At 34.1% G+C, this 64453-nt stretch overlaps 2 protein-coding genes and 1 pseudogene across 4 annotated transcripts; 2 read left to right on the forward strand and 1 right to left on the reverse strand.

The window, feature by feature from the left end:
• The first annotated feature begins 5603 nt into the window (after positions 1 to 5603).
• On the forward strand, positions 5604 to 9003 carry LOC120268412. The gene is made up of 10 exons (XM_039275835.1): positions 5604 to 5610; positions 5709 to 5788; positions 6490 to 6844; positions 7084 to 7261; positions 7623 to 7713; positions 7822 to 7896; positions 8020 to 8116; positions 8417 to 8504; positions 8611 to 8677; positions 8760 to 9003. The coding sequence occupies exons 1-10, from the start codon at positions 5604 to 5606 to the stop codon at positions 8808 to 8810; spliced, it is 1089 nt and encodes a 362-aa protein (XP_039131769.1). The 3' UTR covers positions 8811 to 9003.
• Positions 9004 to 28705: 19702 nt separating this feature from the next.
• On the reverse strand, positions 28706 to 45897 carry LOC120268414 (annotated as a pseudogene).
• Positions 45898 to 52510: 6613 nt separating this feature from the next.
• Positions 52511 to 57185, forward strand: LOC120269452 (UDP-D-xylose:L-fucose alpha-1,3-D-xylosyltransferase MGP4-like). Of its 3 annotated transcripts, none has more exons than XM_039276782.1 (4): positions 52511 to 52663; positions 54380 to 54925; positions 55047 to 55208; positions 55407 to 57185. In XM_039276782.1, exons 2-4 carry the CDS (start codon positions 54449 to 54451, stop codon positions 55626 to 55628), a joined length of 861 nt encoding a protein of 286 aa, XP_039132716.1. In that variant the 5' UTR covers positions 52511 to 52663; positions 54380 to 54448; the 3' UTR covers positions 55629 to 57185. The 3 variants fall into 3 exon arrangements, with proteins under 3 accessions (XP_039132716.1, XP_039132717.1, XP_039132715.1); XM_039276783.1 differs by having other exon boundaries at positions 54383 to 54925; XM_039276781.1 differs by having other exon boundaries at positions 54415 to 54925.
• The last annotated feature ends 7268 nt before the right edge of the window (positions 57186 to 64453 follow it).

Below are 64453 nucleotides of genomic sequence, written 5' to 3' on the forward strand. Positions count from 1 at the left end.
CATTGTATAAGAAAAGCTATTCTTGTGTTTATGATCATAATTTCTAGTTTTCATTTTTTTCTTTTTGTTTCTAATGTTTCTGTACCTAGAAATTTTTCATTAGTTATGCTTTGGCATTATATTAGATCATTGCCTTTATGAATAAAACAATTAACCGGCTTAATAATAAGGAGGTTTTATTCCTCTATTCCTTGTAATATTATCTACTCTTAGGCTAGACAACCTAGATTACCCTTTCCTCATAGTCCAAATCTGTACAACTTCTATTTTTTAACTTGGGTACATTGATATATGGCCTGCCAGCATCATGTGCCCCACACTCATCAGTGACATGAATATTTTCTCACTATTGTGAGCGATCATAGTAGGAAGTGCACTTGAATTTGGAAATATTTTAAGGAGCACGAAAGTGATGCATTCACATTCGCAAATCACACTTTGCTCATAAACTCAATTTCAAATTAAAATCAAACAAATTAAATAGCGCTTTTGATGACTAGCATTGGTGCACCCTAAATTATTAGATGCTTTGAAGTTAGGACAATCCCAAAAAAAATGATTATTCATTGTTTTCTGAGAAAGAAAATATTTCGATTGTCTTCCTTGGTGTTCTGGCTGATGATATTTTATGTTGGAAATAATAAATCTAAGATGTGTTCTCCAAAAGCAATTTCTTGATCAACAATTCAAAAATAAAGATTTTAGTCATTTTACAATATTAAGAAATAATAAAGCCATTCGGAAAATTGAAAATGTTATTTACAAAATTCTTTCATCTAACAGTCAGTCCATTGTGGCATTCTTACCCTTGCATCTACTCAGCAGCAGTTCCAGCGGGTCTCAAGCGATCTTGATATGGGAAATAGATGCTTGCCATTATAAGTGCACGGTTACAGCAGAAGCTTAACTATCTCACCTAACTTAAAAGTACTACCAATTTTAAAGAAGTTGCATATAACATTTTTAAAACACCAAATTCTTTCCATAGCTTTCTTGTTAGACTAGGCTTTGATACTGGTCGCCTTGTGACCCAAACAAAGCGGTGTATATACTAATATGTGTACACACACATCTCTTACATTGTGTTGCCACCATCATTAAGTACTATAGATGGATTATTGTAAATAAGTTGTTCAAAACAACTTCAACTATTGTCTGTAGTTGAAGCTTGTTTTGAAATTTAATTTCATAATTAATTAGTGAAGTTAATTTAGAAAATGTAAAAATCATTATTTTTGGTTGGGTGTATCATTTAAAATTTGAAATTAAGGCGGTTAGTGGGTATTGATAAATTTGGGTCCGTCCGGATGCGGGCGGTATCAGCAGCAAACTCACCCTAGTTAGTGTTAGTATAGTATGTGAATAGTTTAGTCCATTCGGTTAAAAACGGACATATATTTATGTCACGCCCATTAACAGGCGGTCAGCGGCGGTCGACGCGCATCAATGGAGCGGGCCCAGGTGAGCCTCGAGATTAACGGTCGGAAGTCAGCTAAGCGGTGGCTGTGATAATATGGGCCTGGAAATACCGATCCGCGAAATAGAGATAATAAGATCTGGTCAAAACGGGTCCTACGGTACCTAAGTAGTTTACAAATAACCAAATGTACAAATAAGATACAAGTCTCACTCATCTGAATAAAAATACTTTTAGGGGTTTTTCACAACCTGAAAACGAGATGTTTGACAAGTCCCTGATACGGAAAGCCCCGAACAACCAGATCCCTAAGCGATTTTCTCCTGCCGAAAGAAAAATTCCTGATACGCCTTGAGCCACAAGGGCCCGGTAGATCAGCGGAAAAAAAACGCGAATAATACGGTGTAGAAAAATAGTATGGTGGGGCGGAAATAAAGGTAATCTGACGCGGCGGGCGCACATCACTACCGGCCCGATAGCAATCAACGGCCGCAGGCCAGATCGCCGACGTAATCGGAACAGATATCAGCCTTAGGCGGATCTTGACGTAGTTGGAGCAGACCACGCATGTCCGGTGGCGCTACCTGAGAAAAACGTAATGCCTGTGGCTGGGAGTTTTCCTCCCTAGGCCCCGGGTGAGCAGTGGAGATGTGCTAAAATCTGCGGCCCGTCTGGAGACAACGAGAGATCTTGAATAAATAATACAGCAGTCATAAATAATAAATAGGTATTAAACAATGCGGTAATTAAAAATAATTATTATTGTGTTACGTCAGGTGTTATCTGATCGACCTACATTTCCGACACCTGTAATGTCGATTCGCCAAATCCCCAGCACTAAGATTCTCTCTGAGATCTAACCAACAAAACAAGCTAACTTAGATTTGCAAGACTTGAGGTGAGGTTTTAACTTACAAATAATAAGAAAAAAAAACAGAGGAAGAAACGAGCATTAAATAATAATGATAATATTACGACCACTCACGAGAACCCACAATAATAATTAAAACCTCATTAAATAAGAACGTAAGCACTCTAAGACCAAAATTACCGGGGATGGGAAAAATTCAAATAGAAAAATCAAAGATGCAAAATTTCCATTTATTAAAAACAGAATCACAAAAATGCACTAATTAAAATTTACACAATTCTAATGAAAGGCAAAGCTCAACACTAATTAGACATCTGTAAACATGGTTTTAAACCCAACAAAAAAAAAAAAAAAAATAAGACATGCTTTTAGAGTTTGCTATGCAACCTAAAATTCTCCCGTGAAAGATATAAATATAAAAACCAGAACAACTTTCCTGGCAACCCAAGTTAGGAATGAATATATTGAAATCTATAATGCATACACACAAACTTATAGTAATATTAAAATGTCCGTCAACTAAATTATAACCCTTGCTACATACTCACTATTCAAAATTACAAAACATACAAACTTATAACCAAATAATTTAACTCATGAACAGTGGTGGAATATACACATTTATATGTATAGATATCATCTGGGAATACGCATAAATAAGTAAAAATTCATAAGATAATATTAGCACTCAAGCCATAGCAAGATAAAACATAATTCAATAATTCCATAACAAATTAAATTTGCGAACATCAAGATGCATATAAATAAGCGAATATAAATCTAAAAAGAATTAATGAAACCATGCTTTACGAAGGCTTTAGATTACCAACATCATACAATACACACACACATGCGAATCACAAAATATATACGAGCATAAATACATAAATATTATCCATACAAAGCACAAAACACCGGTCCGGGCTTCAGGTTGCAGGTTCACAAGAGATCAAAGCTACGCCGTCGCCCACGACTGATAATTAAGACAAGCTAAAGAAATAAAAAAAAAGGCGTGATCAACCTCCAACCAAAAGAGGCAAGATCCGGTACAACTATGGCCACCAAAAGAAAACCTTAAGCTCAGAGCTAAAGTACTTCTAAAGGCAAAACGCGCACACCCACTCTCAGAATTCTAAACCAGCACCAAGCTATCCTCTTAAAGCTAAACAAAAAACAAGGGCCAACTAATTAACTCTATCAAGATCCGGTTTTAGGAAAAGACAAAAAGTAGGGGCCCACTTTCACAGTAATCTCAGTCAAACAGTCAGCTCTCACACTCAGTAAACTTGTTAATTTATATGTCTGAATGTCAAAAATTAAATAGTGAATTTGAGAAAAGTGCAAGTAGGCCTCCAATATATATATGTGGTATTATAATTAATTGTTGTTGTTGTCTATGAATTAGGCACTTGGGGCATCTTGGGTTGAATTAAATTGTGTATTATTTTTTATGAAGATGTCGGTCGTTTTCTCTTCACCTTAACTTTCATCTGAAAAGTCCTCCCGCGGAAAACCATTCTTTTTATGAGGATTTGATCTTTGGGATTTTTGTTACATCACCGAGGGAATATTGCAAAGCGCAATTGTGGTGGCCAGAGGCGATAAATTAAAAGGCGGTGTTATACACTGTATAATCACGCTGGGTCTTGGCATTCTCGCTGCTATAACAATTAGTATATCTTTGAGTCGGTATTTTAAATAGAGATAGTAAAAAGCAATATTATATTTTTATATATTAGTTAGTTGTAAAATTATATAACAAATATAGTTTCTATATCATTTATATATATATATAACATATATCCAGTTAATACTTTGCAAGGTAAATTTAAATATATTTGTTATAATATATAAATATCCAAGTGTTAGTTGTAGAGATAGAGTTATGGTAATGGGTCACATGTAAGCACACACAAAATCTCTCATTAAAGAGATTTGACCCCCTAAAAAATAATTAATAAATAAATAAATACATATAGATTGAGTTATTTCACGCGGACCGCATGAGTTGCAACAAGTTCATTTGACCCAAGGATAATTTCGTTTACAAAACTTAAAAGAAAAATTTTAGAATTTATGTTTATTTTATATGAGATGTGAGAAGCACGTGTGCGAGGCATTATACACAATCTCGAGTTTTGGAGTTGCATTCAAATTAAAACATTTTCATCTAGTCTCTAATAATTAATAATTCAAATGTCCATTAGTACTTTAATTCAGTCAAATATAATTTATCCATATTATTTTAAAATAAGTAAAATAACCTAAAAGATGAATTTTATGAGCTCAAATTTTGTATTTGATAAGGAGTGAAGAGTATCCTTTTATCTTTTCAAATATATATTCATTTAATTTAAATTAAATTAAATTTTTTTTTTTTTTAGAGTAAATTGGATGAATACGAATTTATTAAAAGGAGCCAGCTAGGAAAGCAATAGTCTGAGTAGAAATCTGACCAAACCTTTGAACCCAATGATCTGCTATCACTCACGGAGATGAGAATAACGGAGGAAACGAAAGAAGTAAAAGGAAGATAAAGAGGCTTGATAAAAACACTTGGTATTTATATGGAACCACAGGCCCATTTCGAAGAAGAAAATTAACGAGGTTTATTTTACCCCGTTTAATTTAAATTTAAATAATTTTAAAATAATAATAATAAGTTAAAAAGCAATAAATAAATAAATAATAAAATAAATTAATGACGTGGCAGGGGGTTGCCAGGACAAATAAACAAATAGCCAAATAAAACTGAGTGCAAGTCCTGGTCTCGAGAGTTTCAGGCATGAACGCGTCATTGTGTATAAAATTCCACGCCTTCTTCCAACACCATTACTTCGCAGTGCTTAAACACTTCCCCATATTTCTCTCTGAATCCACTTCCCTTCCGCCAAACCCCTAATCCAATGGTGAGACAGCATGGCCGGGGTGGGCCGATCCGGAGAAGGAGGAAGATGAGCACCTAAGGGAAGAAGCCGGAATCACTTGTTTTGGGAGAGGGTGGCCAGGCTCGAGATTTACGGACAGAGGGTGGAAAGAGAAGCGGATGCCACCGTGAGAGTCTCTGGTTTCGAGAGCATTGAGCGTTTCCATGGGTCGATCATCGTGTCTGCCTTGCTTGCAAGCTCAGCCGCAGATTGTTTTCTTTACTTCATTTTTTTTTTTTTTTAGGTTTTGTTTGATTTTTCTTGGTTCTTTTTAGGTTTGATAGTTTGTGTTTGTTGTTAAGTGTGTGTGTTGTGTGTTTTTTAAGTGGATTTGTGTGTAATTGATGATGATTATTAAGTTTGTAAATAATCCTGATATGTGAGATATATGGCATGTAATTACGGTTGCTCAAACATGGCGTTGACTTTTTGAATTCTAAGTAGTCAGGAGGTTTTGTAATTGCCTTAATTGTTGCCTTGATGCTGTGCGCAGACACACCTTTAGAACCTCAAATCACAGGGAATCTGGTGGAAAAAGATGAGATATGTCTCATGTTGAAACACTGGATAACTGTATGTTCGGTTGTTTTTCTCGTTTGTGTTCTTGGATAAATATTTTTTATTAACATAATTAAGGGAGAAAAGAAATGGAAGTTACGTGAAGAAAAGTAATATTACTCAAGTACGAAAATATATGGGGTATTCATCTTCATGAATCGAAACTGCGTAATTGTTTTAGCTTGTTTTAGCTTAGCTGAAATGGTGAGGATCTTTGTTTGTAAATACGAAAATTGTGGTGATTCAGATGCTAGCTTGCGCCTGTGTGTAGTAGGCAGTATCCAGCAGGTTTTATATTATATAATGCGGGTGAAAGATATATGCAAATCTCTATTTCGACAAACTGTAATTTTGTGACTGCTTGTGTCTTAACAACAATGTTGTACTGTGTTTCTTTTTGAAATCATGTTTTATAAAGTCTTGGTACTATTATAATTACTCTCTCTTGCTATTAAGCATGGGAAAGGTTTTCATGCACTACTGTATGTTTTTTGGTTGGTTGCTGCTCTTTAGCCAAAGTTCCTGTACTTAAATGGTACACCACATTTTGTTAAATTATGCTTGTTGTTTGAACAAATAACTAAATCTTGGATGCTAGCATTAATTCATTGATCAATTCTAGCCTTTTTTTTGTTTATCTATGACTCATCAGCCATTTTTTTTAATAATTGACTGGGTTTTTTATTTTATTTTTTATTTTTGTTTTTGATCTTTAGGCATTAAAAGACATTCAGAGATGTAATGGAGATAAAATTGGCAATCACTACAATGGACCCTTTCCTCGGCCTGCAATGATAGGTGGTCCTCAACCATCTAACTACTGTCATCATCCATCATCACAGTTCCAAGAAGTAGGGAGACATGTTTACCAAGCATATCCCCATCCGAATCCATTTCCATACTACCAACAACAATTCTTTGCACCGCCGCCATACGATCCATTTGTGAATAATCGCCAAACAACTTCTTTTGTATGCAATCAAGCACATACCTACCATGTAGAACAGAATTCTAGACCAAATCCTCCTACATTGGATCATCGCTTCAGATCGAAGGCACTTGTTCGACAATGTTTGCCTAATTTTTATCCAGATTTAGGCTTTACAAATAACCCCTTATTATCATGGTAATGCCGACGCACAAGTTTATACATAATTATTTATATATGTGCCTCAGTTCCTCGTTCGAGCAATTATTTATCTCTGTTTTCTTTCAGATTTTTCATCTTCTTAAAAAAACATATGGTTCACTGATTTTTTTCATTTATTTATTATTTTTGTTTTTAAAAATGATTATCTCTTCTAATATAGGGCATGTTCCTCCTGTACCTTATTCTGCTGCTGCTCCTTGTTCACCTGCTGCTTCTGTTGGTGTTCGGACACCACCTTTTGATTTATCTTCTGCTTCCCATTATCACAATTCTTTTCAAGGTCAACACAAAGTGGATAAAAGGGCTTCTATTGTACATCAAGTAGAGTATTATTTCAGGTATTTTTCTGAAGCTTAAGCACTGAGAATTTTTATAACTTCTAAATTTTTTTTACGCATGTCTTTTTATGTTATTCATAAAGTTTGTCAAACTTGTACATTGCAATCCAAAATAAAAGTTTGAATGAATTTTATTGATAAAATGTCTACACAATATTTTCCTCTGCTTGCCTGATTAACGTAATTTGTGACTTGAGTTAACTATATGTTTTATCAGGATCAAAGTACTTGTTTCACAATTATGGTTTTTTTTAATTATATTTGTTAGTATTCCTGTTGTTTTAAACTGTGTGAAAATAATTTTTTATAGCATGAGATTTTTTAATTGTTTTTTTGCTCATAAATAGTGTTGAATCATCAGTGATGAAAATTTTGCCATCAGACCATCACCTGCCTCTTTATTGGATAAAGATGGATGGGTTTCTATTCATTGTATTGCAAGTTTCAGAAGAGTAAGAAGACAGTTTATTATATTTTGCCTTTGTACATATATGTAAATTTTGTATTTTGTATCCATTGCTAAAGCCTTTTTACTATTTTTTTATTGCTTGCACTTACAGCTAAACAATTTGGCCAAGAATAATACGTGGTTGATTCTAGATGTATTGAGAAGTTCAAACTTCATAGAAATCCGGGTTTGTATTTCTCTCCGTCCATGCACATGTTTCTCTGTTTGTTTTAATTGTTTGAAGAAATTGAAGATTCATTTCTAAAAATGCCTTTTTTATTGTTTATTTTCTTTTGTTTTGAATTGGTAGGGTGACAAGATACGTAGGCGTGATTGGTCAAAATGGATTCAAGCATCACGTCACCATGCATCTTCATCAAAGTCTCATGTCACTATAGACCCATCCCGTAAGAAATTTATTAATGAACTTTGGAAATTTATATTTAATTCACTCAAAAATAATAACCAAGATTAAATTGAACCTTGGACTTGCGTGTGGGGTAGTTTGAGAGTTGAGTTAATAGAAATTATTAACAGCTTTATATGTTGATTTAATTCATTTATAATGTTTTATACATATTTATAGAAATTTATATTCTTACAAATTTCAATAATCTATCAACTCTTTTAATATTTATCTTGAATATTTTTAGATTTAAACCATAAGGAGTCAAATAACATCGCTGTCTCAAATGATTTTTTATTAGAAGGGGAACAAAGGACTCCCGTAACTGCAAAACAATCCAATTTAAATCAAATCATGCTGCAAAAGGATTGCCTTCCATGCAATAATAGGTAGGTTTTCTTTTGCTATATTAAGCTACATCTTGTATGTTTACAATTATTTACCTTGAAGTATTTATCCATTTCTTTTTCAATCTACCTTTGTTTATCTTTGTAGTATTGACAACAATGATGAACTGAACACCCTAACTCAAAACCTTTATAATGTTAAAATCGTCGCAGAGGTAAAACTAAGCTTTCCTTTTTGTTTCTTAAATCTCAATTATAAACACACTGAATATACTTTTCTTTCCAATCATGCTACAGCCAGCGAAAGATTTAAAAAACTCGCCCTGCTCCAGAGAAGACAAGAATTAAAAGTGCAGTCATGAGAATTGTGTTTGTATATGTGTTCATGATTGAGATCACACTTGCAAATTGTTTTGTCTTCAAATGTGTATAGGGTTTTTGCTTACATACACATATAAAAATGGGTAATTGTTGATATACCCTTGTAGAAATGGTATATGCTTATGAGCCTCTCTAACTTATACCGGCAATTATCCATTTTTGAAAGTTGTGAGCTTTTGCACTGTGGATATTTCAAGGTTTTGAATTTTGAAATGATTGTTTTTCTGTAAACAATGCATGTTATGTTGATGTTCAACTTTCTGAGACAATTGCAAATTGTTTGCAAGCTTCTCCCATGAACTAAAAAATGGGATAATATGTGCTTCTGTATTCTATCAATGCCTAATTGGCTTGTCTTTTATTTTCTAAAAAATATTTTTTTTACAAGTAAAGTTTATATGTTCATGCATAAATATTACTTGTGATGAATATTACTTCTAATGATACAAATGAGTTTATTGAGTTTGTATTTTTCTTTTTATCACTTAAAATTTTAATACCTCTTTAGTTAAAAGTTTGATCTTTCATGGGTCTTCATCCTCTTTATGTGCTTAACAAAGAGAGCTATGGATTTTCTAGGCATTTGTACAGAATTCAGAAAAACAATGCTAAACGTAGTATGGTATGATACGGAGCTCTTTTGCTCTTTTCCAATTTTTTAAATGTTTCTTATTATGAAATGTCCCTCAAAGCCAACAAAATTTTACAACTTCGATATTTGTTATTATATCTAAAGGACCCAACCCGGCCCAACAGCTTGTGGCCCGACACAATATTGGTCGTTAGTGATAATCGGCCGAGGTTCAGTGCGGTGTTTTCTGGGGGTTATTCCCCCCTCCTTTTGTTTTAGTTTTTAAATATATAAAATAATGAAAATACGTATTATAATAACAATATAATGCAAATTTCTCAATATTTATATTTTTAAAAAATAATTTTTCATATTTGGTAAAATTACTTTTTTTCCCTCAAAAAGTATATATATATATTTTTTTTAAAGAACGGCAACAAGCACCAGAATCCATGGACGTGCACGTATGGGATCAAGGCTCAACATTGACCCACGTGCTCTCATTTTGCACAAGACATGAGGTTCAATCCCAGATCCTCCCCAAAACAAACATCCTACACAAAAGACCTGATATCAATTGACACAGAGGCCATTGGTTAGTTTATGCCTTTATGATCTCTCTAGTATTTTTTGGTACTTTTAAGTTCTTTCTGTTTTTGAAATTTGAAATTTTTAATTCTCTTGCTAGAGATGTTGGGTTTTGCAGTTCAGTTTTGATTATGTAGTATTTTCACAATATTCTTTCGGTATTTTTAAGTCTAATTGCCGTTCAATTTTAGTTACGTACGTGGTATTTTTTTATTTATTTTCACAATTCTTCGGGTAACTTTAAGTCCCCCAATTGCCCTTTTTTTATTCATTTTCACAATTTATTTAATTATATATAAATGGCACGTAAGCAAACAGACCAAACGTCAAATATAACATCTCTCAATGAGAGGATTAAGATTTTTCAAAATAAAAAAAAAATACTGAAAGGACAAAAAAAAAGCAGAAAATGTACTTGTTTAGGAACTGAAAAGGTAATTTTACCTTTATTTAAATAAAAATATATTTTTTTGTTAATTCACTAATCAATAGAAGCAATTTATTGGTGCTTGATGTAATTTATTGTGTGAATGATAGTTTAATCTTAATAAAAATTCAGATTTTTCATTCAAATAGTTTTTGAGAAAGGTGTGTGCAAAGCCGGGGACGCTGCATGTGTGGGGAGCGAGGCTCAACACGACCCATGCGCCTCACGCTGCGTGGGACATGAGGTTCGATCTCGGGTCGTCACGAAAATGAGCGCTCACTGCAGAGCCCGATCTGGAGTTGGCCGAGCGTTGGTATTCAAATAGTTTGATTTTATATTTTTTTTATATGTTTGGCGTTTTTGAGAAATTTTGAATTTTTCGTTTCTATTTTATTGATAACTAATGGTTTCTAATTTTTTTACAAAAAATGGCATTTTTCTGGTTTTTATATTTTTTTATCTGACAAATATTTGTTAATATTTGACAATTTTGCAAAATTATATCGTTATGTAAATTATTTATATATTAGTTAGGTTCATCTCAAGTTTTTTAAAAAAATAAACTTATGCTGATAAAATGAGATTTTTAAATTAAATTGGTACCCTATTTTCGGTTTCCTATTTTAACGATATTGGCCAAGTTTTTATCTATCCGAAAAATCAAGTATCCAATCTAATTTTATAGACCGATCGGTTTTGTAAACTGGATCGGATATCCGAAAAGTCATTCAATACTGATTATGTGCATTCTCTTGATTTGCATAAAAAAAGAAAAAAAAAACACGTATAGATATGCAAAATTTAGAAATATTTATATCCATGAAGCAAAAACCCGTATTTTGTAAATAAATAAAAAACACCTATATATAGATATGTAAAAAAAAACAACAAAATACTTATATAGAAATGTAAAATATGGTTTTATTATTTTATATTTTTCAAAATTTTATTTTTTTTAAAAAATTACTAATGATGGAAGCATCGTTTGGATATTATTCTTTATTTTTAAAATAACGAATAAATTAGGTCAAATATCATTATAAATAGAAACACCGAGGCAACTATATATTACTCCCTTCCCGTTTTTTACTGCAATGGCTTCATCTCTTCTTCCACCACTACCACACGCCTTCTCTTTCACCCACTGCTACTACAATCTCAGTGAACCAAGAACACTCTCCGATCCCCGGCCACTCCACCGCTGATATACCAATCACATCGCTCCCATGCTTGTCATCAGAGTCCGTTCAAACATCAGGCTCATTAAGTGGTGCACGTTTTCCTCCTCCATCAACATTGGTAGCCTCTCCTTCCCCCTCCTTTCAGAGGAACTCGTATTCAGACATCATCTTACTGACCAATGTTTTCAGACCCAGACCGGACCGGCAGGTCAGACCAGGTTGACCCGACCCAGGCTTCAAACCGGTCCAGTCCTATATATAAACCCGGATTTTATTAAAACCGAGATTGAACCGGTAACTCGGCCGGTCGGACCGGTGACCCGGTGACCCGGCCGGGTCACCAACCCGGGTTTGCATAATTTTTAATTTTTTTTAATTTTTTTATTCTATGTTATAATATATTAATATTTTGGGGGTTAAAATGTAAAAATGTAAACAAAGGGTATTCAATTATGAATTATTTAATTGTTTATAATTGTGGATTATTTAGTTGTTTATTTCATGTTTATAATTTAATTTATGGAGATTTGAACAAGCTTATATTTATAGAATTTGATGTATTTGAATTTATGAAGATTAAATACTTTTATGCTATAGATTTCTTAGTTGTTTATTTCTTAGTTGAATATTTTTTTATATTTTTTTCAATTGATTTTTGTATTAGTTTATTTTTTTATGTTATTTGGTGTATAAGTGTATTTCACATTTTGAATGCAGATGTACTTCAATATATTTATTTTATGTAGAATACTTGCTTAAAAATCTTAAAGTTTTTAAAAGTTATGTTTTTTTATTTTTTTAATTTTTATTCTTCAATATTTTATTTTTTTAATCACATATAACTAAAATTTAAATTATTTTTTTAATAATAATTGTTGACCCCCGTTGAACCCCTGACCCCTAATTTTTTTTTTTGTGTCGATGCCCGGTTCGGTCCGAGAACCTACTATTTTCTAGTAAATATTTTTTTATGTTTCTCAATTAATTTTTGTATTAGTTTATTCTTATGTTATTTGGTGTATTTCACATTTTTTTAATGTGGTGTATTTCAATATTTATTTATGTAAAAATACTTACTTAAAAATTTTTAAAAAGTCATGTTTTTTTATATTCTTCAATATTTGATTTATTAATTATATATAACTAAAAAAATTATATTATTTTTAATAAAAATTATTGACCCTGGTTCAACCCCGGTTGAACCTGAAAACCCTGTTACTGACACTATAAGAAATACAGGAAAAAGCAACGGATTTTTCCGTCGCTATAAACTACATTCCCGTTACTAATTATATTTAGCAATGGAATTAGCAGCGGAATCATTCCGACGGGTCGCTATTCAAATTCCGTCGGTATTATAAAATTCCGTCGTTATTTTTTATGTTGTGCCGGCGGACCCCTTCCCCCTTTTACTAAGGAACGGAGGAAGAGGAGTGGCCGCCCCCCTTTTCCCGGACTTCTGCCTCTCTCGGTTTTTTTTTCTCTTTAAAGATTTTATTTTTCCTAATTTCTCCCTCTTTCTCTCTCTCTCTATCTCTTGGTTTTTTTTCTCTCTCTCTCCAGATTTTATTTTTTTTAACCTCTTCCTGTCTCTCTCTATTTATACAAATTAATCCTTATTATCTAAAACATAATAATTTTTTAAAAATATATTTACAAAAAATTATTCTTAAATCTATTGCTTTATTTAGATATGTTTTTTAAATCTATGTTTTTAGTTTTTTTGATTTTTCGCCAATTAATTTATAGAATATATAAATTATATTTTTTAAGTAGAATTTTTTTAAAAAATATATTATTTAACAACCAATTTTTATAAACTAAATTATAAATTAACTTATAAATAAATTTAAAAAAATATAAAAAAATTAATTAATTGATGTAATTCGCCCCTCATCTTATAGTTTCTGGCTCAATATGTTTATATATGTATGTATTTTGCTTAGATTAAGATCACTGTTACAAAAATCTAAATGAAAAAGAAACAAAGAAGATAGAGACGAACCCCAGCGAGTTCCAACCGCCTGGATTGAGATCAATGTTTTGAAGTACTGGACAACAGATCTCCAGCTATAAATAATAAATACTAAGAATAAGGATCCTAAACGAAGTAGGACTTCCAAACAATCACTAGTAAATAATAAAGAAGATTTAAACAACAATAGAAACAGTAGTAATTTCCTTTTTTTTTATAGCTAGCATCTTCATTTTTCTGAAAATATATTTTGAAAAATTCAAAACAATCACTTATCTCTGATCAAAACAAAGGGGTTGAGATCGACACTGGATGACTCTATCTCCTCCATTCGGCGTAGCTTAGAGTTCACTGGACCTCAGTTTGAGGGGGCGGTTGCTGCTCCTACGACTGAGGAGGATCAGGATGGTGGTGAGTAGTAGTTTGGAGTCTTTTTCGTTTTGTGGATCAGGAGGAGACCCGTTGTTCCTCCTTTTTGTTGTTCTGTTTGTTGTTTTTTGGTAATGTTGTTCCACTGCCTGTGGACTGATGTTGTACTTTGTTTCTTTTTTTTTATCTATGCTTGTGGTGTATCCACTTTTTTTCATTTCCTCGCGACACTTCCTTTTCCTGGTTCGTATGAATAAAAGATATATTCTTAGTATAAATATTACAAATAATTTACTTGTATATCCTTAAATATTTGACCAAATACATCAACGCACCAAAAAAAAAAATAAATAATAATAATAATAACAATCCTTGTGTAGATATGATTCTAGTTAGGACATGAACTTGAGATCTAGAACCTTGTATTTTATTGATAAATTACTGTATGAATTGCTTGCCAGGTGCTTCATGGGTTTTTCCTTGTTGTTAGAGGGTTTTCTATGTGTTGGCCTATTTGTTTTCGTACCTAGGTTTGCTCTTAGTTGTGTTTCTGGTTTGTTCTCTTTGATTGGAGGTGCATCCTTTGGGTTTGATCCTGCCACTACTAATATCCATCTCTACATAGTTTTCAAAACTTGGACTTTCTCCGAAGGAAACTCGATTTTCCCAATAATTTTCCCAATAGAGACAAATTCCTGGTGTCAATCTCAATTGAATGTATGCTCATAGCATTCACAACCATATCGCCTCACAACCGCAAAATCACATACCTAATATTACAAGGATGGAATAGCAGGGCTAATGCAAGAACAAGAAGCACTGACAATGGTGAACAGATTGCATCGGATCATGGAAATATAATAAAAAACCAACCAATCTCAGTTGTTCATGACATCAAAATAACAAATAAAAGACAATTGCCAACGACCTTCGAGTTCATTGATGACATCGGTCGCTCGATAGCTCTTACTCGAATGGTGAGAGTTCGATTCTCGATTGAATCTGGCATTTCACGGGAGTTGTGAATAGTGGTTGTGTACGGGTGGTTCCTGCCCCCACGTGAACGCAACCCCGTCCCCGTTGTTCCACTGGGCCAGCGCACGCCCATGGGGTCTCCAGTGGGTTCGCCCCGCTCCTCTTCCCCAAAAAAAAAAAACAAATAAAAGACAATTCCCAATATTCCACAGAATTGGTCATCCTATAAGTCAGTCATCACCATTAAATTGCATAAGTAGTATTAAAAATAGGAATTGTCTCAACAATCAAATTCCCCAAGTCACCAAACCACAAAAATTCAGCTATAAATATTGATAGACTGATACTAGTTCAAATATTGGATGTTGCAAGGTCTCCGTTAATTAGTAGGTTGAGAATCAATAATAAGTCTTTCAAATTTCACTATAAGGCTTCTGCAACCACAACAAACTAGCTAATACAACTTTATACTAGTCTGGTAAAATGTAAGAATGATTGGATCCTAGCAGGGAAAGGATGTGTTTTTTAAAATATATATATTGGAGAAACAAAGGCCTCAACCATTTCAAGATGAAGTGGCCAAATGAAATAAAGCCTTAAGGCAAGTCATCTTATTAGTAAGTTGCTAAATGGTAAAAGATGCGTCAAAAGTGGAAAATTAAAAGAACTAAACTTTCTTGAATTGTTGATAACTAAAAGGCCAAAGATATTAAGTGTAACAAAAAAGGAAGAATAAATTACAACTTGACAAAATTGAATTAAAAAAACTTGTATCAGCATACAGAAAGGTGAAAATACCTGACAGGAAGACTGACCTAATTAGATCTGCACACCTGCAATAAGAAATTATGTGAAGATTAGTTTAGCTTTTCCTTAACGCTTACAGCGTTCTCAAAAAAGTTTCTACAACCACCTTAGAGAATTAAGGGTTCACAAAATCTAGAATAATTTCTCGCAGAAAATTACCTCCATATTTCTGGAAGTAATGAAAAATGAGAGTGCAAACAAACATCAAAATTATCAATGTCAAGAGATCAAAACCAGAACAAGACTTCCTTTTTTTAAATGATAAAACACTAGACCTGCATAATTTGAGATTAAGATAAAAACCAAGACAAAAGCAATCTCAAGGCCTATGTTTCTCTTTCTTCTCCTTGAAAGTGCCAACAAAGACACACCAGAGCCTTCACAAGAATCATAACCTTGAACCTGACTCCAAGAATATCTCTAACAGCATAGCCCTCCTGACTGAACGAAGCAATCAACACTTCCTCCTAGACTAGAGTCCAGTGATGAGTAAATTGACTTTGATTTTTCTAAACAAACATAGAGGAAAAAAATTAGTGATTGGGCAATAACATCTAACAAAATGGCCCCGAAAGTAACATGTCAACTATCAAAGGATCAACCTTCATCAACTTTTAATATTAGGTGCCATGATAAGCGAAACGTTGGTTTGAATTATCATTTATCATATGAATCAAACTTCAACACACCGTCTTAATAGGCTCTAACCACAAGATTTTCTCACAAATTACATAAACAAAAGATCCTGTCAAAGAAAAAAAAAAAAAAGAGGAAACCTTTAGACAAACTAAACAAGAACCTGTGTTGTGCCTGCTCCTGAAACCTAGACCAAAAGAAAACGCTATCATTGCCCAGCCCCAACACCATGGTGACTTGGCATTGACTTAGCTTGTGAAAATGTTTGATGCTAATGAGAGAATCAAATCAGCACATCCCAGAGAAATCTTAATGCTAATCAAAACTAACAAAAAACTATAGCTATTCCTAAAACCCAGAGAAACCTTGATTATTTACTTCTTGGTTACTAGTTGAATAACCTCAAAGAAAAACAAGGACATGAAGTGATTTATTTGTCTACTTTGACTAATAATTAGTGAAAAACAAAAATAGAATGTAATCAATTGAAATAGAATTTTTTGTGAAATTTCTGTAAGAATTCTTTCAGGAAAATGAAGCACTGACTGCAAGATATCATCAAAAAAAGATAGTTTGCAAATAACGAAACAAAACTTGGGAAGAAGTTTATCACCTTAGCATCCTTACATAGATAAATAGACAAAGAAAGCATAAGTACTAGAATGATGGTGTGTGTGTGTGTGTGTTTGTATTTTTATATTTTCATAGCATTTATTGTTTCATAAGAAGACCTACTTTGGCATTAAAAATCAAAAACCAATAAAAACCTAGATTAACTCAAACACAGATGAAACAAAGTGACACCCACCCTCACTGGTTCTCAACACGTTCATTACAGGTATTCAACCACAAGAGAGAGCAAAACCAAGGTAAGCTTGGAAATCAAACAAACAAAGAGCTGGGGAAAAAAGATCTAAACCTAGAGGTGTGATTCCATGACAACATTCAATTCAAGTCAATTCAAACAAGCAAGTGGCTGGTTGACACCAACAAGTGCCCCTGCTCTGTCATCGGCTGCTCACAACATGATCAATTTCATCAACATAAAAATGAACATCATATACCAAATTCATTGTCATGCTTATCATTTGTACTTTATAGAGGGAAAACCAAACTGTGACTATTGTAGTCCAGTGCATAGTGGCAGAAAAGCACAAACACACAAGACTGCTCAAATTATTCATGCTTTAAATTAGTCTAAAATATGTTCAGTGCCTGACGAAGTAAAAACTCCAACTAAGATGGCAAATTCAGATAAAATCCTACCGAACAAGCATTATTTTATTTTATTTTCTTTTTCTTTTTTTTTGAAAAAAAAAAAACAATATATGGAATCATGGTAGCAAAAACCTTTTCAATGAGACCCAGGACAGCTAGTTATCAGCAGATTCAATGTGGCTTCAGTCAATCTCTTCTTTTGTGCATTCTTCTTTCTCCATCTTAAAGACATGCGCAAAAAACAGTACAAACAAGTGCTCAGAGAAAGAAAGGAGAAAAAATTGCTTAAAGATATAATAGTTGACATACTGCTGTAGCTTCTCAGAAGAAAAATTGATACCAAACTGCTCAAAACTGCAGAAGATAATGAACGTATAGGATTGAGAAGATGCAAACCAATACCATATTGTTACTAGAGTTTTGTCTAAACATAGTTACCTGTTAGCCTTAAAGATTTGAAAGCCATAAATCTCAACAAAACTATGGAAATCAGTGATGCATAATTGATGAAAAGAAAGCTGATATTCATATACTTTGTATACACAATTATAAAGGATGGAATCGATAAAGAAGTCAATAAACTGCCAAATTATTAAAGATCCTCATACTATGCATCACAAAACCAGCGCACAACGCTCCAGTTCACAAAATTAAAAACCAAAATGTATCAAGGATTTTGTTTCTTGATAAACTGAAATTGGAAGGGAAATCCAAAAAGAAACAGAAGTGGCAATTAGAACAAAATCGGAAACAAATTATTTAAGATAATACCAGCATCAACCAAAAGGTTTCAGGATGAACTGAGAGCATGTGAATACAGCTCAAAATAATCAAGGAAAATTAAAAATGCTGCTAAAACATTACAATTTTGAATAGAAGGACATTTGAAAAGTTGTATAATTCATGATGGCTCACCCATTTATCATATGCAATCAGCATGAACTTCTTACACTAACAACAGTCCAAAGATTCACGGTGCCATTAACAAGCAAAAAGACCATTAACACACTCATTATCTAATAACCGCTTAAAAAAACATTCAAGAACTAGAAGAAAAAATAAATATTTATCAAATATTAATTGCGACGTAAACACCTAACCTCTAATAAAGAACATCATATCATCCACAAATGCTAAGACGATCACAAAAGCAACAAAGAAGAGATGATTACGGATTCCAAATCAGATCTAAAATGAAGTGATTTCCATGCAATTAATCAAGAAAAATCAAGAAACATTATCAAAGAGACTGAATAGATGCAGTTAAACGCCATGATTGCTACCTCTCCCAAATTTCTTGCATCTTACTTGTGATGCTATGTCTATTCTACTGCTCCGCTATTTTTTATTTGTGAATTTCAATTCATTCATATAAATTAATTGCTACTTTAAATTTATAAAAATTATATTAATTATTTAAAATTATTATTTTTTAAAATATAGTTTAATATAATATGTAGTTGAATATAATTTATTATAAGTTGTAGAAATACATTAAATATAAAAATTAAATTTTAAAAATAATAATATTTAATAATTTATAAATTTTCTAAATAGATAAGAACCAAAAAATCTTTAAAATAAGATAAGTAAAAAATAAAGAAAAAACTTTTATTTTTATTTTTATTTATTTATTTATTTTGATAAAAAAATAGCAAGCATCTTTTATATTAGAAAAGTCACAAACTTACATAGACATAGAATAAACTTAATAAATATCTGTACTCTCACTTTAGATGGATTTTTGTGGCTCGATCTCAGATCTTCATAAGAACAAATATCGTATGTAAAGGAACGGGTGCCAATATGCTAAGAGGCAAGTCATTGACTATTTAATAAATTATTAAATTATCTAATAAATTATTTTTAAAAAATAATTATTTTTAAATTTTTATAATAAGTATTATATATATATATATATATATATATGGCTTGAACTCGAATCACAACCATATGTTGTTATCTTAGCACACTCCGACTCTTACGAGAAATATAAAACTACTCTTTGTCAAATTCAAACTCCAAAAACACTAATCAATATATAAACAACCGATACAAACATGGTTTTTTCTCCATTGCAATTTGTCTATCTAAAAATCATGACTTCCCTCCCTGCCTCCACACCTAAACAACAATCATCATCGTGAAAAACAATTGCCACTTCACAGTCAATGTGCGTACATTACTACATCCCCATCCTCATCCACCCATCAACACCACCACCACCACTACTGATACTGATACTGATACTAATACTAGTAATCCCAAGTTCATCACCATCAATCTTGCTACAAGCATCAAGGTCATCCATTGGTCCAACAACCACACTATTCATAAACTCTCAATCCCTTTCCATCTCAACTTAAGATCTCCAAATCAATTATGATCACCGACTTCACTGATGAAAACAGCTCCGCCGCAATAGACATGGTTTCCGCCATCTTTTTAAGAACTGAAGTTGGTTGCTTGATGGATGACCAAGCTAGAAATAGTTTAGCTTTCTGAACTTGTAGCAGCTATCCAATCTTATATACTGAACGATGAAGCTTTGATCTTCAATAGGAACTTAGACATTTGCTTTGAAGTAGAGCTCATTACAATACGTGATGCATATTACCCATCATTGAATAAGGCGATGAAGTTGATGTTGGAGTTGAAAGTGGTCCTGATAAGAATTGTATCATATGTTTTGATGAATTGGATGCTAAAACAGAGGTCTGTTTACCGTGCGGTCATAAACTCTTTCATAAGAATTGTCTTCTTTCTTGGTTCGAATCTAAAAGACTCATGTCCACTTTGTATGACATAAACTTGTGTCCTCTATGTGATGTTCTTCATTTATGGGAATAGAATTTTGTTATTATTATAAATTTGAACAAATTTTTATAGTTTATATATATATATGTATTATTATGAATATATAGGGTATATATAAATAGTAGTGCACTTTTTCCTAATAAGATTTTGAAATGTTACATTGCACAAACATTTTTAAAATTTTAAAAATATTTTTCATGGAAGGATTCGATAAGGCTGTGATAAAATAACGGCATGTTTTTATTAAAGTTCTTACTATATTAAATATTTTAAAGTTGAATCGATAACTTAAATGAGCAAAAATATATATCTAGCAGTCATAAACAAAAATGAACACTAAATTTAAAAGCACATGGATTTTTAATCTAGGATTTTTGATCAATTTTAATGACTAGTATTTTGTAGCACTTTTTACATGATAATTAGATTTTTATGGAAAATCATAGTGAATTTTTGTAGATATTCGACTGCAAAGTACAATGGAAAAACACTATAGTCTTGACATGAACTCAAGATTTTCAAAAGAGCTTTTGCAAACATTATCAGTAATAATAAAAGATGTCCAAGTTAGAAACACTCAGAATTTGTGATAATAATCATATGATTTTTCAAATCAATCAACTGATCCGCCATTATTCTTCTAGTTTGATACATTTGTGTCACAATATTTTCTCAAGATATTTCCACAATCATAAAACAACAAATAATATTTAATGATTTATAATTTTTAAATAGATAAGGACATTAAAAATAAGACGAGTGTAAAGAAAAAGATATTTATTTTTATTTTTATTTATTTATTTTTGATAAATAGGTGGCAAGCAACCCCTTTAAGAGAAGTCAGGAGTATCGATAGACATAGAATAGTCATTACATCAGACTTCTCTCATTATGAATGGGTTTGTGAGCTCGATCTCAAGTCTTCTTTAGAACAAAAAGCAATTATGCAAAAATAAGTGCGTTTGGTTGTGCATGATGAATATCATTCTGTAGTAATGTGATCGTAGATATTATATGCCCTGCGAGAATATTGGTGATGCGAGATTTACCATGTTTGGTTGAGAAATCTATATTACCTGCAATCTTTTCTACTATGTTGGGTTAGTCATGGTAATCACCTCAGATAATATGTCAAATTTACCAAAAATACCCTTATATATAAAATTTTGAAAATATATAATTTAAAGTATTTAGATAAATAAATAATTAAATTATAATATTAAAAAAATTATTTTTCACAATTTTTAAAAATACCTTTGTATTTATCAAAATACCCCCTACGTATAAAATTTTAAAAAAATATAATTTAAAGTATTTAAATAAATAAATAATTTAAATTATAATATCAAAAATTATTTTTACAATTTTTAAATACCTTTGTATTTACCAAAAATACCCCTATGTATAAAAAAATTTGAACAACTTAATTTTCAAGTATTTTAGATAAATAAATAATTAAATTATAATATCAAAAAAATATACAATTTGTTAAAAATACCTTTGTATTTACCAAAAATACCCCCTATGTATAAAAATTTTGAAAAACTTAATATAAAGTATTTAGATAAATAAATAATTAAATTATAATATAAAAGATAATTTTTCACAATTTTTTAAAATATCTTTGTATTTATCAAAATATCCCTACTTATAAAAATTCAAAAAATTTAATTTAAAGTATTTAGATAAATAAATAATTAAATTATAATATTAAAAATAATAAAGGAAAATAAAAACTAGGGAGTGTAGTAAGGAATTAGATTAAATGAGTGGGGGTATAATTGGAAAAAAAAATACATGCTAGATTACCACCAACTTGGTAATCTGGATAGACACCTGTTTTAGTGGTAATGTGATTACCACCTTAGTTGGTAATATTTCACTATTGGCAATCTTATATTACCATCAACATTACCATCATGCATAAAGATCTCAAACTACTAGATCCCGAATCAGAGCAGTGCATCTTAATATTTGCACATTACCGCGAACCAAACGCCCCCAAAGTGTCAATATGTCAAAAAGCGGCCATTGGTTATTTTATACTCCCTCCGTTCCTTTTTAGTTGTCACATTTAACTAATTCACACATATTAAGAAAAGTTAGTTAAAATTAGTTGATTACTTATATTTTATAAAAATTCAATTACTTTCCAAAACTACCCCTATTTAAAACTCCACTAGTGGAGTATAAAATTTAATGCTTAGTTGATTGTGATTTATTGAAAATTGTACTAGTATATTAAATTAAAGGATAAATTTGGAGAACATTATTTAATGCTATACAAAATTTTTAATGTAACAAGTTAAAAAGGAATAAAGAAGAGGTCCAAAACGTTATAAGTAAAAAGGAACGGAGAGATTAAGTTATTAAATTATCTAATAAATTAATTTAAAAAACAATTATTCTTAATTTTTTATAATTATCATTTTTTATTTTTATATGACTAGAACTCGAATCACAACTATATGTTGTTATCTTAGCACACTCCGACTACGACTTCTACAAGAAATATTAAACTACTCTTGGTCAAATTCAAACTTCAAAAACACTAATCAATATATAAACAACCGATACAAGCATGGTTTTTCTCCATTGCAATTTGTCTACCTAAAATCATGTCTTCCCTCCTGCCTCCACACCTAAACAACAATCATCATTTTGAAAACATATGCCACTTCACAGTCAATGTGCGTACATTATTACATCCCCATCATCATCCACCCATCACCACCACCACCACCACCACAACCACCACCACTATTGATACTAATACTAATACTAGTAATCCCAAGCTCATCACCATCAATCTTGCTACAAGCATCAAGGTCATCCACTGGTCCAACCACCACACAATTCATAAACTCTCAATCCCTTTTCCATCTCAACTTAAGATCTCCAAATCAATTATGATCACCAACTTCACCGACGAAAACAGCTCCGCCGCGATAGACATCGTCTCCGCCATCTTCTTAAGTACTGAAGTTGGCTGCTTGATGGACGACCAAACTAGAAATAATATTGTTTCTATATTTGTAGCAGCTATCCGATCTTATATACTGAGCTATGAAGCTATGATCTTGAATAGTAACTTAGACATTTGCTTTGAAGTAGAGCTCATCACAATGCGTGATGCATATTACCCATCATTGAATAAAAAAGTGATGATGATTAAGGATGAAGTTGATGTTGGAGTTGAAAGTGGTCATGATAAGAATTGTATCATATGTTTTGATGAATTGGATGCTAAAACTGAGGTCTGTTTACCATGCGGTCATAAACTCTTTCATAAGAAATGTCTTCTTTCTTGGTTCAAAACTAAAGACTCATGTCCACTTTGTAGACATAGACTTGTGTCCTCTATGTAATGTTCTTCATATATGGGAATAGAATTTATTATTATTATTATTATTATTATTATTATTATTATTATTATTATAAATTTGAACAAAATTTATAGTTTATAAATTTTTTTTTGTATTATTAGGATATATGGGGTATATATAAATAATAATACACTTTTTCTAATAAGATTTTGAAATGTTAATTAGCATTTTCAAACAATTTTAAAAATTTTCAAAAATATTTTTCATGGAAGAATGCGATAAGGCTGCAATAATATAACGACATGTTTTATTAAAGCTCTTACTATATTAAATATTTTTAAAGGAATGATAACCAAAACAAGCAAAAATATAATATGTATAAACAAAAATGAACACTGAATTAAAGCACATGGAAAAAAATTTTAATTTAAGATTTTGATCAATTTTAATGACTATATGATATTCTTTTGGCACTTTTACGTGATAACTAAATTTTAATGGAAATCATAGTGAATTTTGTAGATATTCGATTGCAGAGTACAATGAAAAACACCATAGTCTTTAAAAAAGGAACTACGGATTTTAAAAGAGCTTTGCAAACACTATCAGTAATAATAAAGATGTAAAGCTAAAAACACTAGAATTTGTATAACAAAATAAAGAATGCAGCGCATTAACATAATTAAATATCTAGGTATTATATGATTCTTCATAATAGACTGATTTTTCATCTTTCCACTTCTCCCACCTCTCGCCTGTTTTTTTAAGCAAGAGCTACACAGAAAGGTCAGCTTCAATTGTGATCTCCATATATTTCACATGTTTTAGACACCATAAAATGCAGCTAAAAATCATATGATTTTCAAATCAATCAACTAATACGCCATTATTCTTCTAATTTGATACATTTATGTCACAATATTTTCTCAAGATATTTCCACAATCATGAAACAACAAATTAATATGAGGTCTTTACAGAAAATAAAAATAAAAACACACCTTCTATGTAGACTCGTTTAAAATATTAGCTTTCATTCTTTACATGCCTAAAAATGTTAAAATGATTTATCACACTGGAATATGGCAGGTGGCTCATTTCAAGAGATTCAGTTACTCCAAGCAGTTGTTTTCGATGATTACTTCACTTTACAACATGTTTAACTTGTAAGTTAAGTTTAAGGACAAAATATGCATAAATTGACTGTCAGAAAATATATAACCATGTTCAATCATTCAAGTCAATAGCTTAAATTGATAACAGAATTAATAAGAACAAAGATGTATGTCCTCAGAACCAAATATAGTAGGTTTGCTGATATAGATTACTGAGAAAAATATGATCAATAACATGATTTTCACCATTTTTAGCCAATTGAGCATTATCCATTTTATATTATTTACATCACGGATAACAATTGTCTAGCTTGTGCATTAAAAGGTTTTTAAATAATGCTCTCATCACGCCCGAACCCAGCTCTATGGACCAGTGGACGCTCGACAAACGGCCGTACACCCTAGAAAGCTGAAACCAAGTAGGCATACAAGGCCTCAAAACCCGAAAAAAATTAACAGCAGTTATGAGCTTGACGTCGATGAAGCACCCACTAAAAAAATTATAGGGATCATTTACAAAAATCATAAATTATCAAAATCAAAAATCAAAAATCAAATTTATTTCAAATAAACACAGATGTCAAAAACCAAGCATATAGGTCCCCCAAACAACTATTGTCAAAACAAAATAATGGATCTCATATATTTATCCCTAGTGACCCGAGCAGTAATATTAGAACTCATAAGTTTACCCTCGGTGACCCGAGCCGTAATTATCGAGGTCGTTATTCTTCACCCGACGGAAAGCGGTGGGAAACTATAGTTTCTATATCGAGTACATGTCGACACGGTCAATGTTTAACCCCCAGTGATCAGGGTTATTGCAAAGTTAGTTTGGGGACTACGAGTACTTTGTCAAAATATTTAATGATTACAAAAACAATAAACTATCAAAAATTCATCTGGGCAAAAATGCAAGTAATTTGCGATCACATGATCCCATTTTTTATCATATCAAAAATAATCCAGCTTAATAGAATCCAAACATGAATAGATAATAAAGAAAAACACAATAGTAATTAATCAGAAAGTAAATAAATATCTGGAATTCAAAAATTAAGTAATCCAAATGTAAATAAAAATATTTAAACCTTTCAATTAATTCTAATCCAAAATAAAATATCATTAACTGGAACTTTAAAATAATTTAAAATAATTCCAAAAATAATAATAAATAAATAATTCAAAATATAAATAAATACATAAAAATCATTATTTTTTTCTCAAAAATTTTCGGATGTTCGAAAAACTAGAGTATATACATATAATATGATTTATATGTAGGATACTTACCTGATTAACAACCAGATTTTTGAATTCTTACACCAATCGAGTATTTCTCAGGAAGTCCTAATTTGGGAATAACCCATCAGAATTACAAGTAAACAAATTCTAAAATTCACACGAATGCAAAAACAAATCAAACACTAACAAAATTACCAAGGTCAAGACCAATAACCAACTCACCTACAAACCTTAAGATTAAAATCAGCGTAGCTTTGCAAATTCTAACCCAAATCAAAAATTTCAAACTTATGAGAAAACTAGGCATCTTCATCTGAGACACTTATACCAATAGGGCTATATCTCACAAACTACAAATGCATAAAATCTGAAAATTTTCAGGTAATTAGGTAACATCAAAATATATAACTTTGTTATGTTACTCTTCTCCAAATTCCATTTACCAGACCATCAAATTGTCTAAGCAATCATAATGTTCTCTGCAGAAATAGTATTGAGCACACCTATAGAAATCTGCTCATATCTCACAATTTACATGTCTAAAAATTCTGAAATTTTGCAGAGACAAATATAACATCGTCCTATATAACTTTCTTATATAAATATAAATCTAAAACAGAACTTACAATTACGAAAATAATCAAAAACTGTTCAAGGGCTGAACAGAAATCCTGTCCGCGTCACCTGCGTCTAAAAATTTATAATTTTCAAGATACTACTCCAAAAATTCTGAAATTTCGTAGCAAGCTAAAAACGATCTCGATCTACAATTTTTCTATTCTGATCTCTTCCAAATTCCATCTCTATATCTTCGAAATAAATTAGAGATCTCTACTATGCTAACAGAGACTTTCTGAATTTTATCCTCAAACTAAAATCAAATCAATTCTCACCAAACCCTAACCCTAACTAGTAACATGTCACAAACAAGCATAAGAAAGAGCAATAACAAAAACTCATAACCTTACCTCAACAATAACAGTGAAATGAAATCCGTGACGATGAGACCCTTCTCCCGTCCTCGTCGCCGACACCACCCACGAAAAAAGGAAGAGAAAGAGACGAGCGCAAGTCTCTCTCTCTCTTTTTCCCCTATGATCTAAAAACCGAAAAATTTGAAGAGACGGCTAGGGTTTTGAAACTAAACAAAAAGAAAATCAATGGCTAAGATTGAAAGTAAAACCAACGGCTAGGATTAAGAGATAAAAGCAATGGCTAGGATTTGATTAAGGGGTGGGGCTCACAGCTCCCCTGAGTTTAGCAACGGTTATGCAAAACTGACTCATCCATAAAAGCAGTGTCAAATTTCTATTTTCTACTTAGAATTAGTAGGTTTAATATAGTGCAATTTTCAACATCTGAATCCATCTCCACTTAATCTATTCATTCTATTAAAAGCCTCATTCTTACCTTCATTTTTATAATCACCAACAAACCCAAAGCAACCATTCTACCAAAACACCATTTATATTCCCATGGATACTAAACTTGCAAAACATGCATTCAATCTTACTATGGGTGGTTCTGTGATATATATGATGCCAATCCTTCTAATATGACTAAATTTGCACAAAATTAGAACTACTGCAATTACACTAAGAATGGGCTTGTTTGTGCGAAATGTATCAAAATATAATACTTGCTAGCTTGCCATTTGGCCTCCCAGGTAAAATGATGCAAGTTGCACAAAAGTAATCTTCCCTGTCCTTCATCAAAAGTTAATACCTAACAAATGTCTTTATCATGAATACTTCGTAGCATCTCGAACATTTAATAGTATGAAGCAGGTATATATTAAATACAATTGGTGGAATCTTGAGGTTTAAAACAAAATAAATACAGCATTAAAGGTTTTGAAAGATCTTTTGATTACCTGTGAAGATTTTTACTAAAGAAGGAAACCAATCAGATTAGGGATTAAGCAAAATTAACTGATTTAGAAGGAATGCTCCAACACAAACAAATACTAACAGCTAATAAGAAGAAGGCTTCAAAGCTTGCAATAAGAAGAATGACTCCATCAAGGGCTTCATGAGTATGAGTCCACATTCTTCATAATTTCGAGCACTAAGTAAAACTACACGATATGTGAAGCATAAAAAGATTCTAGGTTTCTTATCTATCAACGTAACTACATAAATATAATTAATCTCGGAGGCAATGTAGCAAATTCCATTAAAAAAATTCTACAACGGATGTCAAGGGAAACAATCAAACACCATGATTAACGCCATTTGAAACCCTATGGTGTATTAGACAAACACAGCTAGAGGACTTCATATCTCAAAAATATTCAGTTTTGAACAACAAGGTTAAAGCTACGTTCTTATGAGAACAAATTTAAGAACTAATCCAAGTTGTTGAAGACGAATTCCGAGCATGACACCCGAGAATGGACTTGAACAGTATGTCCGGAAAAATTTCCATGCAAAGGTTACTTTTGATCCCGAAATTACATCGCTTCCGATAGAATAAAAGATGATACTGATAGCTTTCCTTCTTTTTGATGAAATTGGTTCAAAAACCGAGTATGATTAACATACCGGAAGAGAAGCACATCCATTAACATTTAAGCTGATTGAGTTTCACATGGATAATGTGCAAGTAATAACAACTAAAGCATACCATTAGGATTTCCCTGCTCATAGAAACTTTGGAAAAGAGCAATGGCTTCCTCTGCCATGATTCCTCCAATACATTTGAAACCTTTCCTATTTGAAGGATTACCTCTACCAAAGTAGGGGATAACAAAGGAACAAGTCACTATCTTAAATTTTATATAAAAAATAGAAAATTTAAAATTTAAAAGTAATATGGAATTTGATTTATAAATTAAGCAATTGGGTCCAAGTAAACCATTATGTAGCATGGGTTAGAACAGATAGCTTTTAAAAGTATTTTGAACAAAGTTTTAGCTAGTTAAAAAGTAATCAGACATATGAGCCAAGACAAGATATAGCTCTAGTTTAAGGTAAAGATAAGGTGAAGCTTAACAGTCTACATTCCTCAAAAATGAACTTAAAAAGCAATCACCGGTTGCTATACCAAAGTGCCATTTCACTCGGAAAAGAGACGAGCTTCCAATATATACGAGATAGTGCGATGCAATCGGAACTAATGAGTTGCGTCTCAGTTTTAATTTTGTATTGTTTATTTTAGAACCATATCCACAACAAAATTGAAGCAACTTTCAAATTAAAATAGAAGATCAAATTGAATACTAAAGAAGGATATGTCTAGAAAGGTCTTATTACCCTTTTAGAAAGTATTGGAAATGTTCTGTGAACCATAAAATGCGAGTTAGCCCACTTGTTAACCCGATCATTTAATAGGGAATTTGTTGATAGGGTAGTTAGACTAAAAAAAGAAAAACCCATGACAATGCAATCAAGTGAGTTTAGAAGTAAACCTGGGCAAGTTCTCAGAATCATTTTCATGTAATGATAGTATAGATCCACATCCTCCAAATTTATCATTTCCACAACCATAGTAAACTTTCCTTATTCCTAGGATGAGAAAATATAGGTACCTTTAAAAATCAATATTCATAAGCTAGCATTGTAAAAAGATTAGATCAAGTGAACCAACCAAGAATGAACAGGGCACTAGCACACATTATGCAAGGTTCACATGTAACATGAATATCACCTTTGGAAAATTTTTCAGCTACTTGCAATTGGTCAGGCCCAATCTTCACGCCACTTTCGAAGTAAAGAATCAATGGCATCCATTTCGCATGTCCGGTAGCCTAAAACATAATGAGACAATAAGATTATAGAGTATGATTATTCAACAGATTTCTGCAGATGATTTCGCATAAGGAAATGTTGAATGATTCATATGGATTTTGTAACATAAATTTGAATGATTCATATGGATTTTGTAACATAAATTATTTTTTCTATTTTGTTTCCTTTATTTTAGCCAACGTTACCAATCTTCCTTGATTTCATCCTGTAACTTTTATTCCTAACTTTTAGCCCTTCAATGTAAATTTGTTGTATATATATTGATGGCAAATGATCAATGAAATATAAGTCAAAAATTCAAAATCCTTCTCCTTTTTATTATGGTACCAGAGATTTCAGCCATGACTGGTGGAATTTCCAATTCTGAGCCTTCCTCACTGCTGCTTCATTCCGATCCGTATGTGATCCACCACTCCGACAATCCCACAGCTATCCTTGTCCAACCCCTTCTCACGGGGAGATAACCATGCCTCCCCGAGGTCGATGCGATGACCTTGGCGCTGCGAGCCAAGAGTAAATTCGGATTCGTCGATGGATCCCTCTCGAAACCGACCGATGCAATCTTAATTGACAATTGGGGACGCTGCAACGATCTTGTTAGCGAGTTGGATCCTTAACTCCGTCTCTCCGAGATTCGTCCCTAGTATCTTGTATCTCTGAAAACCGCAAGTCAAATATGGAGCGACCTCAACGAGCGCTTCTCTCGATCAAAGCAGCGCCAAAAAAATTTACCAACTCAAGCATTCAATCTACGCCCTCAAACAAGAGGGAATGAGCGGTTTCATTTTATTTCACCCAACTTAAATCACTTTGGGATGAGTTGAGCAATATTCTTCCTATCACACCATGCATATGTGGTAATGCTAAGTCCGTTCTCGATCAACAACATCAAGATCGAGCCATGGAATTCCTTCAAGGACTCCACGACAAATACTCGGTGGTGCTGCGACTGATTCTACTCATGGAACCGTTCCCGTCCATCCAACGCATCTACAACCTCGTCCGACAAGAAGAAAAACAACAGGAGCTTAATCTCCAGAATGTCCCATCCGTTGAAGCTGCTGCTCTCCAAACCTCCAAGGCACAAGCACCATTCAATCGTCCCCCCGGGAAGCGACCACGACCTTTCTGCGAACATTGTAATCGTCATGGCCACACCCAAGCGACTTGTTATCAAATCCATGGTTTTCCTGACAAGCAACAGCGAAAACCCGACAACGGGGGTAAGTCAAACTCTGCTTCTCCTTCATTCAATCAACTTACGCCAGGACAATACAACAAACTCATGGCGTTGCTTGCCAAGGATGGGTCCAGCAACGACTCAGCCAATCTCGTAGGTACTGTTCTCTCTTTCTCATCCTCACCTTGTTGGATAATAGATTCCGGCGCATCAAATCATATTTGCAATTCATTGTCTTTATTTTCCTCATATATTCCATTAACAAAAACTCTATCGGTACAACTTCCTGACGGTTCACTCGTAACCGTCACTCATATTGGTACTGTTGAGTGCTCTCCCACACTCATTCTCAAAGATTGCTATTTTATTCCTTCATTCAAATTCAATCTTCTATCAATCTCACAACTTACGCAACAACTAACTTTGTGAAATCATATTCTCTCCTACACGGTGTATGTTTTCGGGGACCGTTTAACGAAGAAGGAGATTGGTCGGGGTAAAAGCTGCTACATGGTCTTTTTTCTATTTGGACGCTGCTCCCACATCAATTTCAGCATTTTATTGTCAACCCGTGAATAATTTTAACCTATGGCATTCACGCCTTGGGCATCCTTGTAATGCTAGATTAAATTTTCTAGCTACAAAAATTTCCCGATATTGTTGCAAATAAAAAGTTTCATCTGTGATGTTTGTCCTCAAGCAAAAACAATCTCATAATTCATTTTCCTTTAAGTAATTCTTGTTCTACTAGATGTTTTTGAATTAATTCATCTCGATATTTGGGGACCATTTTCAATCCCGTCTATGAATGGATCACGTTTCTTCCTTACCATTATCGACGATTACTCTAGATGTACTTGGGTTTATTTAATGAATAATAAATCACAAACCTTTGATATGACAATGCACTTTGTTAATCAAATCCAATGTCAATTCAAATATCCAATATCAAATATTCACACGGTAATGGTGACATTTTTCATTCCCCAAATACAATTTTATGCGTTCCGACAATGGAACCGAATTTCTCTCAAATAAATTCAAACAATGGTTTCTAGCAAAGTGGAATTATCCACCAACGCTCTTGTATATTCACACCACAACAAAATGGAGTCGTGGAGCGTAAACATCGTCATTTTACTCGGCGTTACGCGAGCCCTTCAGCTTTCAAGCAAATCTTCCACTTTGTCATTTTTGGGGCGAGTGCATTCTCACCGCTGCCTACCTCATCAACAAAAATGCCAACACCGATTCTCAATTTCAAATCCCCTCATGAGATCCTTTTTCAAAAAAATTCCATCTTATTCTTTCCCTCCGCGTTTTTTTGGTTGTTTTATGCTTTGCCAAAAAAACATGCACGTCCACCATAAGTTTGACGCCCGTGCTAAACCTCACATTTTTGTGGGATATCCTTATGGTCAAAAAGGATATCGCATCTATGATCCTTCCACTCAACAAACTCATGTCTCGGCGTGATGTTGTATTTCACGAAAATATTTTTCCATATCGTGACAAACCCAAGTCCACTAGTCCGGTTGATCTCTCAATCATACCAATTGATGAAGAACCTATGATCGTTTCTTCTGACATCTCCGCTCCCCAATCGGGTAACGCCTCTCTTTTTGGTGACACTGTATCATCACCTACTGACTCCGTCACTCAAATTTCACATGAACGCCCCCAACGTAATCGTCACCCACCGTCTCATCTGAGCGACTATGTATGTGTTGTTGCTTCTTCTTCATCCTTTCCCTTACATGATTATTTATCCTTCCGCACACTCAGTCCTCATCATCGTATTTTCCTATCTAAAGTTCTTGATCATAGTGAGCCCCGGACATATTCTCAGGCAGCCAAAATTGTTGAGTGGCGTGATGCCATGACTGCTGAACTACATGCTCTTTCTTCCAATAACACTTGGACATTGTGTCCTTTACTGCCCTGATAAAAGCGACTATTGGTTGTAAATGGGTATATAAAATCAAATTTCTTCCGGATGGCTCCATTGAGCGTTACAAAAGCACGCTTATGTGCGAAAGGATACACGTAGCAGGGATGGTATTGATTACCACGAAAACATTTGCCCCTGTCGCAAAACTTGCCACCGTTACGTGTTCTCCTTTCCATCGCTTCTGTCCAAAATTGGTCAATTCATCAACTCGGCGTCAATAATGCTTTTTCTACAAGGTGATCTCACCGAAGAAAATTTACATGCAATTACCACTGGTCTTTCTCATTCCCATGATAGTCGGGTTTGTAAATTACAAAAATCACTTTATGGTCTTAAACAAGCCTCACGTCAATGGTTCCATAAACTATCCTCTACTCTCATTTCTCACGGTTTCCGTCAATCGGCCTCAGACCATAGTCTCTTCATCTATATCTCTGGCCATTCCTCTATTTTCGTCCTCGTTTATGTTGACGATATCATCGTTACTGGAAACAACAACTCTCTAATTACCAAAACTAAATTTTTTCTTGCTCGTTCTTTCTCAATCAAAAGACCTTGGTAGCCTTCATTATTTTTCTCGGTATTGAGGGTTTCTCGCTCCAAAAGCGGCATATTCCTCTGTCAGCGGAAATATATCCTCGACATCCTTCTCGACTACGGCATGTTAGGGTTGTCGTCCTTCCTCTTTCCCAATGGATCAAAACCTAAACCTCCATAATAATAGTGGTACTCCCCTACCGAATCCCGCCATTTATCGCCGCTTAATTGGTCGTCTCCTATATTTGACGGTCACTCGTCCAAATATCCAATTGGATATTTACCTCACTATGCTTGGCTCTTGTCCCATCTCATGGAAAACAAAAAAGCAACCAACCGTCTCTCGATCCTCTGCGAAGGCGAATATCGTTACGCTTGCCGCTCTTACATCCCGAACTCCGGTGGCTCCATGCACTCCTACTTGATCTTGGTCTTCCACCCCTGCGTCAATACCCGAGTATATTGTGACAATCGAGGCACTCTTCACATTGCCCATAATCCGGTTTTTCATGAACGTACCAAACATATTGAAATAGATTGCCACTTCGTTCATGAAAAAATACTCTCCGGACTCATCTCTCCCTCTTACATACGCTCCTTTGATCAACTTGCGGACATCTTCACCAAACCACTCGGCGGTGATAACATCAGTCGTTTTCTTCCCAAGTTGGGCGTGATAGACATTTCCGATCCCACTCCACCTTGAGGGGGGGTGTTGAATGATTCATATGGATTTTGTAACATAAATTTGAATGATTCATATGGATTTTGTAACATAAATTATTTTTCCTATTTTGTTTCTTTTATTTTAGCCAACGTTACCAATCTTCCTTGATTTCATACTGTAACTTTTATTCCTAACTTCCTTCTCCTTTTTATTAGGAAAGCTAACATGTGCAATTATATATATGCATAAATATCACTAATAATTATTGTACAATATAGTGGTGATTAACATGTTACTTTATGTAACTACGAGAAACCATCACTAATATGCTAATTCAAGCATAACTATCGAGAAAGAGCACATGGTGCCTTTACATGAAGAGAATGTGATATCTGACAAAATTCAATGACAAGGATCCTACATTGTATGCAAAACTTAATAAGTGGCAACTTCACTAAAGAATATACTTTCACAAATAGACCTCTTGGGTGAAAGGAATTTTTAACAAAATTCCACATTTAGACAATCAGATTTGGAAAATTTACAAAAATTCTTGCTTCCTTGCATGCGAAATAAAACTTGAAAGAGGAACAGATATTGTACAAAAATTCATGGGGAAAAATCACCTCAATTTAAATTTAAGTTTTGTGGCACTACGTTTTTTTAACAAAGTTTACTTAGTTTTTGTTACTTTAAAAGGGCGTTTGGTTGCGAGGGTGGAATGGAATGGAGTGGAAGAGTAATGAAAAATGAGGAGGATTAGAAAAGGAATGTGAATGAAAACTTTGTTTGGTTGGAAGGATTGGAGAGGTAGTTTATTGGGAATGGGAAGAGTGAAAAAAGAAAAGTGTGATAAAATGACTTTTTATGCCCTTTATACTAATGACTTAGAAAAATTATATTTAAATAAATATTTAAGTATTTATGTAAATTAATTATCATAAATAAATATTTAATTTTTAATAAGTCACAAAAATTTCCAAAAATTTTTTGTTAATATCGAGTAATTAGCGAATAATTAATTATAATAAATAGATAATTACCAATTTATATATATTTTGAAATAAACATATTATGAACCATAATAATTATTATTTTTTTAGCCATTCATATTGATTAATGTACAAATTTGTTGTTAATATTATGATAAATAAATAATTAATAGATTTAAATAACTAATTACAATTTGGTTAATGTCCTAAAAAAATATTTCCAAAAAGAAATTGGTTAATGAAACATCTATAATTATAACAAACATCAAATTACAACAATCATCATTCAACATGCATTCAACATACAAACATTAAAATATTTATAACTATCCGATCAAATTACAACAAAATCATGCAACATTTATTCAACATACAAACATCTAAATATTCTCAACCATCCAATCAAATTACAACAAACATCATTCAACATTCATTTAACATTCATTCAACATACAAACATCAAAATATTCTATAACCATCCGATCAAATCACAACAAAATCATGCAACATTCATTCAACATATTAACATCTAAATATTCTTAATCATCTAATAAAATTACAACAAACATCATTCATTCAACATACAAACATCAAAATATTTATAACCATCCGATCAAATTACATAAAACCAAAGAGATTACATACTAGGGATAGGGTATATCCCAACCTTAATAACAACACACGACAAAAACGCAACTTCTTGTTCTCGGGCAACCCAAAAAAAATTTTCATTTGATCATCATCGTTAGGCAAAACCTATAAGCAACATAACATCATTGTCATAAACCATTTCAAAAGTCACAGAGATTGGCATACCATAATTACTACAATAGCATGACATTTGTTTGCATTGTATGACCATGTCGCTAAAGTTGTATAAATTGAACTCATAAATCATTCCCAGTAACTTGAAATAAAAATAATAACAATAATAATAATAATAATAATAATAATAATAATAATAATAATAATAATAATAATAGTTGACATTATCAAAGCTGCGTCCAAGAATGACTCTTCTAGGCATTTGGGGTGATTAACCGAATATTTGATATAGTTTCCCGAGGAGCTATATCATAATTGATGGTCTTTGAGAACATGACTGCTTATCATTTCTCTTCCACTAAAAAGCAGGCATTGGAATGTAGGTGAAACATCGGTTTATTGAATGCAATAGGGTGGGTTATTCAAGTAGAAAAATATTCTAAAAGTTTTAAGTTTGAAAATGTATTAGCTAATCCAAGAGATGCATTCAACAAACATTCTTGTGAGCAACAAATGGATAAAATGGATATTGCTATGACTTATTTGTACTTTTTCGGATTAATACGGAGTGAGTATTAAGATTAATAATGCTTAAAATAAACATAGAGTGAGTACTAGGATTAATACAGGAAAATTTGAGCATTTTAAATTGAATAATTCATAGAGTAATCAACCAACAAAAGATGCTAAATGACTACTTGCATCATTTTCAAGAACCTTTATCAAAGATATAAAAGAAAAAAAGAAAAAATCAAGAAATCCTTCACTAAGAAAAGTTCAAGATCTTTGTCATCTCCACAAATGGCTCACAATCAGAAACCATAAAACGATCCAATACATCAAAGTTCGCACGCCAACACAAAAACCAAATTTTTGTCCCAAATACCGGATCGGATGATCGAATTAAAAACCAACTCAAACAACAAGGTTAAAGATCGGACCAACAAAAAGAAAAACAATCAAACCGAGATCCGTTGGATCAAAACAAAAGAAAAAAAGCCAACATCCATTCAAAGCAAAAAGAAAGAATCTAGATCTTCAGAGAAAAACCAACCAGTATTTCGTTAAGTGGTCGTCGGTCGTTCACTGTTGCTCACCGTTCTCTCGACAGCCCCGTCGATTGTGATATTTCTCCACAGCCTCCCCATCGATCGTGATCTATCTCCAGTCTCCACAGCCACCTGAATGATGAGAGAAAGGAGAGAAATATTTGTTCAAGGGCACTATGGTCATTTTGCATGTCAATAATGAAGAAACCCCCCATTTTTTAGGTCATTGTGAATACCCCATCATAACCCCTTCAGTCCTTCCTCAATACTCTCCCACTCCCATTACTCCACATCCAAACAAAGCCTTTACCCCAATGTAAGGAGTCATTCCCATTTCACTCCTCCAAACCAAACACCCCTAAAAAGATAAGATTGATGATCGGATTGGCTTTCGGGTTTTCACACAAGCACCATTGTGATCAAAGATGTTTAGCGTTAGGTTGGTGATGATACAGTTCAACCAAGTATCATTAGTCTAATCTTTAAAAAATATGGGTAAAATTATATAGGTCCTCAATATTTATCTACCTCTTGCAATTCCATGCACTAGGAGCAATGTGTAAGTCAGTGTTGAAAACTGTTTTCAAGCACATGCTAACAGTTGGAAAATTGCATTCAAGTGATTTCAATCACCTATACTTCACTCACACTTCTACAAGTAGTCAAACCAAAAAAAGAAGGTTCAATGCTTATCATTCAAAGATTTACCACACAAATATCATCTCAAAGACTACAAGGCCTAGATGTCACTACAAGCTCCACCAAACAAACATGTCACATACAAACCAAATAAATAATATGAACTCATTTCAATCGAAAAGCTTAAACTAATAAGATGGAAGTCAATCACATATATGTTTAGATCCATATTTACCAAATTAACCGATCTAAATCTATTAGTTACACCAATCTGCCTACTTGTTAAATGCTAGTATATTGTAATTAGCCACATTGCAAATAAACCAATCAAACAATTTAACACCAATCACTAATACCACATCAAATGCAAACTAATCATATTATATGGGGCTAATAAACCCAAATGCTTAAGATAATAACATGAGAGGCTCAAACTTATATATTCAAATACATATTTAATAAATTAATCAATGTGAGACTACTAGGTTGTGTTTGGTTGGTGAGTATAAGTATCTTCAAGGGCAATTTTTTTTTAAATATTTGAAGGAAAACTTTTTATGGAGACTGATTACTTAATAATACTAATCAAAATTATTTTTTTAAAAATAAAAAAATTTTATTCAATGATATATATTACTTAATATTAAAATTTTGTTAAAAATTCATTTATAAATTTATTTATTTAAATAATTAAATCATATAGAATTGCGTTGGCAAAATTAGTTATGGGTGTTTGATTGAAGTGAGTTATTCGTAAACCAAACATTCTTTTAGTTACTTTGACTTTTTTCAAAACGCAAAATACTTCAGAAATATAATCAATGATAAACACCAGCTTTACATTCAAAACTGGCAAGCCTATACAAGACTCCAATTCTTGAATGTGCAATCAACAACGCACTACTACACTGATAAGGATTGGACCATTACAAATTGGTGCATACTAATGGGGATAGATTTGATGGTCATTGTGATGATGAACAATGATACGGAAGCCATCATGATACCTATGGTTAGCATTAAGGCCATTGTGCTAAAGGCCGAGGTCAACAAAAATCCGTATATAGAGCAAGATCATCAACAAGATGTTCTCAATTAAATGTCATTAGATCTTCACGATTGTTAATATCTTTTGATGGTTTTAGAGTTTTTGATCTCCAAGAAAAGAGAATTTCTTGTAGAAATAATGTTTTTTGGTTTTGTGATGCTAAGACCATATTTATTGAAACCACTGTCAAATTTGAAGTATGTAGATATTATATTATATATGATATATATTAATTGTGAATGGCTGTGGTACAAAAAATATTATGCATTATTGGAGAGAATTTGATATAGCATGCAAGTGTTTTCCAAGTTATGGATGTTTTTAGAAGAACTAATATTCCCATAATTATGTTAGTAAATATGGATCTAAATCTAAAAGCATTAGCCTCTCATCTTATTAGTTTAAACTTTTGGGTAAACCAAACCTTAATTTATTTATTTTTTATTGACTAACACGTAACAAGAATGCATCAGAATAACTAATCATCCCACATTAGTTAAATTGCCAATATGTATCTAAACATTAGACATATATCAGCTCATCTTGGTACCTTTGGGTTGAATTGCTCCTAAATAATATAATTGATTTGCATTTAATAATGAGTGCATACATACAGGTAGATTAGTTATTAGAATTCAAACCATGACTCCTTCATAAGTATATATAACATTCAGCATTCCAATCCATTACACATCTTGGAAAAACACTTTTAAAATAATTTAAGCAATTGACCATTCATTGCTCTTAAATTTCATAGACGAATTTGTGATTTTGTACTTCTCATAATCACAACTTACAGTCAGTAAGTTTTTTTTAGTGATAATAAATCTCATAATTCTGAGAACTTCATCCAGACAAAAACATTGAAGATAAAAATAAACAGTCAATCATCAGCTTGCCATCCACAACAATTACATAGTAATTATTCCATGTTAAATAAAAAGTAATAGAAGGAGAAGAGTCCATATATTTCGTGTTTCAGTGGTTCGATTCCTCCCAGATGCTATAACATTGCCATCCTCAACAATTATGCATCTAATTAGAAAAAAGATTTGCAAGAAAACAAGCATCACAAAAAAAATAAAAGTCACAAATGGCACAATTACAAGTATATTCAATATATTATACAGTGATCCCTACTGTTGCACCAAAAAGAAAGAGATATAAAGACATAACAATTAAATAATACATTTAAGTGCCTGATTCTTCAAACTTTTATTTGCAAATCCTAAAAAAAGATGGGGTTCACTAGTCTATGAAAAAATAAATCTATTATATAATAGGCGTGGTGGAATTCAAAAACAAAGGCTTTCATGGTTAGAGATTGCTTAAACATAAAGTGGTACATGAACATTATAAGGTAAAAAGAAAATAATAATTCAAACTTGGAAGCTAGCAGGGATGGGCACAGGCAAGGCGGGGTAGGGACAAGGAACATCTCCCGACTGACTCCCCTATTCCAGATCGGGATTCACTGTCCCCACCCCATGGGAAGCCCATCCCCACAGGGATCCCTATCCCCATCCTATATATTATATATAATCAAATACACTATTAGATTTTTTTTAAACCCCATATATAATATTTATAATATTGTCTCAGGGCGAGAAGTGCTCTCTCCACTCCCACCCAATCATAGTAATCACAAAAATCTGCCCCACCCAAGGGGAGGAACCCGGAGAATCCTTACCCTAAAAAGGATGGATCTCCACGGGAGATGGGGATTCCCCATCCTGCGCCTATCCACGGGAGTTTGTCCACTAATAGATGTGCCAAGATATCTACAATGAAAATGCCATTCAAGGTTTTGCTTATAACAAAGAGATGGATGTGAATGTTTACTATATATAGCAAATATTTGTTGCCATATAGAAACAAATTTTTGTACTAGACAAACTGATTTTTGTATCTTTTACATAATTAGATTGATTAGAGAAATCAGCCCTAGATCACTAAGATTAGCCTATGATTACTGTATATTCATCTATTTATTGATGGAAATCGAAAAGAAAGGGACAATTTAAATCAAAGCAAAGTTTATCGCGGTATTAAAGCTCGGTTTCTAGAGTTTTGGAATTCTTGGTTGTTCTTGGTGTCATTGGAGTTGCAGGCTGTTGCATATTTCAAGTTTCATTGGTGTAACTTTTATAGTTGAGACTGCAGATCAAGTTTAGGTGGAGAGTAAGCTGACATTCTGGTAATCTTCTTATTTTAGTCATTTTGGGGCGCTTATCTCCATTTTTTGGTGATAATTCTGGATTGTTGTGTGCTGAAATGGCTAGTAACAATTCTGAATTTTGTGTAAAATTTACGGGAAAGAACTATTCAGCATGGGAATTTCAATTTCAATTGTATGTTATCGAAAAAGAGTTATGGGGACATATTGATGGCACTGATCCAGCCCCAACAGATGTTACGCAATTGGCTCAATGGAGGATAAAAGATGCTAGGGTGATGTCTTGGATTATTGGGTCATGTGATTCTCGAATAATTCTTAATTTGCGCCCTTATAAAACTGCTCAAACAATGTGGGAATATTTGAAAAAGCTTTATAATCAAACTAATTCATCTAGGAGATTTCAGTTGGAGTGTGCGATTGCAAGTTATACACAGGGGAGTCTATCTATTCAGGATTATTTTTTTTGTTTTCAAAATTTATGGGCTGAATTTTCTGATATAGTTTGTGCTACAGTCCTAGAGATTCCCTTGCAGATGTATTGGCAGTTCATGAGATTAGCAAGCGAGATCAATTTTTGATGAAATTACAATCAGACTTTGAGAATGCTCGTTCTAGTTTGATGAATCATCATCCTTCTCCTACCTTGGATGTGTGCTTTAGTGAATTGCTTCTTGAAGAGCAACGTCTACTTACACAAACCACCCTTGAATAAGAAAAAAAATTACTGCACACATGTGGCATTTTTAGGTCTCATGGAAAAAGCAAGGGTAGAGACATGAGTAAGGTTCAGTGTTTTTGTTGCAAGAATTATGAACATATTGCTATGATTTGTACCAAGAAATTTTGCAACTATTGCAAAAAGCAAGGACATATCATCTCGATCAAAGATTGTTTTAATATGTCCTCAAAATCGCTCAAAACCGATGCTTTTTCAAGCAAATTTTTGGCAATTCTTCCACTAATCAAATTCGATCTGGGCCCTCAATTATGTCAGCAATCAATCAGAATGCTCAATCAACTATTATTACTCCTGAAACAGTGCAACAGATGATAATTTCAGCCTTCTCAGCTCTTGGCCTTCAAGGTAACAATAATTCTTTATCAAAGTATTGGCTTGTTGATTCTGGCGCATCAAATCATATGACTAGTTCCACTAGTTTGCTAAAAAATGTCCGTCCCTATCATGGCTCAGTACATATTCATGTTGCTAATGGAAACAGTTTGGCTATCACTGTTGTTGGTGATATTACTCCAATTTTCAACAATGCTTTCATATCACCTTAACTTTCTGATAATCTTCTTTCGATGTAGGTCAATTGGTAGACAATAATTATGATGTACATTTTTCTCGTGATGGTTGTTGTGTGCAGGATCGGGTGTCAAGGAGGGTGATTACGAAGTGGCCTAATTGCCTAAAGTAGGGTGCTTGTTTCCTCTGCATATTTCTATTCCTAGCAATGCTTCTTTAGCTCGTTCTACTGTTGTTAATAAAAGTGAAGTATGGCATAAACATTTAGGACATCCTAATGCTACTATATTGTCTTCTTTGTTGGCTTCTAGTTTATATATGGCAACAAATATTTGCTATATATAGTAACATTGAAGACTAACAAAACAATTCCAATTGCTTTGAGCTAGCGATGAAGTCCATTCCCATCATGAATAAATCATGTTAGGGAAAATTGAACCCAGCATGACCAAATAAGAAAAAAAAAAATCCAAAGAGGTCCAATGAACTAAAAATAAACCACACAACTAAAAATTAAAGATGCAACATTTCAACTTTCAACTAAAAATTCTTTTAGTAAAAAATTAAGGAGACAATATTCCATGAGGCCCTTTTGACTTCCAAGATAAACCACACAATCAAAAAATAATTATCTTAGTGTTGGTAAAGATATGAATAACATACCCAACAGGGACTTCATGGTTTTCCAAAGCAATTCTTGACTATGCATATAGAGCAGATGTTAAATTAAAAAATAATAATAATTGAAGAAAAAACAAAACAAGAACATGAAATGATGAAATCAAAGCATCGACCTATAACTAGATGAAATTGCATGGCGGGTTCTTATGGAAGACATAAAGCAAAGTAATTGTTGGGTTATAGTTTGGCAAATGCACAGTGTGGCATACTAGCTTTTAACATGTTTATGACTTCATTCATATAGATACCATATTGGTAGCAAGGGCTTTGTTTGAATTGGTATTATGATAGTCCAAACTCTTCAACTCATTCAGGTTTGAATTTGCCATAGCAAAAAATAAATTTCAATATAATGTGCGTGCGAGGGAATGCAAAACCAACTATAATAGATAACAAATCTCACAGTTGCATCATGTGCGTTTGTTCCTTGATAGACAACCACTAAAATTCCATGGATATTCACTGGAAATCTGTTACTGAATCAATTTAAACAAACCAAATAATATATCCCATCCTTATTTCTGAAATGATAAGGCAATTCATATGTTGCCTTTCAGAACTAACAGAATCTTCCAATTCAACCCTGCACATTTGACAAAGCTGTACAAAAGAATGTCAAGATAACAACTATTGAAACAGTTCTCCCACATTTCGGGAGGCTATTATTTGCCCCAATCCATGGTGTACAATTCATGGATAAGTTATTCATATAGTATATATTATAAATTATCTTGAAGGAGGAGCCTTGCTCGCAAGTTGTGAACTGAGATGCCAAGAATGCACTATTACTGAATGATTTTTTAATGTTGTTTTCCTAAAGAGATGGAGAATCAGTAAAAAGAAAAACCATGTCAACCCTTATACAAACTGCCACCAAGATAAATTAGATAATGGGAACATGGAAGGTATTAATCATACTTTCATTTGTCTTATCTAAGCAAGAGGAGGCCATGGCTACCAACCATTTTACTAAATTCCATTGTTCAAATATGACTACTAGTGCAGTCACCGTAATTTATGAGTCCTAATCATATTGATAGCTTTCCTTTTTTTTTTCTCAATCTTCCATGTTTACAGCTTTGTCAAATTAACAGTTTACATAAGGGGAAAAATGCATGGTTAATCCCTCAAAATGCACTGGAGCAAGTAACTGCAAAGGGAATGCACCAAGAGGAAAACTTAATTGCTACTCTATGTAGAAATACTCAAAATATGGGCATGAACAGCCAGTTTTCATGAGGAATCATGCACTAGACCTTTACTGTGCATTTGACCATTAGTATAATTCAGGAAATTTGCTTGTGTCCTTTTGTTGCAATTTTCTGTACTCCTATAGTGTCACAATTAACAAGAGGAAAAGAGAGAGGAAAGGTGTTCTACAAAGAAAAATTATTGTTACAAATAGAAATGTCTGCCAGAGTAAGGGAGAAAAATTTGTAGAGTGAGAAAGCAAGGTTGATCGGGACTCGGGATCGCCCGACTCGGCTCAACCGAAAAAGCACGAATCGGCCATGTGACCGCCCGGGTATACCCTATTGAATCGGGTATAAAAATCCGTGCTAGCATCGGTGACCCGGGCGGTTCAATCGGAAATCAATTGACACGGCCGGGGCAATCGGGTTAATAATTTATTATTATTTTCTCATTAGAAACCACAAAATCGTGTATATTTATTAATATTAATTTATAATTTATAATCAATAAATAGAATTACAAAATATATATATATATATATATCATAAACATACCAACAAAAATTAACATTTAAAAATAAAATCTATTAATGTATTATGTAAATACTTTCTAAAAATTTAATTTATTAAGAAAATAAAACAATAAATGAGTGTAATTTTATTATAAAAATATAAAATTAAAGGATTCTAATTAAATAAAAAATATAAGAAAATTTAAAACAAAATAAAAACTTAATTGAGATATAAGAATTAGTGAATTAAATTTCTTATCTATTTTAACAAAATCAACCAATAAACAAATAAATAAATAAATAACACCGAGAGAAGTTCGATAATTATATATTAATATATTAAATTTGTAAATATTTAAAAAGTGTAAAAATAAATGACATAATTAGAAAACTCTACTGTATATAAAGTCATTTATCAATTTAAAAATCAAATTTGAGTAGGTTTTGATATTATAATTATGGGTTTAATATTATATTTTCTCATTATTAATTATTATAATATTTTTATATTTAATTATTGACTCCGGTTCAACCCCGAGTTCGATCCCGGTCGAACCCATCAATGACCCCGAGTTTAGCTAGGGTCATTCTACGTGGTCCGACAACCTTGTGAGAAAGTATTGTGTAGATTGAGAGTGGATGTAGTGGCGAAATCAGAAAGTGTTGTAAGACTAATAAGAGCCAACAAAACCAACTTTTTATGTCGAGTATTAATTGTAGCATTCCCAACCGAAGGCACACCTTCACTACTAAAGGAGCCCATAAATGCTTTGCATAACCTAGGAAATACTTTTTAAGGAGCATCCCAAAATCATTTTGGGGCTACACATTAAGAAGAAACTGACCTTCAACGAATAGAACCTGTGCTCCACTCATTTTTAAAAAAATTGCTTTTTATTTCCACTTGAGAACAAAGGGAACAATGCAGAGATGTCTAATATGAAAGGGATTACCATATTAAAAGGTTCCAAACTCCCCCAACAAAAATTCAGCCTAACTGAATTAATTTCTTGCTCAAAGTTTATTTGCAAATTAAGCAAGGTCTCTATGAATTTCCCATTTGCGGCCACAATTCATATATAAAGTTCATAGGCTTACACAAATCAATATTGCCATAGATACAAGAATGAAATGAGAAAAATTCAAGCATAACCTTGATGTTGGCATGGATGAATTGGTAGCAGCAATGAACATTTATGGTCAACAAATCAAGCATTTATTATTAGAGTAATTGAAAAGCAACATGTGTGCGTGTGCATGCGCGTGTGTAAACAGTGTGGGAGACAAGACAATGTGATAGGAAAAAGAGTAAATGATCTTCCATGAATCAAGAGAAAAATATTGTTAGTAAACCTGTTCAAGAGCAAGCTCCATAAATGCATTGTCAGAGACTGAAATCAATGTCTCCTCAAATGCCATATGCAATATAAAGTAAAATAATGTCACTTCTTGAGTCACCCTTTACTAACAAATACAATCAACAAACAAACATGTAATATGGCACTAAGCATAGCCAAGAAACTAAATTAGGCTTCAAAAATTTGTGATCAACAAGTAAATAATCAATTGGATCTTGGGTCAATAGCTTCTAAGCTTTTTGGGTTCAACTGTTCAAGCAAATAAAAACTTCATAACTTTTTGTTTCCATCATATAGATGAGCATTTATACAAGTCTAACGGTTTCTGGATGGCTAACTCAAAATAATTTGAGTTCAATCAGTGCGACAAAAATAAAAATTGAGGCAACAACATTTTTATAGAAAGAAATATTTTTTTGAAAAATCAATTAAAATAATAAACAAAAAAGATTCAGTTTGTAATCTTATTAAACATAATTGAAAAAGGCAACACTTACATCAAGCATCCATTTGCTAGCATCAAAACATTCTTATTGAAATCCAAGGAAAAAATTCCTATCTTCGACAAGATCAATGAAAACTTGAACTTAATAAGAAACTAAATAGTTGAAGCCTAAAAATAATACCATAATTCAAACTGATCCAACTAAGATAGCCCAACAACAACCAACAAGAAATGACACAATGCATGAATAACCATTTTTTGCTTTCGTTGATTAAAAATTTAGCATTAAGCTCTCATATAATAAGAGCAATATATTGACATGTATAGCATTAAGTCAGTGACCTAATTGCTTGAATTTCACATCATGTGGTAAAACAACAAGAGTAATTAGCGAAATTAACATGTATGAATCATAGGACACCCCCAAATCAATGATCTTACTGCGAGAGAGAATGAAAAGGTCCAACAATGAGGGAAGGATACTATAAACTTTACTCATCGCCACATGCCAACACTTTCAGTTCAAAGCGAAAAATATCAATATTTTACGTAGAGACTTAAAGAGTTTACGTTAGAGTCAATATTTAAAGCGTTTAATATGAATAGTTAAAGCAGATAAAAGACAAATTTAAGCAGAGACGACAATTCTTAAACAAATATGTAATATATTTAAACATAGAATAAGCACGAGTTAATCGAGTATTTAACGTATACAACTAGATAAATATAAAGCGAGGAAGAACTTTTTCAACGAAATGAACTCGTTTTCGATGAGGGATTCGACAATGGCGACATCGTACTGCTCTCGACAACAAGATCGACTACAACTCATTTGAAGATGGAGTTCACTTGACCATCCATTTGGAAGTCAACTTCATTTTCTCGTTGGGCAAAACCGATTTATATCTATCGAGTATGATAAACTTCACCACGACTCATTTTTCGAAACAGATTTACATCTATCAATACCACAAAAACTCTCCATAATAAATCGCATTGTTTATAAATTCTATTACTCCCTCCCCTCCCGTACGATGGTCAAAGTGATAGCATGAAGAAATTCTCACCGTATATGAAACCGGTGAGACTCGAAATCAAACAAACCAAATGAGGAGAAGAACAAGAAGATCTAATGCAACTTCTAAACATTGTCTAACAGAAAGCAAGCAGAAAACCCCACATAAAGGTTGGACATGATGTGATTGGGCGCTTTTTTCCCACCATTTTCAAGGGCAAAAATGGGATTTCACAACATGGACCCATTTGAAGTGAGCTAGTAGGGGTGAAAAGGAAGTTAAACAATAAAGAAAGGGTTGTTCGGGTTTGCCAAACTTGGAAGAGACATTTGGGAATATTTGAAATTCACGAGGGAGTAAAGCATGAATTTTTCCCCAAAAATTACATCCAAATCTCTGATTATTATGATGTAACAAATCACTTTATCAATGTTTAATATAAAAATCTCATATTATTTATTCTCATAATAAATAAATTTTTGGTCATTGTGTCAAATGACAAATAACCTCATTTTTACCTAGACTTTGACTATTTCGTAATAAATTATACATATTTGATATTATACTTTATTTTTTATGTAATGAATAAATTAGTTCTAAAAAATAATATATGTATATATATAATTTTTCTAATCTTGCCTCCATTATGTGGTCTTATTTAGGGTTATTTGTCAATCAAAGCCTCCTCTTTTTAATTAGCAAAATAAGTTCATAAAAATTTTGTTCATCCGGGTTCTAAACCGTAAAAATCAAGGCCAAATGATCACAGTTCTTTCAAAAACACCCTTCTTTTTTTTTAAAAAAAAAACATAACATCTTTTTCTGCTTTTAAAATTTTAAGTTATTATTTTTTTAATAACCTAATATGTTTTTTAACCAAATTTATTTTTAAAAATAATAATATATAATAATTATTATTTTTTTACATCTTCTTGGTTTATTAAAAATAATATTTTTGAAAAATTTACATTTTTACATTTTTTTAAAAGCCACATTTACTCTAAGAGAATAAATTATTATTATTATTATTTTAATTATTTTAAGAAATAACATGTATTGATGTCACATAAGTATGCACTTTGAAAGAAACCCTAACAATCCTATTGAGTTCACAATTTTGGCAACTAGTGCTTTGGACCCAAAAATAGTCCCCCTACCTTTTTCGAAAAAGATAAGAGTGGGGTTTTTTTCCCAATTCTATAATGTGTGGTTTCTCATATTTGCAAAAAAGAGGAAAAACAGTGTGTAAACTTTGTCATTTGTTTAGTAGAATTTTTAGAAGAAATTAATAAACTTACTATATATATATATATATATTTGTAATACAAGTTAGTTTTTAAATAAAATGATGAATTTGCCCATTTGAGTTAACACCGTTAATGGCTTGGTAATAGTTTTTTCTCTTTTATACATATGGAAACCGCATATCATAGAATCAGGAAAAAAACTAACTTCTTATTTTGTAAATTTCGAAACCACGAGGGTTTTTGGTACTTTTTCCCTAAGATTTTTATAGAGTATATGACCTGTTACTTATTTTTATATGGGTGTGTAATAAAAAAAACCCCATACATTAGTGTTTGGTTGGATGTAATTCTATATGCAATGGATTTCTAGTTACTGATGTAATTAAATACTTGACTCAAAAATACAGATCGTACCAAATCTTGTGGTTTGGTTGAAGGTAGCGAAATTACTCGTATTATAAGATTTTTATGTTTGTTTGGAAGGATTTGTAAATCCTGAATTGGAAAAACATGTGTATAAGTGTATGTATATATGTACATGAGTATATATACATGTATAAGTATAAGTATATGTATATATTTGTGTCTATATACATATATACTTATATATATACCTATATATGTGTATTTATATATGTAAACATACTATATATAGGTATATCTAGGGAATGTATATACATACATGTATGTATATATAAATATATGTATGTATATGTATGTGTATTTATATATGTAAACATACTATATAGGTATATCTAAGGAATGTGTATGTATGTATAAATGTATGTATGTATATGTATATGTATATATATATGTGTATGTGTATATATGTATATGTGTATGTGTATATGTATAGATTTTTGTATATGTATATATATGTATGTATATATACATATACATATATACTGGTTTTGAACTCCCGGGATTTGGTTTTACGATCATTTTGGCCGTAAACCAAAATCCCTTAATGATGGGATTTCAAAAACACATGAAAAATGAAATACATTAAAACAAACACCGGATTTTAAAAAAGAAACAAACACTACAAGAGTGTGTTTGGATCAAGGAATTATCACTGTTAGCATGGTAATCCTTTTACCTTGCACTGTTAGCCTTTGTTTGGTATCTAGTAAAGGAATAATCAGTAATTTCATCAAATAATAAGATTCGCGCTATGGATGAATCTTATTCCCTTCAAAAATTGGGAGAGTCTCATTCTTTGGGTTAAAATGACATTTTTTTGCCCTTTGTTATAAATAATTAAAAGTAAATTATTGAAATGTGTTAATAGTTATATAAATTATTTTATTTAAATATTTAAATATAATAATTAAAATGGATAATAATTAAAAGGATTTATTTAATTAAAAATATTTAATTATAAAAATTTGTTGTGAATGGTTACATAAATTATTTTATTTAAATATTTAAATATAAATTTATAATGAATAATAATTAAAGGGATTTATTTAATTAAAATAATTAATTATAAAAATTTGTTCGGAATAGTTACATGAATTATTTTATTTAAATATTTAAATATAATAATTAAAATGGATAATAATTAAAGGGATTTATTTAATTAAAAATATTTAATTGTAAAAATTTGTTGTGAATATTTACATGAATTATTTTATTTAAATATTTAAATATAATAATTAACCATCATCCATTATTTTCTACACTATCTTTCACTCATAGTAAAGGATATAAAAGTAAATTTATCACATTTCTCTTTCATACCTTTTCATATTCCTCAACCGCATTCCATCCAACCAAACACATGTTTATTACTATCTCATTCCTCCCATTTCCATTCTCCTTAGTCCTCTTCCCCTCGTTTCAAATGATGCCCCCTAACCATGAACATATATATATGGGAAAACATCATCTAGGGACGTCCCTAGATTTCAAATCTAGGGATGTTTTTAAATCTAAGCCGTTGGATCATCATCCGACTGGTTGATCGATTATATAAACACTCGTACACCTTTTTACTCGCTTTATGATCATCTGACAACACCGTAGAACGCGGTTTCTACTGTTCATAATGATAAGAGCTATCAGATTTTCATCCGATGGCTACTATGGACATCCCTAGATTTCAAATCTAGGGACGTCCCTAGATGATGAGTTCTCTATATATATATAGCATCTCCTTCCACAATGGTCACAAATGTCATCTAATTCTCATTATCTAGACTTTGCATTTTTTACTAGTCTTTTTTAGAGCATGGTACATTTTTTAAGATCTTTTAAGCTGCGGTATGATTGTAAAAAGAAGAGTTGTCTTTGTAATTACGATGCACATTTTTAAGATCTTTTGGGATGCGGTATGATTGGAAAGAAGAGCTTGTATTTGTAATTACGATTTAAAAAACAAAAGCCACACAACGCCAATTTGTATTGTTAGAGGCATGTAGGTAGCTGTGGTTTAAAAAAAAATCTCCAAAAATAAAATTAAAAAATTATATTCCATGTTTTTCCGGGTTCCTCTCCATCCGATGCATTCGTTGCGCCGCTCTCCTCCGCCAAATTAACGAAGCTCTCCAACCTTTCCTCACTCGCTCACCGATCATTCTCAACACCATTTGTAGTGCCCTAATTGTCTAGTTCGGTGCTATATCAGGATCTAGAGTTAGTGGATGTGGATATCATTGATGAATTTGGCCAAATCCTAGTTTCACCTTACTGCAATTTTAACATTGTGAAGGTTTTTGAGTTAGGGTATCCAAAAATCCGCCATTATTATAAAAAAAGTTAAATATTTCAATATAAATAATCAAAAACACATAAGTTGTAATTAGTTTGGCAAAAAAAAAAACAATTTTTTTTTCCTAAAAGGGCAACCTTATGCACCATAATTTCATCCAAATTGACTTTTTTTGACAAGAGGCTTTTAACTCTATTTGAGACATTATTGATGTTATTTTACTCCTAATAGCTTGGATCTGAAGAGTCAAATTTTCAAGATAAACAACATAAGTTAGACGAGTTTATTGATTCTTGAGATTTGTGTGAAAATATATTTGAACTCCTAAAATTACTCTTTATTTATTTTCTTAGGAAATTATTATATTTTTTTATCAATTTGATAATTTTCTTTTGAAAATATTGACAAATTCTTTTGTTGCAGGATTGAACCAAAGTATTATACTAATATAAAAAAATCAAATTATGATAAAATTTTTAATAAAAAAATCTCTTATTATATGAATAAAAAGAGGAGGGTAGACCCTTACCTTTGTAAAAATAATGTGTGAATTTCTCATCGATTTACTCTAATATCTTAATATTTTTTTAACAAGGTTAAACTCAATTCATACATTGGATTTAGATCATGTTGAGAGTGATATTTAAACTTGATTTTATGCACCAAAAGAATTTCATAATGGAGTAGGATTATATTGAATCAATGGGGCATATTGTTTTTGATGATATTAAACATGAGTTGTGCATTTTATCTTGTGAAATTTACTAACTTACCATTTTTTTAATTAGTATATTTGTAAGTTGACTTAATTATTTTTAATTTTTTTGTTTATTAAATTAAAAAAAGTTAAGTGGTATTTGATAATTGTTTCAAATCAAGCTTGCATGTTATTAGAAAAAAAAATAATTAAGCATCCACCGGTCCCTCATTCATTTTTATATATTACTTTTATTTTTATCAAATTAAAAATTTAATCATCCATATAATTTGAAATTACGAGACGATATTTTTATAAGTACTCTAAAGACCAATTTTTTTATTTTTTTAAATATATTGAGACCTTCAAGGTAAGCATTGGCTTAATTTGTACTAGTTACCATGAAACTTTGATAATAATTACTTTTGAGAATATTTGAACTTATTTAAATAAAACAGAGGTAAACGCAATATTTAACAAGCCAGGGGGGTATTTGTAAAAATAACCCCACAGTATAAACTAGATGCTTTTCTTCGCGCTCGTGTTCTTCATTCTTGGTTTTTTTGGAGCAAAGATCTCGCCTTTCTAACAGAAACCCTAGCTGGCGGATCCGGCCGCGTCCATCGCCGTTGCTAGATCTCACCGCACGGCTCTTCGTTTGAGTCTTGCTGAACTCCTTGGGGATCTCCTCTCAGTTTGTCTAAGGTTTGGATTTTGATTCCTGTCTTTAATTTGTAACGGACCTAGATGGTTACCTAAGCACAATCCTTCTAAATTTGCTTAATTTTGAAGATGGTTTGTTCTATCTTTTTGAGAATACCATGAATCTGTTGATTAATTTTTGTTCTCAATCTCAAGTTTTTGCTCTAGCTGTAAACCCTTGTTTTGGTTCTCTCTCCTTTTTCTTTTGGAATGAGGATGTGATGTTTGATGGTAGGAGCCCGCTTTTTATTTATAATTTTAATTTCATGTTTAAAATTTGGTAATGTTGAATTATGTTTCAAGATCATGGTTTGATTAGAGATATGGAAAACATTAGAGCTTTGGAAAATTTTCAATATAACTCCACTTGTTTCCTTATAATATGAAGATGTACAATTATTATTTTTATGGGGGATATATATGCAAAGTTCTGGCTCCCTCGTTCATCCTCCAACTTATCCCTTTATTTTTCCTTGAGAAAACCCTTGTCTCTTAAACCCTCAGCAAAAGAAGGATAAGCGCATCCTTCCTTATTGTTGGTCCTTTCATTCTCTCTCCAGTAAGATCATTGATTTGGTGCGTTCTATGATTCATACTTGTTAGTTTTGTTGATTACTTTTGTGGTTTTACAAAATGATGTGAAGTTCAAGCAATTAGGTCACTGACTTAATGCTATTATACATGTCAATATATTGCTTTTATTATATGACAGCTTATTCCTGTCCATTGTTATGCTAAATTTCTATCAGTGAGTAGAAATGGTTATCAGTGCATTGTGCCATTTCTTGTTGGCTGATTGGATTAGTTTGAATTATGGAATTACTTTTAGGCTTCAACTATTTAGGTTTTTTTACTAAGTTCAAGTTTTTATTGATATTAGATTCTTATCGAAGATAGTAACTTTTTCCTTGGATTTCAATAAGAATATTTTGATGCTAGCAAATGGATGCTCGATGTAAGTATTATTTTTTTTCAATTATGTTTTGTTTGATAAGATTACAAACTGAATCTTTTTGTTTATTATTTAATTAATTTTTAAAAATATTTCTTTCATAAAATGATAATTATTACTAATTAATTTTAATAATTATTAATCCATTTAAATTATGTATTTTTAATTAATTAATTAATTAGTTAATTAAATTAATTATAAAATATTAATTTTTATTAAATAAATAATTAAATTTAAAAGTGGGCAAACTGGTCAATTTCTAAAGCAATAACATTCCACAATTTTGAGGGGCAATGTTATGAGTCAATTTGAGGGAATTTTTATTTCATTATAAAAAAACACAGTGTTTATTATTAGATATAATACCGTAATTGGTTCTTCTAATTTTTCTCTTTCTTTTTGTCCTCTACTCAAAAATACTCCCGACTAGTCTCTCTATTTTTGAAAATGTGCCTACTTAGTTGGAAATGTTCCCAACTAGTCCCTCTATTTTTAAAAATGGTTAAATTAAAGAGATGCGTTTTTAAAAGTAGAGGGACTAATTGAGAGATTTCTAACTGTGGGCGATATTTTTCAAAAAGTAAAAGGATTAATCGGAAGCATTCTTGAGTAGAGAGATCAAAAGAGAAAAAAGAGAAAAGTACAAGGATTATTTTGGTGATTATACGTTGTTATTATTATTATTTTTTTTTTAAGTGTTAGCAATTTAAATAAATTTTTATTTTTTATGGGATTGTTTGTATTTTAATCTAAATCACCGACAACAGCAGTGAAACACTTCCGATCCTCGTTCTTCCTACAGAAATCAATCAACTTTCTCTCCTTCCAATACGATAATGTCTCTCCACCAGCGCCAACAGCAGCAGCAGCATCTCATCGATCCCTCCCCGCTGTCCACCGCCGACGCGCAGCACAAGCGAGCCACTCCTCTCTTCAGCCGCACTGGCCTCCTCATCCTCCTCTCCCTCATCCTCGTCCTCGGCGTCGTTTTCCCCTGGATCCGATCCACGGACTCTCTCTTCTCCTCAAGCCCTAAAGGATCTCTCGCCAAATGGCGATCCTACACGCTCTCGCAAGCCGCGGCGTTTGTGGGCAAGAATGGCACCGTCGTAGTCTGCGCCGTGAGCGAACCCTATATCCCGTTCTTGAACAATTGGCTCATTAGCGTTTCGAGACAGAAGCATCAGGATAAGGTTCTGGTCATTGCTGAGGACTATGCTACTCTCTACAAGGTCAATGAGAGATGGCCTGGGCATGCTGTGCTTGTACCTCCTGCTCCTGATACCCAGAGTGCCCATAAATTTGGCTCCCAGGTAATCTTGGTGCTTTGATTGTTTGTACCATTTGCTGTATATATGATAGTCATCAAGTGTTTGTTCATCTACGGTGTATGTATGTTTATGGCAATGGTGCTTATTGGATGTCATTTGACAGGGGTTCTTTAACTTTACGTCACGCAGGCCTCGGCACCTGCTTCATATGTTGGAGCTTGGTTACAATGTGATGTACAATGATGTGGATATGGTCTGGTTAGCTGATCCTTTTTCCTATCTTGAGGGGAATCATGATGTCTATTTTACCGATGATATGGCTGCTGTATGCAATTCTGTCTTTCACTTTTGGCCTTTTGCTCTATTTGTAGCTATACCGCTCGTTCATGATTTTATTAATTGATTGACCTGTGTAGGTGTTAAATTCTATATTAGCATGATGATTGTGATAAATTGTTTTTATTTGTTTCATTTTTCTTGGAGAAAATTGCTCAAAGTTGTTACTGCTTCTTGGAAATGACAGGTGAAGGCTCTTGATCATCCTCATGATTTGCCACCTCCAGGAAAAAAAGGTAGAACTTATATTTGTAGTTGCATGATTTTCCTCCGTCCAACAGTTGGAGCAAAAGATGTCATGAGAAATTGGATTGAAGAACTCCAAGCTCAACCATGGTCTAAAAAGGCCAAGTCCAATGACCAGCCTGCCTTTAATTGGGCCTTGAATAAAACTGCTGGCCAGGTTTAGTTACGACCTTCTCTGTATATTTTGATATCTGATGATTATCATGAATTAAATTTATTTTTTAAGTTAAGCTTCCATAATCTAGGGATCTGAGAAATTGTTAGTTGAAACTATATGGTTATGATCAGCTTTAATATGTTAAATTGTGTTGTCAACCCTTTATATCTGGCACCTATATACCTGTATCTTTCACTGCCAAATTACATTGTTGTCACAAAACTACTGAATTATACATTCTATGCATAACCTTGGCTTTCAAAGGTCATTCTAGGTGATTATATCAATTTTGTTCCTAGCAAATGTTTTCGTCAGTTTGAGTCTCCAAATTTCTCAATGGCATGATGTTATCATGCTTGTAAATTTTGTAATTGTTCATCATCCCACTTGGTTATTATGCCTAGTGAATATAGTTCTAGCAAGTTTCAAAGGGACCTTGTTGTTCAATAAACTGTTTTTATGGTGCACACAATAGTGGAATTCAAATTAACTCTGTACGGATACCAAAGAAATTTATTTCAGTTTTTTTTTATATATATTTTTTTTATCTTTTTGGGATTGCCCAACTGTGCAACACGTTGACTTGTTCTGAGTAGTGTAAGCTTACACCTTTTGTTTATACCCACTGAATTTGTTTTTTATTATTTAAATAACTAAAATGGGTTAGAACCAAATATGTTACGTGGAGCTTTAAGCCTTGAGTTAAATCTCTCTGCATTTTCATTCTTCATTTTTGGTATATTTTATCTATCAAGCAGCACTTCAAAGGATATTTTAGAACATTAAGTGGAATAGAAAAATTTTATGGATAGTCTCTGAAAGCAACTCAGCAAAAAATTAAATAGTTAAGTTTGAAATTTCACGGGTCAACTTTGCTGTCTGTGAAAGGTTTGTGAAACTGTTTCTGACTATATGTCTTACTTATAGCTCAATGAAATGCAGAATTCCTTGAAATTTTTTTCGATACCTTCCTGCTCATTTGTGGTGATTAAATGGCAGCATCCAAGTTCTCATGTTGAAGCTATTAATGCTGCTTGGTATATGTAGCAGATAAGCTAGGCATAATAAAGCATAAGTGAAATTTAGGCTATTTAGCTGTTGCCATGCTACTCTCAATTGTGTTCTGGACTTCAATTAAACAACTTAGCTACATCCACATAACCTCTATGGTGTTTTTGGATTGCTAAAGCTTTTAGAGCCACCATTTTTTAGAAAATTTTGAAATTTGGGTTCGCAAGATATTGGTTCCAAAGGCGTGTAGTACATTAAATGTTTCAAAATGTTCTATGTTGCACAGTTTATTTTGGCGCTTATTTTGGGGCACTGTTTTGGCGCTTATTAAGTCAGGTATACGCTTATTTTGGCACTGTTGCACAGTTTATTTGAACTAGGAATAGAAATTCTAGGTTCTCTCTTCTTAAATGAGAGGTTGGTTGAAGACCTTTTTTGTTATTTTATTCCAAAAGGTTGTTATCAGTTGGGCTTATGTTTAAAAATTTCTCTTCTATCAGTAGTTTGAAAGAATATTATTTGTTGACTAGTATGATGGCATTAATAATGCTCTATTTTTGTCCCAATTGAAATACTTACTGTATGCAGTTGTTGGTTCTTGTAACTTGATTTTTTGAGCAGCATCTTTATCAAGATAAGTTTAGAGTCATTGGTTTTACTTATTTGTAAGCAAATTTATTAGAAACTTGTTTGCTTAGCTTAGCATTGGGAATCGATATATTTTTGGCATGACTTTGGTGATTGAACTTAGTAGGATGAGAGTTTCCTCTTGAGAATCACACGATTTTCTAGTTTAAATACTCAATTGAGGTTCCTATCTTGTGGCAATTTGCATGCAAAGAAGTATTTTTCATATAGACAAACTCTGGGCATTGAGGGGGATCTTACTACTTATTGTTACAGCCTCTTAAAAATGATAAGGATTAAATTTTTTTCTTAGCTTAGTCTCTATTGCAACTAATGCCGATATTGACAATAGGATTAAAAATGTCTAACGGTTGTTAGTGTTGCTCATCAAGTTTTTATTGAGGGCTTTTTGTGTGTGTGCGGCGTGCGTGTGTTAGTCAATGCTGATGTGGCTAGCTTTACTCGATCAATGGTTTAGATTTTTCACGCACAAGATTTCTTTTTAAATGTACTGGCACTAAAGCTTATGTGATCATGGATAAGCATGGCTTAAATGCAAACTTTCCTTGATCAAACTTGAGACTAGTCATTGTTAATTTGAAATTTGGAAATCTTTTTTTTTTTTCCTTTGATCAGTTGATAATTATTTGTATGCTAGTCTGATGCAAGAAACTTGTAGAAACCCGGTTACACTGATTAAACAAGTATGGATCACAGCTTAGAATTTAACTTTTTATTATGTTAAGATGTGTTTTGTATTTTTTTTTATGTTTTCAATTCTTCACCTAGCCATTTTAGATGTTTCTGACTTCCATATGTTCTTTCGATAAAATTGGACACCCAAGATTTGCAGTTTAAATGTGGCTAAGATTTCTATGATAGCTAGAGCTCTATTCTAGATAGCCTTTAAATTAATTCTTGCACTATTCTTTTTTTTTCCTCAAAAATTTTCCAATCCATTGTTTAGCATAACATCATAGCTCTATGTGGAAGAGAAGTTGTGACAGAAGAATCCAAGGGAATCAATTAAACTTGTAGCTGAGATTCTTTGTGTTGTTGAAGAATGCCATAATTTGTTTAACCCTTTTGCCTATTGGAACATTTTGAAGCACATTTGGATTTTGGAAAGTGTGTCAATTCTTAGAAATGTTCGAAGGTAGTGAGATTCATGGTTGAAAAAGAAGGAATCCTTTCTTTGCTGCCAAATGGCTAACAAGTAGCATGAGGTGGAATTAAGGAGAGAGTATTATGCATAGTTGACTTTCAAATGAAGGAGAAATCAAGACACGAGTGTAGCATTTCCAAGGAAGATGCATGATGATGATCATCATTTTATTTGTGCTAGGTAACTATTGAAAAGATTTCCATAATTTGGAAACATGTGCTTGATGATAGAGAGTTGTGTTTAAGTTATGGAAAGTTGAATTGATCACATAAAAAAGATAAGTCATTTTGTTAGAAACCCTTGTCAAGATACTGCCCAAGGTATAAACTTAAGAAACTCTTTTATCAAGAAACAAGATTAATACTAAGAAACTACAATAACTATGATATTGCTGAAAAGATTCAATGACAGACAACACAGTTTCCCTCCTTTTATAGTCAAAGCTTTACATGCAGATCCCTCTGATTTGGCTGCAATATTGCATGTAATCTCATACAATTCTAAAATCAAAAAATTATTTTGATATGGCTTTGGATCGAAACATTGGATCCAAAAGTTTAATCTAACATAATTTTCTACCAATTTGACTTATCATAGGTTAGATCATATTACAGATTACTCAAGTTGTTCAAGTTATCAAGTTATAATTTTTATTTTTGCTGGATTGATTCAGTAAAAAGTCTTCAACACCTGATGTTATTGCCGTAGTCAACTTGCACTCATCCTGTATATGCTGGTTTGAAATGTATGGTTATGTTTGTGCTGGAGATAGTGTTGACACCAAGCAACAGATTGGCTATTTAACTGGTATAAAACAATGTTTAGCCTTAAGTGACATTATATTTTTAATTGCCCCGGCGTGCCCAATGGCCCAGAAAATCTGTCTCCTGCCACCCAACGGCCCAGGAAACATTTGCCCCGGCGCGCCCAATGGCATAGAAAACTTGCCCCGGCGTGCCCAATGGCCTAAAAAACTTGCCCCGTCCCGCCAAACGGCCCAGGAAAACTTCTCGACGCCACCAATGGCCTAGAAACTTGCACCGGCGCCCAATGGCCCAGAAAACTTGCCCTCACACGCCCAATGGCTCAGAAAAACTTGCCCCGCTTGCCAAATGGCCTGACAAAACCTTGCCCCGCCCGCCCAAAGGCCTAGAAAACTTGCTCCGGCGCGCAAAATGGCCTAGAAAACATGCCCCCGCGCCCAATGGCCTAGAAAACTTGCCCCGGCGTGCCCAATGGCCTAGAAAACTTGCCCCGGCCCGCCCAATGGCCTAGAAAACTTGCCCCGGCGCGCCCAATGGCCTAGAAAACTTAAGTGCCAGCGTGCCCAATGGCCTAGAAAACTTGCCCCAAATATGTGCCCAATGGGTCCTAGAAAATTTGGCCCTGAAGTGAGCCTAATGGTTTTAGAAAAATCGTCTCCTTTACGAAATTAACGTGTTTGTAAAATCCTGGCTTCAAGGCTACCGACGGCATAGAAAAGGGAACTTGCCCCGGCGTGCTCCAACGGCCTAGAAAACTTGGGTCTCCGTCCCCGCCTAATGGTCTAGGGAAAACTTCGTTCCGGCCATCCCAAAAATGTCTAGAAAACTTGCTACTGCCGATGCGACAACGGCTCAGAAACTTACCCCCAAGACGCCTAACGGGTCGTAAATTTGCCCCGACGCCAAAATGGCCTGTAAAACTGGCTTTACGCTACCAAATGGGCCTAGAAATCGGCTCGCCGCGTCTAAACGGCCTTGTAAATCCTGTTCCTGCCGCCACCCAACGGCCTAAAAATCCGTTCCCTAAGGCCACCCAACGGCATGTAAAAACTCTGCTCCCTTGCCAAGGCCCAACGGCCCAAAAACTTGCTCGTCCTCACCTGAACGGCCCAGAAAAACTTGGCTCCGACGTCACCTGAACGGCCCAGAAAACCTTGCATCATACCCAACGGCCTAGAAAAACTTGGCCTTGCCACCAAACGGCCCAAAACTGGCTCACACCTAACGCCTGTAAAATCACCACCAGGCCCAGAAAAACCTGGCCCGCCCAATGGCCTGTGAAACTTGTCAGCGGCCGCGCTCCAACGGCTCACAAACTCAGAATCCTGCCGCGCTCCAAACGGCTCACAAAATCCTGTCCCTTGCACACTCTAACGGCCCAAAACTTGGTCTCTACGAGCCCAATGGCATAAAACTTGCCCCCACATACCAACGGCCCAGAAAACTTGCCCGACCCTCCCAATGGCCTAGAAAACTTTCTCCCACATGTACCCACCACTTGTAGTCCTGTTCCAAGAATCTAACCGGGTTCAGAAAAACATGCCCCGCCGTACTCTGAACGGCCTGTATAACTTTACACCAATGCCGCCCAATCTGGCCTAGAACTCTTGGTTCTACCACCAAACGGCCCAGGAAAATCCTGTCTACCAAACTCTTGAACGGCTCAAAACCCGTCCCACAAGACCCAATAGCCCAGAAAACCTGTTCCTGCCGCGCTCCAACGGCCCAGAAAACTTGCCCCGACACGCCCAACGGCCTTAGAAAAACTTGCCCCTACGCCCAAAATTACTTGTAAAACCTGGGTTCCTACTCACCTAACGGCCTGTAGTAAAAACTTGGTCTCCCACCCTACCTGGGGTGGCTCAGAAAACTTGCCGCAAGGCGTCCAACGGGCCCGTAAAACTCGGGCCTTGCCGCGTCTAACGGCCTGGGGAAATCCTCTGCCCTATGGCGCCTAACGGCTCAGGAAAACTCTCGCCTTGGGCGAGCCCAAACGGCCTAGAAAAACTCAGTCCCCTGCCCAACGGCCCAGAAAAACTTCCCCTACCAAACATGGCCCAAACCTGTTCCGCGCCCAACCGCACAAACTCTGTCTTGCGCCCACTACCACAAAACTGCTTCCTACCGCCCAAAGGTCTAGAAAACATGTCTTGGCCACACCAACGGCTCAGGAACATGCCCCCAAGACCCAACTACCAAAACTTACACCCACAAGTGCTCTAACGGGCTCAGGAAAATCCTGTCTACCGCCCAACGGCCTGTAAAATCCTGTTCCTCGCCACCCAACGGCCCAGAAAACTCTGCAACCACGCCTAAATCTGCCCAGAATTGGCTGGCCACCTAATGGCCTAGAAAACTTGGGTTCCTACGAGCCCAACGGTTTAGGAAAACTTGCCCCATGAGCCCAATGGCCTAGAAAACTTGTCTCTTTGGCCGCCACTCAAGATAAAACTCGCCTTGCCACCCAAAACGGCCCAGAAATCTTGGTTCCGTCCCGCCCAGAATCTACCTAGAACCTGCCCGCCTCCCAAGCTCGCCTGTAAAACTCTGCTACTACAAGACAACGGCCTGGGCAAACCTTCCACCCAAGACCCAACGGCCTGTAAAAATCAGCCTTGCCACCTAACCCGCCTGTAAACTTGGCCTCACGCCCAGCTGGCCCAAAACTGGTTCCTGCCGCGTCCAACGGCCCAGAAATCCTGGCTCCCTTGCTGCCACCCAACGGTCTAGAAACCCTTGCCCCACACACTCTAATGGCATGGGTAAAACTTGCCTCCACAAGTGCTCCAACGGCCCAAAATCCTGGTTCTCGGGTCCTACCTAACGAAAACGGCCTGTAAAATCCCACCTGAGACTGCCACCAGCTGGCCTAGTGGCTCTGCCCCTACACAATGGCTTGTGAACTTGGCTCCGGAGCACGCTCTAAACGGCCTAGGAAAACTTGCCTTATTGCCAAACGGTGGCTCCAGGAAAACTTGCCCTGGCCCGCCCAAAGGCCTAGAAAACTTGGTTCCCACAAAACGGCCTGAAAACACGCCCACACCCAACGGCCCAGAAAACATGCCCTTATTGCGTCTAAATTGCCCAAAAACTTGGGTTCCTACCAATCTTGTGGTCTTGAAAACTTCTGCCCCTCGCCAGCCCTGTAACGCCTTAAAATCACCACAACAAGGCCCAACGGCTCAAAACGTGTTCCTGCCCAACGCCCCAAAATCCTGTCTCCTGGCCGCCTAACGGCCCAGAACCTGCCCGCGAGCCCAATGGCCCAGAAAATCCTGCCCCCTGCCACTCGATGGCATAGAAAATCAGTTCCTTGGGCCAAGTCTGTCTAGAAAACTTGCCCCGTCCTCGCCCAACGGCCCAGAAAACTTGCCCCGGCCGCCCCTGCCAGTTCTAGAAAACTTGCTACCACAAGACATAATGGCCTAGAACTACCCTCAAGACGCCTTTAATGGCTCCAGAAAAATTTGGTTCTCCGATTGGCCAAATGGCTCAGGAAAACTTTTTGCCTTGACGCCGGCCAAATGGGCTCCAGAAAACGTTCCTGGCCGCGTCTAACTGGCCTAGAACTCGTCTCCCACACAAATTAATGGTCTGGGAAAATCTTGCCCACACCCAACGGGCATAGGTAAACCTGCCCCTGGCTGCACCAATGGCTCAAAAACCTGGGTCTCGTCCCCGCCCAATGGCCTAGGAAAACTCGTCTCCCATCGCCCAACGGCTCAGAAAACTTTGCACCGCCGCCCAACGGCCTTAAAACTGCCCCACACACCAACTACTTGTCTTGCCCGACACGCCCAATGGCTCTAAAACTTGGCTCCCTACCTCTCGCCCGAACGGCCTAGAAAACTTGCTACCTACCTAATGGCCTAGAAAACTTGCCGCACAAGTGCCCATGGTCTACAAAAACTTGGTAACTTGGCCAAGTGCTCCAACGGCCTACAAACTCACCTCGTGCCTAATGGCTCTGAACTGCCTCTACGAGCTCCAACGGGCATAGAAAAATTTGGTTCCCTACATGCCTAATGGCCTAGAAATCTGTCTCCTGGCCCGCCCAAATCTAGAAAACTTTCTCAAGGCCAGCCCAATGGCCTAGAAAACTTGCCCTGGCCGCACCCAACCGGCCTGTAAAACACGCCCACACGAAATTCGGGCCAGATAACTTACACCAAGGCCCACTGGTCTAGAAAACCTGTCTCACCACCAACGGCCTGTGAAAACCTGTTCCTACCAAACTCCAATGGCTCAGGAAAACTTGGTTCCTCTGCCGTTAATCTTAACAGCCCAGAAAAATCCTGGTCTTGCCGTGCCCAATGGCCTAGAAAATCCAGTCTCGACATCACCCAATGGCCCAGAAAAACTTGCCTTGCCGCGGCCCAATGGCCTAGAAAATCCGTCCCTACCGCCCAACGGCCTAGAAAACTTCTGTTCTCGACCCGCCCAATGGCCTAGAAAACCTGCCGCCATGCGGCCCTAATGGCCCGTAAACGGTTCTTGGCCAAGGCCTGGTGGCCTGAATCCCGTCTCACTTAATGGCCCAGGAACTTACATGCATACAAATCTGCCTCAAAACTCTACCCCAGACGCCCAATTGCCTAGGTGTCTCATGCCCCGCCGCCTAATCGGGCTTAGAAAACCTTGCCCTTACGCGCCCGCTGGCCTAGAAAATTGTTCTTGGCTGCGGCCTTAATGGCTCAAAACTTGCCCGCCGCCCAATGGCCTAGAAACCCGGTTCCTGCCGCCGCCCAATGGCATAGAAAACCTGGGTTCGCCGCGTCTAAACGCCCAAAAATCATTTCGGGTCTCCGCCTAAATTCAAGGTAAAATCACACCCGATGCCTTAATGGCTCCAGAAAAACTTGGTAATCGCCGCCCAACGGCTCAGAAAAATTTGCTCCTGAATACGCTAACGGCCTAGAAAATCCCCGCCCGACATTTCAATGGCATAGAAAATCCTGTCTTGCCATGTCTAATGGCTCAAAAATTTTGCCCCGTCCTTCCAACGGCCCAGAAAACTTGTTCTCGACAAAGCGCCCAATGGCCTGAAATCTCAGACCGTCATACCAACTACTCTGTAAAATCCTTGTCTCTCAAGGCCACCTGGCTCAGAAAATCCTGTTCCCGACGCCTAATGGCTCCAAAAACTCTGTCTCGGCCAGCACGGTCTAGAAAAACCTGGCCCTGCCCAACGGCCCAGGAAAAACTTGTCTTACGAGCCCAAACGGCCTGTGAAACTAGCCCCTACACACCTAATGGCCCAGAAA

This window comes from Dioscorea cayenensis, chromosome 9 (assembly GCF_009730915.1).
Source record: "Dioscorea cayenensis subsp. rotundata cultivar TDr96_F1 chromosome 9, TDr96_F1_v2_PseudoChromosome.rev07_lg8_w22 25.fasta, whole genome shotgun sequence".
NCBI lineage: Eukaryota > Viridiplantae > Streptophyta > Magnoliopsida > Dioscoreales > Dioscoreaceae > Dioscorea > Dioscorea cayenensis.

What these genes read in the sequence shown, in the direction of transcription:
- LOC120269452 (XM_039276782.1), top strand. Translation starts at nt 54,449, where the DNA reads ATGTCTCTCCACCAGCGCCAACAGCAGCAGCAGCATCTCATCGATCCC. An exon ending in CCCATAAATTTGGCTCCCAG is followed by an intron (nt 54,926 to 55,046) that starts GTAATCTTGGTG and finishes GTCATTTGACAG; the next exon opens with GGGTTCTTTAACTTTACGTC. An exon ending in TTACCGATGATATGGCTGCT is followed by an intron (nt 55,209 to 55,406) that starts GTATGCAATTCT and finishes TGGAAATGACAG; the next exon opens with GTGAAGGCTCTTGATCATCC.
- LOC120268412 (XM_039275835.1), top strand. An exon ending in TGTTGAAACACTGGATAACT is followed by an intron (nt 5,789 to 6,489) that starts GTATGTTCGGTT and finishes TTTGATCTTTAG; the next exon opens with GCATTAAAAGACATTCAGAG. An exon ending in ATGTTAAAATCGTCGCAGAG is followed by an intron (nt 8,678 to 8,759) that starts GTAAAACTAAGC and finishes ATCATGCTACAG; the next exon opens with CCAGCGAAAGATTTAAAAAA.